Source organism: Artemia sp. Qi Xiang Cuo, chromosome 18 (genome assembly GCF_049724085.1).
Source record: "Artemia sp. Qi Xiang Cuo chromosome 18, ASM4972408v1, whole genome shotgun sequence".
NCBI lineage: Eukaryota > Metazoa > Arthropoda > Branchiopoda > Anostraca > Artemiidae > Artemia > Artemia sp. Qi Xiang Cuo.
Window position 1 is genome coordinate 17,355,082 of NC_142811.1, and position 54,231 is coordinate 17,409,312.

At 35.4% G+C, this 54,231-nt stretch overlaps 1 protein-coding gene across 2 annotated transcripts; it reads left to right on the forward strand.

Moving 5' to 3' along the window:
• Nucleotides 1-7,807: 7,807 nt before the first annotated feature.
• On the forward strand, nucleotides 7,808-40,096 carry LOC148941263 (uncharacterized). Of its 2 annotated transcripts, none has more exons than XM_089104605.1 (7): nucleotides 7,808-7,966; nucleotides 17,061-17,889; nucleotides 20,187-20,302; nucleotides 22,123-22,260; nucleotides 26,876-27,080; nucleotides 29,953-30,162; nucleotides 39,833-40,096. In XM_089104605.1, the coding sequence occupies exons 1-7, from the start codon at nucleotides 7,868-7,870 to the stop codon at nucleotides 39,925-39,927; spliced, it is 1,692 nt and encodes a 563-aa protein (XP_088960731.1). In that variant the 5' UTR covers nucleotides 7,808-7,867; the 3' UTR covers nucleotides 39,928-40,096. The 2 variants fall into 2 exon arrangements, with proteins under 2 accessions (XP_088960731.1, XP_088960732.1); XM_089104606.1 differs by having other exon boundaries at nucleotides 7,818-7,966; nucleotides 17,064-17,889.
• The last annotated feature ends 14,135 nt before the right edge of the window (nucleotides 40,097-54,231 follow it).

Below are 54,231 nucleotides of genomic sequence, written 5' to 3' on the forward strand. Positions count from 1 at the left end.
AGCTTCATCAATTCAATTGGTGGACGGATTCCACCAGTTATTTTCTCACGAAAAACATTGAAGCCTGATATGGTATGGAGAGGTCCTCCTGGCTCCCTTGGTCTCCCACACCCATCGGGTTGGGTGAACGTCGAGACTTTTTTGTTGCTCTATATAATACTTTTGCAAGTACTGCCGCTGATCTCCTTTTGCTTGGTAATCACAAAAGTCACCTTGATTAAAGATGTATTTCTTTTTGCAAGGAAAGCGGTATTTTTCTTCTAACTTTCACACTACATTCTTCCCACTGACTCCAAGCCTTAAATATTGGTGTTCTTGGTCCTTTCAAGAGCGGTCTCAAGCTAGAGTTAAATTCATGGCTCAAGTTAAACCTTGGACAAAGGGTGTCTATTCACCAGGTAGCTGAGATTTGTCTTACGATTTACCTAGGCAAGTTTTCACCTGCCAATATCACTTCCTCTTTCAAAAAGGTTGGAAACTGGCCAGTGAGGTGGATTTGCTCCCATCCAAAGTGACGGACTGATTATTCAATGTCAAGTAAGTTCAAATCAGGCAAATGCAGCACCCCTGGAACTTGACGGAATTTGCTAGTCTCGAACCAATGATGATATTTCTACTCCTGGACGATCAACTGAACCTAGTCCTGCTCCGAGGGCATCAACCACCAGCCTGTAAGGTCAGTTTGCAAGAACAACCCAAGAAATGACGAGTCCTTTCCCACTTATGGTAAATTTTCACGCAAGCTCTCGTAAGCACCGCAAAACAGGCAGATCCAGGATATTCACTGACACTCCAGAAAAAAAGAAATTGATGCAAAACAGCGTGGAAAGGGAGAGAAAACAGTCTAAGGAGACGCCCGTGGCAGATCTCAAGCTGGATGATTCATCTGATGAATCATTACATCTTGGTGAAAAAACAATAATGATAACATGCCGTTAATTCCTATCTTCCTTGTCAGTAGGAGATTGCGTTCATGTCAAGTTCCAGCTAAAGAAGTCAACCCACTGCTATGTTGGCCTAGTGCAGGAGACTACAGAGGATGAAGCTACAATTAGTCTCATCCGCAAGAAAAGTGAAATGTTTATCTTCCCCGAGGCAGAAGATGTTGCAAGTGTGGATTTCTCTGACATTCTCCAAAGTCTACTAAAACCTTTTTTTGTGGAGGAACCAGTAGAGTGCCTCAAATATTTCACTTGAAATTTGATTTTTCAGTACACAATATGTATTAATCAAGCAAGCTTATAATTTTTTTATAATTTTGTACAAGTGTATTTGAAGTAAAAAAAAACAAAAAACTATTTTATGAACGAATTTACTGTTTTTACAGGTCCGCTGATAGATTTTGGCAATTTTTTCAGCTTGTCCGATTCAAGCCCCAGCGTGTTTGAAGCAACGCCATTAAGTGGGGTTGGTTCGGACACTTTAACCAAAATTTTAAATGTAGATTTTGATAGAATTTGAAGAACAGAAAATATGAAAAAAAAAAATCTCAAGTATTCCTTATTCTGAGAGGTATATAGAGAACATCACATTTCAGTTTTCGATTCGATTTCGATTCATTCTGCTCAAAAATGAGCAGAAGTAAAGTCAAATAAACTTCAAAGTAAAATTATGGAGTCTAATAGAAAAAAAACAAAAAGACATAAAATATTTTTATCTATGAAAAAGACTATGTCAATGAAAAACGAACAGAAATTAATTCAAAAAACTGTTTCGACAAAACAAGCTTGTCAAAAAATAGTAAAGAGCTCCATTAAGCCAAAAATGAGTAGAAATAAATTCAAACAACTTTCCAAGCGTAAAACTGCCACAAATCATCGTCAATAAATGAATTAAACCCAAAAACGGACAGAAAATAATTCAAAAAACTGTTTCCACAAAACAAAGGGGCTTGTCAGCCCCACTCCTTTTAATTTTTGCTCGTCTTGAGTTTGATTAGGTTATGTATTGTAATTTCTGTTCGTTTTGGGTTTCACTGATTCATTAATGGTGATTTGTGGTAGTTTTACACTTGGAAGACAATTAAAATTGATTTGTAGGATTTGACAATGCTTTTATCCACAAAATCGTAAACAATATGAATGAGTCGGTTGCCAAATCCATTTTTGCTTTCAAAGGAAAGCTAAACCTTCTTGTGGCATATGTTTTTAGCTTAACTTTGATGACTGTTCGCCTATATTTTTTTTTCTTTGCTTTTTAATTTGGCGCCCGCTACTGTGAAAACTGCAAAGTTCATGTTGAAGTCTTTTCAACAAAAATGGATTGGTGTTTTTTTTTTAAGTTTTTAAGATACTTATGGTGTGTAAATACCTTTTTCCCTTTTTCTTAGTACTTCTTATCGAAACAAAAAAAAAGAATCAAACAAAATTTTCAAATTCAGAAATTTTATTTTCCATGGAGGTTATTTTCCGAGGGGTATTTTCCATGGGGGAATTTTCCACGGTTTTTTTTCCGGGGGGGGGGGGGTATTTTCCGGTTGGGAGTAATTTCCACGGGGTTATTTTCCGTGGGGAGTATTTTTCGCAGGGATATTTTCCGGGGGGGGGGGGGTAAAACCAAATACAAATATATCTTATATACAGCATTAATTTTCAGAACATAATTCCCAGCCTTTTATATATTTATTAATTCCAGTGGCCGCTGGAGGCGCTCTAATCAGCTAATTTAATTTTAGCATTACGACAAGGAAGTTTCCACTCACTTCTTTATCTATGGGAATTACCCTTATCAGTCATTTATCCTGGTCAAGTAGCATAATTACTTACTATTCTACGCAACCAATCAAAAGAAAAACAGATTTTTGAAATACCCTTGCAAGGTCTTTTTGAGGTTATTGTCCTCTCGGAACTTGTTTCTTTTGTCCGACATTCTTCGTAGGCATAATGGATCAATATTCCTGTCCTTCGTTTTTGGCGTGCTATGCTAGTGTTACAAACATTTTGTGTAAACACTGATGATACGGCGAAGGTTATCAGAAATACCTGAGAACTAGCAGCAACGCCTCTTTCCATTATGAAATAATTGATGACGTACTCCATTTGATTAAGTTGTATTAATGATATCCTCATTAAGTTCTTTTCCTTCGGCGATCATTCTGAGATAATTTCATAGCGCTAACGACGATTTTGTTTAAATTTTGGCAGCGGGAATTCCCCTTAGGCATGTCATCTCCAGAAATCCAAACAAATTAGATTAGAAGTAGAGAGACACAAATAAATAAATTAGAAATGTTAGAAATAAATCTATAATAGTTTACACCGTTTAATTATGCTTAAATTATTTAAATATAATTGCTTGATTTAAATTTGACATTCAACTAACTTTATTATTTTTGGATACTTATTATTATTCAATTTATGGTCAAAGTTGTTCTTTTTTGCCGTTTTTTTGTGTTCTAACAGTGTACCAAAAGTACGCATTTTTGAGTTTGAAAATAGGTTACTAGTGTTTTATTCAGTACATACTTGAGAAGTGAAGTTTGGTTAATCAGAATGAAATACGAATCGTATACCAAAATATGATCAAAATGTAAGACTTTAGTAACAAATCTATGGAAACTGCAACACAGAAATATGGTAGGGGGGCCACACAGAACGCATTTTATTTAATAACTAACCTAACCAGACCAAAATACAATCTCTATATATTAAATATCTAATAAAAATATACCTAAAACGTATATTTCAACTGAGCCCAAGCTAACTTTCTTCAAATAATGACAGGTATAAACTGGTTATTGTCTGGTCTGCAGATCCAAATTCTCGAGTGTGTACTGAATAATACACAAGCACCAGAAATAGTCCCTTGTACACAGTGAACAAATTGAGAATTGAGAACAGGCACATTTTATTGTTAAATTACGTTTTTATGTATACAGCCTGCCTACCACCCTTTTAACAGCGCAGGCAGAGAAAATGGTTTTATATGGACGGTAAGTCTGGTAAGGCATGTACCCAGGATTTGTTTCCACAATAATGATGTTTGGGGGAGGGAAGCACACCCTGGAAAATGTAACAAAAAGTTAATGAAACAGAAAAATGAGAAATCATTGGAAAATCGCTAAAAGATTGCGATTTTCGGGAGGGTTCGGAGGGTGGCTCCGAATAGCACCTTGTTTACGTACGCACCTGCATTATATATTCTCTTTTGTTGACTGAAAACATTATATATTCTTTTTATTACTATATGAATCACCTTGGCTATCCGCCTATCCCGTAAATGTTTAAGGTTGGCATGTATTCTTAACTAACGGAGTGGAGGGGAATAAAGGAATGAAAGAGACGCTTTTGAACAGAAAAGTATCACAACCTTTAAAATTTTAGGATGTTTAGGAATTTTTATATGTTTGTCTTCAAGGGGGCAAATGCCAAATGGGACGTCTCCTTTTCTCTCTGGGGGTAATGACGTAATTCACTAGACAATTTTAGCATTTGATGCGAATGATACATCTACCAAAAAAGACAGCATACTAATAATGAATTCAATTTCTTTTTTTTTCACGTTTTTCCTTTTTTTCTTTTTCTTTTTTTCTTTCTTTGTTTTTCCTTTTTCCTTTTTTGGTTAGGTCTCTATTTGGGTTTGACATTAATAAATCGAACATTATTTCTTTTTTTTATGATTGTTTTTCAATACTGTGAAAAGTTTGATCAAAGTAAGCCATTTCGCTGGAACTACTAAACGGATTGGATTTTTTAAACTAAACAGATCTTTGTTATTACATTTATTTATTTTTTCCCTGAATGAAACATAGTTAAGTATTTTGCAATAGCAATTTGTGTGTTTTTGCCTTCTAAATTTAAATTTTTAATTCCAAGTCTAAGCTATTAATGAAATGTAGGGTTTTCGTTGAATTTTTGATCACTCAACAAAGTTCTTTTGCTTCACCATTATTATCTCTAAACTTTTGAATATTTAACAAAAGTTACTCTACTCTTAAGCAAGGTTGTCCAATTGGTAAGCACATGAGGGGGGGGGGGGGCTGACATAAAAATGCAAAACACAAAACAGTATAACAAATGATAAAACATTTTATATTAGGAAGAGAGACGCACGCACTTTTTTATAAAAAAAAAAATACTTTTCTTCAGCTTTGTTCCCTAATGAAGAATTTATTACAGTTGTCCTTAGGTTTGCTAGATCAGGTCGAAAGAAAATAAATTATTATGGACTACACTAAAAATGAAAAATTGAGGAGGCATTTTCAATATTCCATCTGCCCCTCCTCTAGAACAGTGACTTGTCTTGAACTTTGAAAATTGACAATGCTACTTGTATATAATCTTCGGGTAGGCAAATGCTGACATACCCGAATAAAATAGGATTTCCTGGGGGGAAGGGGGTCTCGAGGCCACATATAAAAAACCTGCTCAAATCCAGAAAAATAGCCTTAAAGAAATAGAGAGCAAAATATGGTACTTGTCTGTTATATAATACACACTCGAGATGTGAAGTTTTGTGAATACTAATGAAATGAAACAAAATATGATGAAAATACAATACTTTAGTAACAAAATTATGAAAACTACCACCGTCCAGAGTGCACTATATTAAATATGTAACCTAACCTATCCTAACCAAAATACCAACTAAATATTTAATTAAACTATAGCTGTAATGTAGTGTCCCAACGAGCCAAAGGTAATTGTCTGGTATAGACAGCGTGAAAACCAGGTATTGTCTCATCTTCGCGATACAAGTTCTCGAGTGTGTATTACATAATAGACAAGTACCCAAAATATAATTGCTCAGTAAGACAGAAAATATATCCAAAAAACAAACAAAAAAAAAGGGCCTTAGTTACCGTTTTCCAAAAAACTGATCATTTTTAGCGTAGTCTAAACGAAATCTCAATTAAGAAATTTCTTATTGTTAATGAGGTATCTATGGATTCAATGTGCTATCACCCAAAACACGTTTAAAATCAGTGTGCTGGTCAAAAACCTTTCAGAATCTTGTTCATAGATCTTGGCAAATACGTAGGGCTTGATATTGGTTTTGATGACCATGAGGAGGGATTTTAAAACAAAAAACAATGATTTTCTTACAAAATGTTTAATATTTAAAAAGATGACCCCAAAAAAGTTTGAAAAATGCACTATCGCCCAATAAGGGGATGGAGATAGACCATGGAGATGGACAAAGAATAGAGGTCAGAGTCTCGCCAGTTGATGTCATTTGTTCCATTCTTCTGTAACATTTTCACATTAAAAACTAACTAAAATAGGCTATCATATCCGTACTTTAAAATCAAGTATCCTATAGGAGTCAGTGTTAATTGTATCCAGGTCTGAAACCCTAATTTTTAAATATGAGCCCCCAAACCGTGGGGGGGGGGGGGTAATCCCCACCTATACTGTGGGTCTAGCCTTTGATTTTGGTAAATACCTTTTTTGTATAATTTCATTTAAAAAAAAATATTGAAAAAAAACCTGCTCTGAAAAGTAACTTGTTATGAATAAACCAATTGTTAAAATATTAGACCAACTAGAACATCTTCATCAAGTCTTGCAGACTGCGTCCATGCGAAGGTTAGGTTGTGTTTGTAACAAAAATATGCAAATTCACTTGGCTGTAGCCAGGATTTTTGTTCCAGGGAGGGCATTTCTCAGCATGGGGTATAAAAAACTTTAAAAACGCATCGAAAATTTCTTTATATGTATTTTGTTACGTTTTTAAGAGTCGGACAAAAACCTAGGGGGGGGTTCAAAACCCCTAAACAAAATATATTTTCTTACTGAAAGTAAGGAGCAAAATTAAAACTTCAAACCAACAGAAATTATTCTGAGGGAGGCTGCCCGCTATTAAATACCCATCTCTTCAAGCTGAAGTTTTTCTTTTTAAGTACTTTTAAGAAAGGTTCTGATTCTAATTACGCGACCCTTGTGTGTCAGGAATCGGGACAATAGGGACTCCTGGGAATCGGGGAATTGGGACATCGAGGACGGGGAATCGGGGACGGAGAATGGGGAAAACAATTGATAATCGGGGAATTGGGACAAAAAGTCGAAAAAATGCAATCGTTACTTCAAAAAAAAAAAAATCCCAGGAATAACTTCCAGAAAAGGAAGATAACTACGGAAATGACTATGAAACAAGTTTATTGGAAATCAAGAATACCCCTTTGTATTATGTTCGTATTAATAATAACATTTTTTTAACAAGGGATGATTTTTAGGTGTTTAAGACAAGGGAAAAAATATTATGTAAAAAATACTTAATTTTCTAATTAAATCTACAAGTGATAAAAAGAGGTTGACAAACCCAAAAACCTTCAAGTAACAAAAAGAGTTCACCAGCCAAAAAACCTCTTTGAGCATGATCTTGAGGACCAACTGAGGTGATGAGAAACAAAACAAACCAATAAATATAAATTTGACAAAGTTGCGTGATTTAAGGAACACAGTTTCTTGATTTCTTATCCCCCTCCCTAGCAATCAACCTCATGATTTCCAGCGATTGTTGTATATTTCACTTGTTGTTTATTTGAAGAGTGCCCCCTCCTCCCAGTTCCTGAAATAAATTGCTATGTTCTCGCCTGCATACACTCTCTTGGTTATGTAGCGAATATTTCGTTATGGCTCAGAAATTTTTGGAGAAATAGCGTAAATTAAGAATGGCTGTAGTAAAACCTCTTTCCGTTTCACGTAAGCTTGAATTCATTCTCATCCACTTATGACCATTAGCGGTTGTTCTTCTGTAGTTCCGCTAAAATTAAAGCTTCAGCAGTTGCAATCAAGCGGGTAGACGCAACCGTGACGTAAGTGACCCCAACCTTGCTGTTAATGACTTTCACTAGATAGCCTACCTTTTATGTCTCCCTATGTCAGTTAGTTGAGTTCAGTTTGACCAGGCCAGTACACAACTAATTATGAAGCTGTACCTACAGTGTCTGTTAGTTACATTGACAGTGGTTACATCTGAAGAAAATCTTAGCTCATCAAAAAAGGATAAAAGACAATATCAACAGGTATTTTTACGAAAAAATGAGTTTCGATCTCAAACCTTATCCATCTTTTAATGATTATTACCGAATTAAGGAGGGGATACAAACCTCCTCCCTCCACTGCCGTAAAAGAGAGCAAGGAGTCAATAGGCGCAATTACAGTTTTAGAAGCTGATACATCAAAGGGGTAATTTTTCTGATTAGTCACTAATGAGATAGCTAAGAAACACACATATCTTTAAAATCCGAATTTCATTTTGAATCCAAAAATTGCATTCATTTGTGTCGGAAATGAACTTTACAGCCTCACCCCCTAATTTATATATATCCTGAGTTGTGTATGCCCACTGAATTTTCCATAAGTCACTCTTTCCTACAATTTTATTTAACAAATTTTTCAAAATATTAAAACATTATTGTATATATATACAATTCAGGGTATATTTTTACACATTAGGGGGAGTGGGGGTGAAGTTTTTCTCGACGCAAATGAATGTTATATTGGGATTGAAACATATTCTGATTCTATAGGTACGTCTTCTTAACTGTCTCTTTAGTTGAGTTAATTGGAAAATTTACCATCAAAGGGAAGGGGCTATAGGTATGCAGTATAGATATATGCCTAGAGAAGGACCTGTAGAGAAGGAAACATGTTAAAAAAATAATTCATACTTCATAATATGCAGAATAACTGTAGCTAACACATTTTACATTCATCCCCGCTATACCTTACCCCCCCCCACCGAATGTGCAAATATATAGCCCAAATTATATATTTCCGTATATTCTCAAAGCCCTCTTGTTTCAACCCCCGTACCTGTAAATTGAATAACTGTGACGAAAAAAAAAACGGAAAAACAAGTGACGGATGGCAGAATTTGTTCGAAGTATATAATTTGGGCTATATATTTGCGCATTAGGGGGCTGGGGGTAAAAAAATACAGCGAGACTGCATGCAAAATGTGTTTGCTAAAATTATTCTGCGCATTATGAAGTATGAATTGATCCATACAGGAAACTTGGAACATGTTTCCTTCTCTACAAGTTCTTCTCTAGGCTTGTACCGGGGGAATAATTTTTATCAGCAGTTTAGTGAATACCAAGTCATATTCCGTCAGTGCTGCCGACAGTCGAAAAGCGGTGTGATTTGTAATGAGGGGAGGGGAAATCGAGCATAATCCAAGACTTGTATATTTTAAGAGATGACAAATTAAAGAGCATCGTACGGCAAAAGCTTTAATCAAATTTTCATTGTTTTTCAATTCATACTTCTATATTGTACTGTTAACGGTCCAAATGATTAGAAGCTGACTAAAAACAATCTTTGGGATTTCTTTCAGGAGGAGGGGGGATTGACAAACCAAAAAAGAACTGCAACATCTCTTTCAAATAATACTAATTTTGAAAGTTCAAATGTTCCCTGCAGTGTGTTTGGGTCTTGGATTATCCTACGGTAGTGAAAAGGTAAAAAGCCCGCATTCCGCCTCAGTGATTCCACTGTCACGAGGAGCAGTGGGGGTTTCTAACTTCCTTCCCTTTTTAATGATTCCGCGGATTCCACATCTTCTTCTGCAAACATGCCGCTGATTATAAAATTTAAAGATTTTGCAAAACGCTTAATCATTAGTGCGGTAAATATATGCAGAGTCACACTTTTTATTGAACCTGCAAATCATGGTTTAAGCTTTGTCTACTGTGGCTTGTGTAGACGTCATGCCTGAGTAGCACATGGTCGAGATTGAAATTCATTTATCTTTTGTACAGGGCCACTCTAGTATAATCATTTACAAGGAGAACTTTTTTTGCAGTCTATCAATTTTGTCTTTTCAGGGGTTTTAAACTTCTTGTTAATGATTACATGTTGAGAAAACAAGTTCTTATTACAGATCAAGAGCAAAGTCTGGTCACTGTATCATACAAGTACCAGAAGCTCTTTTAGGGGGAGGGGGTGAATTGCTTGTTTGGAGGGAATACAAAGAGCCAATCAGGTGACTTCAAAGAATGGGATTTTTAAAGAGAAGGCTTCATCGCCAAAGAGAACGACATCACTTTATCACTCAGACACATTTTACTCACCTCCATCGAATCCAAACTCGATATTACATTAAATCTATTCATATCATTTTATATTGTAATATAATACAGCTTTTACAGTCTTATGCAAGCTTTTATGATAAAAGTTAAAGTTAGAGATTAAATTAGGTTATAAATCCAAGAAATGGGTTAAAAACCTAACCTGTCACCATCAGACCTTGCATAGAACTGAAAAAGCTGATTGGCAACGCCGACTAAATCCAAGGAGAAAAAAAGTTTTTCGGACGTTCACCAACTTCGGACATTCAGGGTAACATATGTATACAAATATACAATTGTGAGTTACCTTTTAAGAACAACAATACTACTTCTGCAGCCTACAAATAATTTGTGTTTATTTTTGAAAATAAACCGTTAATTATAATAAAATTTGCGAATTAGCTTGATTGACTATAGTAATTTACTAGCAGCACTTTGAATATTCAGGTTATTAAAAATCAGTCATTATCCTTTTATTACGAAACCATTTTTCTCAAAAAGTTTCTTTCCTCAAATTTTGAAATAAATTTCTCAAAAAGGTTATTAAAAAGTTTAGTATATGTAAAGTAATAATTTGAAATGAGTGTAATAATGCTTCTCATGAGAATAATGATAGCTATAAAAGTTGAAAAAAGGCTATTAAGTCCTAATTTTAGTTAAAATTTACTTTGGATTTACAGCTGTCCTAAAGAAGACTCATAATTATGGAGGATAATTAAAATTCTAAATTAGTATTTGAAAGGATTATCTCTATAATTATTTTCAAATTAATGTTGTCTTTTTTGTGTATAAATTGAGCTAAGCTGAAGTTCCGCCAGGGAGATTTCTTAAACAACCTTTTTAAGTTATTTCGCTCATATTTTTCATTTCATAGTAAATAATAAATTAATGCACAAAATGAATAATCCATCTTTGTATAAATATGTTATACATCTTTGTATCCATCTTTGCATAAATATGTAGGCCTACGTAAAAATATATTCTATTGCGTCATGTTTGTATGTTCGGACTCCAAAACTTGAACATAATTTGGCTGCATCTATTAATTCAAGATATTCAGCGTATATATTGGCTTACAGACAGGGGCCGATATAAAATTCATGTTCGGGTACCGCAACCAAACTTGTGCGCCTCCTTGGCATTTTTACCCCATCGCCCCTTTACGTAGTGCAGCTTTCAACGTAGGGGGGGGGGGGAAAGTGCCCCTGCTTACAGGCAGCATGTAGTTTAGTGAGGTCCTTACACTTTTCTTCCATTACACCAAGAAAGAATCCACCTATAAAAGTAGCACTAGTAAAACTGCTTAAACGAGGTAAAACCGGTTATTTAGTTATACTTCCCTGTTACCACCATTCTGGTTAGTTGTTAGGTGGGTACTTGCCTGCTCGCGTGTGTCAACCTCTATCTGTTCTCCAATCAGGTACATTGAACAGAGTGTTGGACTTTGATATCCTCTATCTTTGGTTGCTATCAAAAATATACAGCTGTAGTAAATAACCTACTAAATAAGGTTAGCTTAGAAATAAAACTTTGTTCCATCTGTTTCAAAAAGCGCAAGATTCAAATATTTCTCTCATTCCTTTTAGGACTTCTTTTACAGGGGCTGGCTACTGAGGTGGGTTGGCAGGGAAATGAGGTAGGGCGGCAAGCACCTCCCAAACTTTGAATAATTCCGTTTTTGTATATTCATTGCGAAAAAGAACTAAATTGCCCCTCTTAGATTTATAAAATACATTCCACCCTCCCCCCTAAAATTTCCTACTTGGTGCCCCTATTCCTTTGTCAAATCTACTTGTTCTTCTAATGATGGGGGTGATTTTGACATTGAAGAAATTTATGATGGAAGTATTTATCTTGTGGTATTATTATTCTTTTGAATTGATCTTAATTGGTGATGCCAATGCAAAGATTCCTTCTCGTGAAATAACAGACTTCCTGTTGTAATTTCCAATTTTTAAATTTGTCTAACGTCAACAATGGAAAGTTTAAAACACTAAAGCTTAGTGTAATCAATTTGAATTATTTAAGGTTTTGAAGATCCTGAATAGTTGTTAGATCTGCATACAAATTTGTATAAGCAGAACGGGCAATTATTTATTATAATATTTATTGATGACTAAAAAAAGAATGATAAAAAATAAACAATTTTATTTCCAAATGTCTTAAAGCATTTTTTGGTACTTATCTGTTAATCGGAACGCACTTAACTAGTAAAGTTAGGTTAATCCTAATGAAATATACCAAAATATATGATGATAATATAATACTTAAGAAACAAAATTATGGAAACTACGACAAAGAATTGTTGAAAGCAGGCCGCGCAGAACGCATTTTATTAAATAGTTGACTTAACCTAACCCCTAACCACCTCTATACATTAAATATTCAATAAAAAAATTATAGGCCTACATACATCGTAGTTTTCTCACTCAAAATAAGCAAATCCTAACCGATCCAGGAAGGGAAACCGCTTTCTGTTAGATCTTACACAACATAATTCTTTAGTGCGTTCGGTTTAACAGACAAGTACCATTTTTTTCTGCTACCCGGGTAAATTTAAACATAGGTTGGTCAGGGCAAAATAAACTCGCTAGTTCTTTCTGATGACCAATCAAATTGGTATTTATGTTCACATTGATACCTCATTTAATAGACCCTCATTTAATACTAATTTAATGCCTCCACCCATACGTAACATTTTATTACTTTTAGAAAGTCGTTCCTTTCAGCAACATAACTTGACGGCGAGTCCTAAACCATAAGCGAAGACTACAAGACTGACGATTTTCAGCACAGGTTTAAATGGCTATTTGAAATAGTGCTTTTGTAGTTGCAGAACTAACACCGCCTTTGCTTTGTTGTTCCTAACCATAATCAGAGGAGTCACGGATGTTCAAGGGGGAGGGGGTGTAACCCCAACATGATTGTCCAGCCAGTTAAAAGTAGATCCACGTAAAACTGTGGACCAAATTGTCGCGATTCCACTTAGAGTTGAGACTCAACTAGTCGACAGAACCATAAGATTGCGTCTACTCAAAGACTAATATAGTAAAACTTTTAGTATAAAAGGGGTTTAAACAAAACATATTCCTAATAAGGGTAAATAGCCGTACAAATTAGCTTAATTAAGAAAAATGCAAATCAAAATTCATAGACAATACACAATACTTATCAGAAATCTAGTTAGAGGGTAGTCTAGTTTAGAATCATAAATATTTGTTATCCAAACTGTTTCTTTTTTCATAAAATGCTCTTTAAGTTGATGGTTACTTATGCTGACTAAAAATAATTGGCAAAACAGTTTTAAACAAGCAGGTTTTTATAGTTTTTTTTTTCAAGAGAGTAAATACTCTTCAATTTACATTAAAATTTTCAAGTTTACCTTCAAATGGGTAACAATTAATGCCGTAAACATAGGGAATTCAGCTTAAAGTTTTTGTTCTAACAAGCCCTAAGATGGGGGTAGTTTAATGAGAAACATTAGAGACTTGTTAGTAGCACTTATTAAAGCTTACTACTTCTGCTGATTCTTTATTCTCTTTCTTTTAGTTTTCATTAGTTTTCTTTTCAGCTTATTTGAGTACCTCTTTTTACACATGCCTGGTAATACGTGCTTCTTTTTGAATCAGCTTTAGTTATTTGGTGGTGGATATCTGGATTCTATATATATATATATATATATATATATATATATATATATATATATATATATATATATATATATGGAGTGTTCAGTGTAAAAGTGAACCATGTCTGCTATTGTCTTAAAAGACATAGTTTGCAACTTTTTCAATACATTTACAACTTGGGATTTTAACTTCGGCTAAAATAAGATTCCTTAAATGAACATAAAAATTTGGATCGAGGAAAATTATTTTTAGCTGTATTTGCTAAATTTTGCTAGCTCAAACTCCCTATAGTTGTTGGTTTTGGACTTGGTTAGATTTAGTACTGAACTCTATATTTCTCTAAAACCAAGGGCCATGCAGAAAGTGAACTCCTGGCTATTCAAGATTTTTTTTTTTCATTCATAAATTAGTAACTACCAAAAAAAAAAAAATAAGGAAAGTGCGAAGCAAGTAAAACATGATTTGTGCCTCAATTTTTGAATTAAATTCTAAAACTAATTTTCAGAATAAATGTTGCGGCTTTTCCTTTGATTTTTTAAAGAGAATTAAACTGGTCTTAGGCTAAATATCTGAATCTTAACTTTCAAGCAGTACAGAAAATATGAAAAAAAATTGAAATTTAATCGAGCAAGGGTCGTGCACAGTTTTGAACCTCAAGTTTCTTAAATAAGATTTCTCCAAGTGGGCCTAGGAATTTTGTCCACAAGTTTTTTTTTTCATTTTTTTGACGGTTCTTTTGACCAATATGTCAAAAGCGGTCTCAGTGTGAGAAGATTGTGGCACAGTGGTCTGTTGCATACCCAAGGCCGTTGGAAATGTATTCCAAAAACTCAAAAGTAATTTCAAACACCTAGCCTAATCCAAAAATATATGCCTTCAATAAAAACCATTCAACTTTGTGCAAAAATATAACCACTTCGCCTAACACACTACTACTAAGAGAGTCTTTTTCATTGCATTTTTTATGAAAGGATAGTGAAAATGTTTATTCAATAGGGATGAGCGAAAGATATAAGAAATACTTCCAAGGAAGTTTTTAATTTTTTGTCTGCTGTTTCTTTTTATTTATTTTAGTCTCAGATGGGATCCCTCAAAAGGCATCCCAGCTGTTTTTATTGCCACTGTGGCATCACTAGACTTTAAATAAAGAATTTTGATAACCGGGTTTTGGTTGTGTTACCTTTGGTTGCCTACCTTATTGCTTTTATTATTAACCTGTAGTTTGTTTCTAACACGACTAATTATTCTAACAGGGTGCACTATTCTACCCTAATGGCAACTGGACAAGAAACTTTGACAATCGACCTTTTACAGCTGAACAAGAGACTGAACCTCCTCCAAACACAATTCCCAATCAGTTAGAAGATCCTCGCTATCACGATGATCACTCAAGATTTAATCCCAAAGAGCCTGTTCTTCCTCAATCTAAATCTATAGGATATGCAAACAAGTTTCAAGGGGAAGGGGAATATCGCATTCCAGAATATTTTAACAATCCAGACGGCCAAGACAGCCACGACGGCCAGACGGCCACTAGCATTATCACTGATGTTCAGGCAAAGGCTCCGATATACCAAATAGAAGATACCCAAGTACCTTACGGTCAGCGCACAATCCCCAGGAAACATCAAAATATACTTCCACAGCAGAGCAGTCATCTTGGAGACGAGAACCAATCCATAGAAGGACATGACTTTAGGCATCCTCACAAAGTAAAAGGTGAACACTCACATGGACTATCAGCGGTTGCGGGTCATAACAGCATAAATCATGAAAATATAAACACAGTAAGTGAAACTGCTGCTTCTGATGGTCAGACTTCTTTCCACGCTGAAGATGTAATTGATAATCCTGAAGGTTTAAAGCCCAGCCAAGAAACATTACAGAATTACCACCAAACCAATACTGAGGAGGGAGAATATTACTCTGAAAATAATGGAAAGGCAGAACAACAACATCGCTTGCATGATACGACAACCGTCAGTCCCAGGTTTCCACCCACTCCGAGATTTTATTCCCCTAAACCCTTTGAAGTATTGAAAAGTAATACTAGAACAACTGAACAACCAAAAGTTTATGCAAGCAAAGATCGAAAAACCTATAAAGAAGTTCTCCACGAGAATAGATTATCTGCCTCTAAAAGACCTGGTTATGGGTACAAAAATCAGAATACAGAGGTGCAGGAGGGAGAAACCGAGGATTTCAGATACCATGGATTTGAAAGCCCTCGTGATTTTGAAAAGGTTCCCTCAGGGGAACAACAACCTGTCAAGTATGAGGATCAGGGATTCTTTGATGGCCTGCAAAGGCCTTTTGAAATCCCAGACACGAATTTCTTCAAGCCTGACGAAAGATTTAGAAGTCCTCAAGAGCCTGGGTATCAGCTATTCAATCCCAATTCTGGTAAAAATCTGTATACAACGGAAAAAAATATTCGAGATGATTTCAGCTTCAATCAAAACAAAGAAGAATACCAGCAAAATTCCGTAAATTATTTTAGTGACAAACCTCAAGGTTATACATATCCAGTCCCCCAAAAAAGTTTAGCTCAGGGGGTCAGTGCAGGAAATGAGAACCAATTAAGTCAAAATTCGGCCGATACAGATTTAGTCTACAACAGATATCAACCTCAGAAATTGCTTCTTGAAACTGAGCCCCCTGTACCTACCTCCCTGGTCTATCCCTCAACTGACACATCGACCATAGGCTATACAAAAGCTGTAATTTCTACCACGCCTTTAGCTTATATTCCCCCGAAAAATAACCTATACCAGCCAATTTCTAGCTACGAAGACCCAACGAATAAGGCTGTTGAAACTACGATACCCATAGTAAATACAGGCAACAAATTGAAACAAATGGAGCAATTAAAACCTACATATGGAATCCAGTACACTACAAATGCACCTCCAAGCTTAACAGAAATTGCGACACATGACAATCTTGTGGATACGTCTTCAAAGCCTGAATTAGTAAACTATCCCAAAAATAAAGATCCTGCTGGTACTAACAAGCCTAACTCACATCAAAACCCCAAATACGTTGCCTACCCTCCAACTACCGACTATAGTACAATTATAACTCCTTCTATACTCAAGACTGACTACCCGACAGCACCGCCTCCCAGACAACATGCCATTTTGCCAATTGGGAACCAAAAGCTTGAACCCGTCACTAATATTCCTAATATAGTAGTGAATAAAGATTTACCAAAGGTCGTCAAGACAAAGCTAGTTTCAGTCCAAAATTCACCACTGTCTTATACTAAAACACAGCCTTTATCTGTACCGAAACTGCAAGCTGGCCCAGTCACTCCTCATCCTTCTTTTGGTCAGCATGCTCATAAATATATAAAACAACAAAAACCTTATACTAATGCTAACTCTGTGCCTTTTAACATTTTATATCCAAAAAAGCAGGTTTCCCAAGCACCACAACAGTCTTATGGTCAGAATGCTCAAGCTTACCAAAGTCCAGCAGTTCATCATCAACAGGCTCCAATTAAGTCAACTCCAACGTATAATCAACCTTCTGCCCCGGCATATGTTCCACGTCCTCAACAGCCAGTGTATCAGGCTCCTTCTGCTCAACCGATAGCTCAAGCTCCTGTAAACCCACAAGTGTATCAAAACCAGCTTCCAGTTCATCAAGCTTACCAACAACTTTCTTTACCACAAGCTCAGCCTCAAATACCCCAACAGCCTCCCTTGTCACAGGTTCAGCCTCAAATACCCCAACAGCCTCCTTTGTCACAAGTTCAGCCTCAAATACCCCAACAGCCTCCCTTGCCCCAAGTTCAGCCACAATTTCAACAGCAGCATTCTTTACCGCAAGCTCACGCACAATTTACGCAGCCGATTTATCGAGGTCCTCAAATAACACCTCAACAATCAGCCACACGCCCCGTTGCTGCTCAGTCGGTTCAACCTAATCAACAATTTGCTGTACAGCAAGGCTATCAGCCCCAAATCGCTAATGTCCCTACTGGATTTAACAATGCTCAGTTTGCTGCACCTGCCGGAATTTCTCAAGGTCAGTTGGCTCAACAGCAGGCTTTACTCTCAGCTCAAGGTATTCCAGGTCAGCAACCACCAGTATTTACTCCACAAGAAATTCCAACAACACCAGCAAATGATTCGCAGTGGGCTTTTGGCACCATTCCTTATGTTGTCGAGAAGCTTGGCCTGAATTCTTTGATTGATTTGGTCATTCTTGCCGAATTGGACGGCGTACTGGAAAAACAAGGTAAGAGTTTTCATCTTTTAAATATTTTTAAGTCTTATCAGGTTTCATATCGCTAAAAGTTGCTACTCCATCAGAAAAAAAAAAAATTGTATGCATAATGAATTAATCTATTAAACCATGTGTTCAGCTGCAACTACATAATCAATTGGTTTCACAAGGAAATAATAACAAAGGCAAATAAAAAAAAAATTGACATTAAAATTAAATAAAAAACAGCTACATAAAATAGTCATTATAATGGTTATGCTCAAGATATCAAAACATTGGCGACCACTTTTATTGTCTGATTTATCCAATAAATACAAAGTTTATATTTGTGTTTATTGTCCTCTGAAAATTTATATAATTACTTATACTGATTTTATTTCTTACAAAACTTAAAACTAAATAATAATTGTAATTTGAGCGGAAGTGGTCTGCATGTATTGATTTAATTTGCCCCGTATCGAACAGAGCTTATTGTAATTGATGGAAATTAATTGTAATAACATTTTGAATATGCATCATTGTTATGCTCTATTAAACGTGATCATATGGTCTAAATTCCAATGCGTGTAGACCTGTCAAGTAGACAAATTTCTAAGATTTAGAAAGGAGAAGAGGATTAAGATAGTAGCTTGCCAATATCTTCCCAGAATATGTTTTTGGCCCTGGACTCATTACTGAAAGTCTTATTTTCCTTTTAAAAAACAGGTAAACTTGGGAACTCAGTTTTTAATGAAAATACCTACATATGCCGTCCACAGTTTATATAATTATCCAGTAAGCTTATCGCAGATCATTTCTGGTCTTCGTTCTCGGTGCGAACAAAAAGCTCCTCCCACTTCTTCGCGCAGTTATGGATCAGTGTGTTTGCGTCTATCAATGAGAAATGGTTACTAAGTGCATTATTCGTAATAGCGGGTTTCCACTTGTTTCCGATTGTTTCGCGTCTGACTTGTCTACCCGTGAAAAGATCTGATGCCGCCTATGTTTCTACGTTCTCTGGAGCACTCGCACCCCGGTCCGGGTTTTTATAATGGGTGAGATAGGGTCTGATCATACTGGATAATTATATAAACTGTGATGCCGTCATACAATTTTAGTACTTAGCGGTCGCCGGTTTTTAAAAAATCATTGGAAAATGAGCGAAAAAAAATTTATCATCATGGAACTCTAGAAAGTGTAACTTTTCTGATTATTGTGGCAGAAGAACACTGCCATTAATTGGCAGTAAACTGGGTAAAAAAAAGTAGTAGTTGAACGAGTAAAATTATATAAGAATACAACCCTAACATCCACTGGCGAATCCAGAGGGGCCGGTGGCCCTGCCCCCTCCCCCCAAGATTTTTTATGGTGCCCTCTTTCCCTGTTTTTCTTTTTTTAGAATAGATTTGTCAATTTGGTCAATTATTGGCACATTTGTCACATTGCCCCCCTCCCCCCCCCCAATATTTTTCTCATTGGCACCCTTGTCACGTTGCCCCCCCCAGATTTTGCTCTAGAGCCGCCCCAGCTAGCATTTTGTTATCATATAGGAATTGAAAAGAAACGTAGGCTATATATCTTTGTGAGTTTATTATTAAAATCATTCAAAATTAAAACATTTCAAATTATTAGTAAATTCACTTACCTACAAGAACATCCAAGAAAGACGATTTATCCTATTTTCTTATATTTATCAGTTTATTGTAGCAAACTTCATTCACATTTTGCTAGAATCCTCATTTTCTTCTGATTTTGACAATATCACTTTTATTACTTAGTTTTTATTATGTAAAATACAAATATTGAATCAGATGAATAGCACAAATTCTAAGATGAGTCATAAAATCTAGTCTTAAAAGTATTTACCAAAAGATAAAAGCGTACCTTTAGGATATTCACCCAGATTACACGCGTAAACAGGCTAGGAAATAACCTGTGAGAGAATTAAAGAGACTTTTTATGTTTGAATTTTTACAAGCAAAAAGCATCGTCAAATTCACGGAGTTATTTTCCGCTTATTTTTGATTTATTTCACGATTGAGGATGGCAACACTGCTCACGAAAACTTAGCGCAAAGCTTGTAACCTAAATATTCGTGTAACAACTAAAAGAAAATCCTAGTTTTCAGGAATGAATAAGCCTAAGGTGAAGCAAGGGGCCAAAGACGTTCTCATTTTGATGTCCTTGGTATCCTAATAGAATTATAATTTTAGTTTCGGACACGTCTGAATTTAGACTCTTTTAATGTTAATATAATTCAGGAGCTAACGAGATAGAAATATTATTTATTACAAAGAAAGGTACGTTTTAATCAACTTTTTCCTTCTTAGGTCCTTTCACAGTGTTCGTGCCAACAGATAAGGCATTTGATTTTTTAACCGCCAAATTCGGAGGAAAGGAAGCTTCGCTCGCCCAATTTGAAAAAGATCCAGAAGGTCTGAGATCGGTAAGATGGATTTTGATTTCTGTCAGAATTTTCCCTTTTACTAACTCAGTCAAAGTACTTAAATTTAAATGAAAAGTGTTCTTCCTGCTCTTTCAAATATTTGGTCTCTCTTTTCTGTAATTGTATTATAAGAGACAATTAGAAAATTTGAGGTTTAATTTAATTTTGTCTAAATTCTATTTTAAATTCTATCGAATAAACTATAATTCAAATTCTATAAAATTTAAATTCTAAGAAAAATCGATTTTACCTCGTGCGTTCAAAAGAAGTTGCTACAATTTATTAGTTGAATTAATTTAGTTACTAGGATTTCTGTGGGGGGGGGGGGCAGTTTTTGAATAATTCGGATAAGGAATGCTCAGAAATTCGAAAAAAAAAATATAATTTCTTTCAGAAAAAGCTGGAATGTTTGTCTTGGATGTATATTGGTGTCTGCTTATTGCCAAAATGTAAGTAGCTATTTCTGATTCTCAAAAGGATAAAAGGGCTCGGAAGATAATTGATATTCAAGACGCAGCTCATTCGTGATCATGACAATCCTCAATCCTGTCGCCTGTCTGTCATTGTCAAGATGCCAAAAACTTGCACCTGGGACAATGTTATTATCTTTATTTCTTTTTTTATTTATTTTTTTATTTTTTTATTTTTTTGTACAAGAAAGAATGGATTATTCGGGTTATTCATAGGAAGTAGCAGATATAATTTTAAATAACTATTTACATTAGCGTATGAACTTAGAGTATTTGAAATAAGATCGTAACTAAGACCCTTTTTAATCAATGGTTCATTGCACCTATAGTTTTTTTTTAAATAGAAATCCTTAAAAACCGAAAAGAAATTTTTCGGCTGTAAAGAATTTAAGAGTTGAATATATTTATTATAGGACACCCTAAACGGCCAATCATTTTGATCAAAAGCTTCCGTCAATCAATTGATTAAAGCATCATTGACCGTCTAGGAACCGATTGAGTCATCCAAACTTTCTATAAATCACCGTGAACGCTTGACTCAAGCGTCAAACAGGTTCCTAGATGGTCAATCACGCTTTAATCAATTGATTGATGGAAGTTTTTGATCAAATGATTGACCTTCTTGGGTGTCCTTAAGAGATAGTAAAGTAAAGTGAAGTACTTTAGGAATGATATAAGTGACTATTTTAGGATTTCAGAATTTTATAGTAATTCCTTCTCAACAGCCACAACTGTACACTTTTTTCTTTTTGGTTATTGGAGCATCTTATGGTAAGACGGTACTTTCCCATTATATGGGCACCTCGGTTATAGACAGTCGAATGAATGCAGTGATAGAGACTCGTAAAGCGGGTAATTGTTATCTAAATTGATCGAAGAGCGTGGTTTCTCATTGAATTTACAATATATATACTGTTGTTTTTGGGGTTTTAGGGGGAGAAAAAGGTACCTAGGTTAGGTTAGGTTGCGTATTTAATATATGCAATGCTTTACCCCCCCCCCCCCTAATGTGCAAAAATATAGCCCAAATTTGTTTATAAACTATTATATATTCATCCTATTTTATTTCATTAGCATTAACCAAACTTGACTTTTTAGAAGTGCCCATATAATGGGAAAGTACCGGGTAAGACTTTATGTGTGACCATATTGTAAAACAGTAATTTTAATTTCTCGTTAATTGAAGAATATATTATTCATCTTATTCATAGTGTTCTTTCAACTATGGAAGCATTATGTTGCGTGGCCTTAAGTGTGGTCTTATTGAATTATAGATAAGGCCATAATTTTAATTTTCAAAAAGAATAAAATTATTAATCACAGTGAGTGACACATAAATTTATCTTTTAGCTACTGAAGCACCATATGGTACCAAACTTGATTCCATCAATCGCCCTTTCTGATAACTTCTTGCTGCAGTCTGTTGTTGGGACTCCGTTGAGATTCAAGGTGACGCAAGCTGAAGACCACGACTGGAAACCATTGAAGGTAAGTAAGGGAAGCCATCCGTTTCTTGACACATTTTCTCTGATATCTTATCGATAAGCAGTTCATCTAAGTCAATAATGCATCTGGAGGTTTTTCAAGACCATTTAACCTGATTCCTGAAAGTTTCATGTGTACTTACGTATTGTAGCGACCACACTCATGAAGTAAAGTCAGGTTAATCATAATGAAATATACGAAATATGATGATAGTATAATACTTTAGTAAAAGAAAAATTGGAAACTATAACAGAGAATTTTGGAAAGCAGGCCGCCCAGAACGCATTGTTAAATACTTAACCTAACCAACTCTATATATTAAATATCTAATTAAAATACACCTGCATAGTAGTTTAGTGTTCCGATTATTTAGTTTTCCTATTGTCCACCCATAATATTTGCGTAATGCTAAAGGCCACTGAAATCTCGAAGTTTTGAAATTAATTAATATACAGTTCAGGTGGCTGAAATAAATAATCCTCAAAAACTATGGTCAAGCATTAAATTTTCTCTCTGAGATATAATTTTAAAATTGAAACAGAACTTAAATCAAAGTGTCGTAAAAATAATAGAGCCTTAATCGGTTTTGTTATAAACGTTTTCTCTGGGTTGGCTTCAATGACTTCAAACAAAAGACTCAAATTAGTTGTAATAAGCTATTGCTTTCATTTAATTTAAAATCTTTTTCGTATTTTAACATAAGTAAGAATCTTAGGAGAAAAAAACACAATATTCTCTTACATTTCCAAGTTGAAAAGTGTGCTTTAATCAGGATTGCCACTCCTAGTGATTTATCCCTGTTTCTAGTGATTTTTTATATTACCTAATCAAAAAAATCACTAAATCAGCTCACAAATCACCAGATTATTGAAAAGAATCACCAAGTCAACCAAAAAATCACCAAAATTTATAAAATCCAGTGATTTTTTGTTTCACCTGGTGGCAGCCCTGGCTTTAACTCTGTTAGTGTTTCAGATTATTTGCTAAACGCATGTCAGAAGGGAAGGGAAATAGCGCCGCCTTTTTTACTCGCTGCAGTACTGACAAAATCAAATTTTGAGCTAGTAGAAACTCAAAACGTGATTGGCTCTTTTGTACGAAGTTTTAACGCAGTAACAAGTACGAGTAGTCTTTAAGCCCAAAAATTTTTTATAAGCAAACTTCCAAATCTTTATTATTATTTGTTATTCAGGGCTGGGGAGAGCTTTGAACGTGTAGCTTCCGAGAAAACCGGTAAGTAAAGTCAAAGTCTCCTTGGAACGGTCTACCATAAAGGCTTGGGGTTGAAACCCCTCTTCATTCCAGAGGACACTTGTATTGTATAAAAAATATTTAAAATAGAAGACTTATAAGTCTATTTTGCTTTTGATTCAGAGAAGGTTCAAAAATTTCGAGAAATGTGTGTTTTTGTGACTTTTATTATTTTTTTCGCAAAAAATAAATCTTTAAAAAATCAATATTCCTCTCCTTCCCTTAAAACGAAAATCATGGTTATGTGCAAAGGTCGGCTTTCTGGGTGTGTCCACCCTCCTGTTAATTTCATTTTTTTTTTGTCAGAATTTAAGACTTCTTGACTTGATATCACCGAAAGAATGTAATTCAATCTCCAATCAAGGATCATATTACCAAACCACGAACTTTCCGTAAAGACAATACCGCAAATATTAGACACAAGCTTATCCAGCTATTAGTAAACTATGTGTTTATTACAATTACCTTTCACTTTCGCATATTTTGATTGGTAATTATCGTATAGTAATGATATAATATATGAGAAAAATATAAAGGCCACATTTTTACATACATTTTTTCGTGATTTTTTATCAATAATAAAGATTTAGTATGTGGTCGACCTTAAGTTAAACACCCACAGAACCTGAAAATTAATAGACACAATATAGCCATCACTTTTTATCTAAATTTATGATTTGAGCAAACTGTATTTTTTTGCCAATCAGTTTTACATTATTAATAATGATTTAGTGTGCAGTCGGCCTCAAGCTAAGTATCTAACACTGCTTACACAACTGCCACTAACAACACATTGCAGTGCTAAACCGCTTGAGGCCAATAGAGCTGCGTACAGTCCTGCTCCACCTCAGTCTATTGGAAGCTTCACTTTTTCTCCCTTCTCTTGAAGTTCCAGTTTTCTTTAAATCCTTTCCTATAGCCTATTCTTACCCCTTTCAAGGACAACCTGCTTTTCGATTAGCCCCAGACGAATGACCAAGAATAACAATCTTTTGCGATCTATCTTCCTTCATCCGCTAAACGGTGCCTATATATCTAAACCCAGAGAGTGGGAAAATTAATAGTTAGAATATAACCATCATTTCTTGTGCAAGCTTATAATTTAAGCTAAAACTTTGTTTCGTTTAACTTAGTGTTTTAGCCAATAATTTAGGACATAAATGGTCTCTGTCGTCCTTAAAGGCAGTGTTCATACTCCTGCTATAGTGAACCGAATTACAAATTGCTTCCGCCCATCAAAATTAGCGTATAAAGGGCTGGGCACACGTAGTTGATTTTGGGAACTGATTTCCAAATCAACGCCGATTTTAAAAGAAATCGGCGTCGATTTGAGCTTGAAAAATTTTCTAGTTTTCGGCGCCAATTTACAAAATCAGCACTGATTTTCATCATGATCATCACAAAAAAATAGGGATACAAATAAATATTCAGCCAGAGGTATCTGTGGTGAAAGACCCCACTACTGGGCTGAGAACAAAGGTGAGATCAATCAAGCAGCTGTTAATAAACCCCAGTTGACTATTTGTGTCCATGATTTTTTGTTTTGAAAATTTTGCGCAATAAATTTTTCTTTCAACAAATTTTTCTTACCACTATCGATTGTCCACTGATGCTGACATCGGTTCCCGAAATCAGCTACGTGTGCCTAGCCCTTAACTTAAAAGGGAAGGCAATAAATGTTTTGTTTTTTTCCATGTGGGATAGGGAAATTTCAATTGGTGAATTTAAAAAAACTTCTAAAATGTACTCAGCAATCGTTGCAATTTTTAACTTACCTAATTGCCAAACAAATTCTATGCTATTCTGTAAGGGAGGTTCAGCAGGGCAATATGCATGAGGAGGATCAAGATGTAATTGAACATTCATTGTACTGCTAATCCTCCCCTTGAGAACAGCTTAGCAAAGTGGTTTTGTCAATTATTCTTAGAAGGGTGCAAATTTCAGATGTGACTCTAGGCGTGCCAGCAACAAAATAAAGATTTAGTGAGCCGTCGGCCAACAGAGGAAAACAATTAATGAATGGAATGTGGCCTTTATTCCTTGCGCAAGTTTTTAAGTTAAAACTGTATTTTTGTAAATCACATTTTTAGTCATTATACAGCAGGCAGTTTTAGAATAAAAGAAATTGAAAACAGGTAAAACCACAGAAACACAGGGAATTTACTTATAAAAATGTGGTGACTCAAAAACTTACCATTCCACTTACTGGCTTAATATTAATCATAAAAGAATCAATCAAGATATACCTTTTACCAAGATTTATCGTCAGGATTTACAACCAAGAGAAACCACTTTTAGAAAAGGTGGAATTATTTGTCTTGATAGAAATTGGATTTTCTAATCTGTCTAAATCCATTGTTCAGCATTGTTTAATTCAGTTTTTAAAAACCGAGACTATTTATATCTCCAAAAATAAGGAATAGTGAGATTAACTTGCAAAGTATGTCACAAAAATAAACAAAAAAATCAAGACACAGTCTTTAATACGGAGGTATAGGAAAACAAAGACGTAGGTACAGGGGAAATCAGGCCTGTCTAAATTTCTCTCCGAGTCGTATAAAAATAACCAAAATACATGCAAACAAATTTTTGTATACAGAAATCTTGATAATCAGTATTACTTGTGAGCCCCCACTCCCCTTGAACAAAAATCCTTGATACGGGCCCTGGGGGTGGACAATTTCAAATAAAAGCAAGCAACTGGGACAAATTGAGTCTGTATAAATCCAAAATGATGTGTCACTCAAAGTCTTTTGATTTGCCACAGTATTGTAGTTATACATTATTATAAACACATAAGTTTTTCTAGAATTTTGGAAAACTAGCGCTCTACCGAAAACTGACCTAATTTGAGTTCTTTTTTAGAGAATTTAATTGTGTACTAAAAGTTATAGAAAGACTGTTGAAAGCCTTATAAAATACTATTGTGAGTTTTTTATGTTCCAGCGCCTTTTTTATTGATGTTTTTTTGTGTTTTCAGTTAAGTGCTAGCTTTTCAAAAATCTACAAATATAGGGAAATATTATGCACTAGTTTATTTGGACGAGTTGTGAAGATATATTTGGCATAAACTGCGAAGCAGCTTTTTGTACTTGTTTTAAGATTTAACTTCGCATTATACTTACATCCGAAAAACCTCTTTTAAAATTCTTGTAAAGACACTGATTTAAATTTTACTTAACTATAATTATTGTTTAAATATACAATTATATTTTATGTTATTATATTGTAGGCTATATATAATAATATGTGCAATACATGTAATAATAAATTATATTATTCTATAATTAAAAATTAAGTATAATACCATTATTTATTTTAATTAAACTAATTAATTATAGTTATTTAATTTTGCTGATTAACTTAGGTCGTTACTGTGAACGGTGCCAGGATTTTGAAGACAGACATTAAAGCCACCAATGGCATTGTACATATTATTGATCGAGTAATGTTCCCCATCCCTCAAGCTGATGTCTACTCAACATTGAAGGCTGATGAGAAGAAACGATTCACGGTGCTGACCTCTGCAATTGAACAGGCTGGACTTGTCCCTGTGCTTAGCGACGTCAGAGGTAATTTTAAATAATGCTAAATTGTTTGTTTAACGGGAATAGATGTGTACGCAAGGGAGGGGCCTTCAGGACTGTCCCCATCAAATAATTTCCCCGGTTGTTCCTTTATTTTTTTTGCAATTCATCTGTTTTTTTGTGTGTTTTTTTTTTTGCAATTTAACCCCATCCCTGATAAGACGCGCCCTTTAAAAAGTAAGTTCCAGTCTCTATTCACGGCAGCTTTAAATTTAAATTCACAACAGCTTAAAAATTCACGGCAGCTTTACTTTAAATATGGCATTTTGTACTGGTCGTTCGTACTTTTCTTTCTCAGTATTTTATTAGTGTTTTCAGTATTAGTACTGAAATAATTATCAAGTTGTTTAAAATATCTAGATCTCTATGTCCAAATATCTCCATATTCATATCACCCCGCCAATCACCCCTCGAAATTGCTTATTTATTACTCTCTGTCCAAATATTTCGGGAAAAATAAGAGAATATAAAATTTTACTTCTCTTATTTTTCCCGAAATTCTCCTGGCCTTCATATTTGGACACTGAGGAATTCTTTTTTAAGGTCAATGTTAAGCAAATATAAGAGGCAATGATTATGGTATTTTGGTATTTCTTCGGGCTATTTTATGTAAATTTAGTACTTCCGACGAATAATTATATTGTCGCGAGAATACTGCAAATTTAGTAATTATACAATTTTACTAGTCATCTTAGCAGGCATGTGCTGTGAAAATATTGAAACAAGGTGCATCATCGAGTCTTTGCACAAGACTTGAAAAAATGCAGGAAAGGCAATTAGGGCTTTGGGATGGGTAGGCCTAACCCTCATTCACTAAAGTATAAAAAATACATTAAATGTGCTATTTTATATTGATTACCAGGAACAGAGGCGGGACCAGGGAGTGGTTTCTAGGGCACATGTCCCCCATAAGGTTGAAAATTGCACTAATTACAGCTTTTTAGGGGCGGTGGGGGGTTAAAATACCGCTGGGGGAGCCAAATTTTCTCCAAACATTAATTATGTACTCGGCCCTGACAAAGGACATCAAAATAAAACATTTTGTGCCCCATGGCTTGGATTTAGGTCTATCCATACCTGAAACCACAATTATCTAAGATTTTTTTGTTGTTGTTGTTAAACTTCTGGTTGTTTCAAAATTGGGAGGTTTTTAAGGCAGTCCCACGTTTTGTCAGTGTTGCCACCACCAGTGTTTAATCAGGTAAATAATTAGGCAAAACTAATTTGACAACGCTTTTTGTCATTAGGAACTAAACATTAACAGTAGATTGATTCCCAAAGACAAGTACACCTTCAAAGAAAGCTATACCATCTAAAGCTGCTTGATGCCAAATGTTTTTTTAGGTTTTTTTTTGTTTCTTTTTTACCACGCTTCTAGTTTTTTAAATTGGTCAGCCGCTGCTATCAAAATCTGCATAACTCATACGGAGGTCTTTTTCATTAGTAACTGAACTCCCCTTTTGGTACTTACTAAGAATCCGGCAAGTGCGCGAGAAGTGAAGTTTTGTTAATTCTAATGAAATAAAACAAAATAGGATGAAAATATAATAGTTCATAAACAAATTTGGGCTATATATTTGCACATTTGGGGGGAGGGGGTAAATCATAGCATATATTAAATACTTAAACTAACCTAGATACTTTTTCGCCCCTTCAACCCCAAAAAACTAAAGTTTAAATCTTTTTCACGGAGTGAGTAATACCTCATAAGGCAGAGAAAACCTGTTTTTCATGTAACTCTCGGTCTTTTTCAATGCGGGCTTTCTCGCGCACTTTCTGGATTCTTAACAAGTAACCCCCCCCCTTTTTTACAAATTTTAAAGATATATATGGTTGTGTAATTTTCCACTTAACCAGTTCGAACATTCATTTTCACTATCCTTGGTACTTTGAGTTGTAGCAAAAAAATAAAAATTGCTTTCATAGTTTACCCTTTATCCCCCCAAAACAACCTGACACCCGATTCCAGGTTGCAATTAGTCTTGTCTCCTAAACGGAGACAAGACTTGTTAGTTACCATATAAAATTAAGTAGACAGCAAATGACAGTTTTTTGTCTGTCAGCAATGTAAACCCTAGTTAAAAATGCTTGGTGACAAGTGGAAGGTACGCGACAGTGAAAAACGCAGTTACTGATTAGTCATCTGGGTCCCTCATTTAGAGGACCTGACAGTGATGGACCAGTATTTGGAATTGGGGAGAGGTTTAGAATAGTTAATTTTTGTCACAGATTCGTACGGAGGGGAATAGAATCCAGTTAGAATTGTAACTCTGTAACTTTAAAATTCGTATTATGTAATTGATGTTACCCTTTTTATCTCGACGGAGTAGGGGGGTCAATTCACAAAAATGTTTGGGGAGGGGAATTTATGTATCAAAATCTAGGTGGAGGCAATTTTGTTGGATTTCCAATTTTTTAATGAAAATACCAAATTTGGTATTTTTCGATGAAAACCAGAAAAGACTGTATTTTTCAAAATTTCAAAAATACCCGCCACAGAATTTTATGAACATAATGGAAAACTGCACGAAAGCAAACTACACCCACACCAGGGGACAGTGCCCTCTTGCCACCACTTCTTGTATCTGTCGCTGGTGCAACATTTGCACCACTGCTGATGGAAGTTCTTTTAAAACTATTGATGTTGCTGGCCGAACTGAGTGCCTTGTCTTGACGCAGACTGTATTTATTAATTGTTTTCATAACGAGTTCTCTATTATTTGAAAAATGTATTTACAATAACAATTGAGTTTTGGAAACAATAGAAATAGTCTGCCGTAATAAGTTAGCTGCCACTCAAATTTGTGGCAGTTAGTGTTTTAAATTTAAACGACTATTGATGCGCTTAATTTTTCAGCTGGTCCCTTCACAATTTTTGCACCAACTAACAACGCTTTCAGAATGGTTAATCAAATGCAGTTGAAAAAGATTCTTGGTAACCCAACCGCTTTGAAACAGCTACTTTTGAAGCATGTTGTCCAAGATGCCATATACACAGCTGGGCTTCAAGCCTTCCAGAGCCCAGTTTCACTTGCCAATGTGCCTTTACACGTCTTCCATAAGAGAGGTAAGTCGTCTTTGTAACTTTCTTACTGCAAGGATTTAGCCCAAGGAGGGTTGCGCGATTCTAGTCACGAAAGTGAAATTTTCTGATGTAGTTTCTTACGGCTAACGAAGCAGAGTCAAGATTGGTCACCAGAAAGGTCGTATTAACTCGTATTCAGGGGAGAGGCACCGGATTTGACCCCCCCCCCCCAATTTCAATTGCTTTCCATTTATCAGCTTATCATTTTTTTTTACTATCTTTTTTTTTACTATGTCTGGGCAAAATGTTATACAAAGTCAACAACATATTTCAGGTGTTGGTTACTGAAATTGCCTTGTCTTACTTTATAGGAAATGGCGAAGTGGAATCAGTATTATTTTATCAATCAATGGCGTCGAGTCAAAATTTAGCATAAAGAGCGGGGCGTTGAGGAGGGGACAGCCCCTTTCATATACAGAATAATTTTTGTTCATTTTAAGTTTTAATGTCGCTCCTTACTTTCAGTTGAAAAAACTTGTTTTTTTATTTAATTTCTGATCGTTTTTTTTTAAATGATGCTGGAAAATCCGGCGCCCCCTTCATAGCAATGTCCCTTCCCCCATGGAAAGACCCTCCCACATAAACCCCGACCTATTCTCCCCCCATCCACTACCAGAAAAAATCCCCCCTGAAAATGTCTGTACATCCCAATAACCAATACTATATGTAAACATTGGGTAAAATTCATAACTTTCAGCCCTCCCCTCGGGGACTTTGGGGGATTAAGTCATCAAAAAAGACATAGTTATTAAATTTTTGACCATGCTGAACAAAATGGCTATCTCAAAATTTTGATCGGAAGACTTTGGTAAAAAAAATAAGCGTGGGAGGGGGCCTAGTTACCCTCAATTTTTTTGGTCACTTAAAAAGGGCGCTAGAACTTTGAATTTCCCTTCGAATGAACCCTCTCACGATATTCTAGGACCACTTGGTCGATACAATCACCCCTGGAGAAAGAAAAACAACAGAAAAACAAATAAACACGCATCCGTGATCTTTCTACTGGCAAAAAAAAAAATACAAATTCCCCATTTTTTCAGATAGGAGGTTGAAACCCTAAATTTGTAAAAAAAATCAAATCCCTCTGGTTGTGATAACGAAAAGAGAAAAAAAACCTATTATGGTCTCATTACCATCTTTTAAAAGCACGTTTATATTAACACCAGTGACTATGATAAGGCTGGAGTATTAAGCTTGAAAAAGGTAATCTTGGAAATCTAGAGGTGGTCCTAGAGATTATGTCTAGGAATAATTAATCGGCCCTAACTTTTCAGTGGAATAGATAGGAGCTGCTTGGTCTCTTATTATGGGGATTTCAAATGGCCAAGCAGCAGTAGCGGTTTTAGAACTCATAAGCAGGGGGGGGGGGTAAGGTATGCCACAGGAGTGTAAAATATAAAATAAAAGGAATTTAATGTCAGTTGTGTTGCATTAGCTGGAACTCACGCAAGATAGATGATAAAAGAAACTAGTCAAACAGGTTTCTTTCAAAAGAGAATTTGATTGCAAACTGTGGTTTGTCACTGCGTTTACAATATTTAAACTGTAGTTTTTTTGGGGTTTAGGGGGGGGAGTACCTAGGTTAGGTTAGGTTAGGTTACATATTTAATATATGCTATACTTTACCACACCCCCCAAATGTGCAAACATATAGCTGAAATTTGTTTCTAAAGTATTATATTTTCGTACTATTTTGCTTTATTTCATTAGCATTAACCAAAGTTCACTTTTTGCGTGGGTTCCAGCTAATGCAACAGTACCCATTTGACATTCTTACCTTAAGTAAGGTAATGCTTAAACTTGTGAAAAAAAAGTTGGTGGCCTAATTGTCTCCTTGCCAATTGTTAAAACACGTTTCACAATCTCTTTGATATTAAATTCTTTAAATACTTGTTCATCTAGTTATTCTTGTCCGATATAAAACCGTCATAAATAATCTTACCCTTTGCCGCTGTTTGGATTTGTTTTGGCGGAATTTTAGAAGGTCAAGGCTGCAATAAAAGCTGATTTAAAGCATGTATTACTATTTAAAGTTACAGTTAGGTATACACTATATTTATCACTTTTGTGAATTAGATTCACCTTGATTTTAGTCAAGAAGTACGGCTTAAGCCAATTAAGCCCCGTTCTCACCTTAGCGGTACTGATTAAGAAAGCAGTAAGCGCGCGACAATAGTATTGAAGATCAGATAGGATAACAACCGGATAGTCTCCAATGTATAGTAATTGAACATTGGTTTCTCACTCCGGGAAGTATATTTAAGCTTTATTTTTTGGGATTTAGGGGGACTAAAAGGTACCTAGGTTAGGTTACGTATTGAATATATGCTATGCATTACCCCCACCCCCCTCGCTAATGTGCAAATATATAGCCCAAATTCGTACATAAACTATTATATTTTTATCCTATTTTGTTTTATTTTGTTAGCATTAACAAAACTTCAGTTATGACGTGCTTACCGCTTTCTAAACCAATACCACCTTAGTTTAAGGCCCATTCACAATGAGAATTTGCTAATGTCGAGATTTAACTTCTGCTGATTTGAACCAGCCAAAAAAGGAGCGAGAAGCGGAAAATATAGCATAATAGTAAAAATATTGATATTAATAAATAATTGTGTTAAAAGGACAGGAAACTATATGCAGAGACGTTACGGTAACGCGCAACAATAATGCCTAAAAATATAATACTGAAAAGTGAAGAGATAGTCAAAACAATAGGTACTTATTTAGAATTCAGAAAACACGCGAGAATTGTATCCGGGCAACCCGCATATAGAATCTCAAAGATCCTATTGAAAAATAGGTTTCCGCTGCCTAGTGAGGTATAGCTCACTCTGTGAAAAATGTTTAAACTTTAGTTTTTTGGGGTTAAAGGGGCAAAAAAAGATACCTAGGTCAGGTTGGGCTACGTATTTAATATTTGCTATGCTTTACCCCCCCCCCCCTAATGTGCAAATATATAGCCCAAATCTGTTTCTAAACTATCATATTTTTATCATACTTTTTTTATTTCATTAGCAGAAACTTCATTTCTCACGTGTTGCCCGGATACTAAACAAGTACCGTTTTAACTTATTCGGGGGCATGGGAGAAAGGGTCAACGTTGCAACATTATAGAATTTGTCAAAAGAAGCCTAGATTGTTTCCATGTACTTGAGATATAAGCCAAAAAGTGTCATTTTAATGACATAATGTTCGTCAAATAAAAACAGTGTCAAATGACACAAAATTGTCGTTGACGTAGCCTTGAAAATCGCATAAATGATAAAATATTAATGACACTAGATATTTTGGTCACATCACGAGCATCAGAAATACTTCTCTGTTGCTGAACTCCCCTACAGTTTTCCAAACCAGTTGGGCCCCTTCCTCCCAGAACGATAAACCGGGCTGTACTTCTGTCTAATAAAAAGTTACACTACTGACGAAAGCATGTCTTGCTGAAGGTACGCAACTTCAGTAAATGTTTTATTACGCCCCAGCAGTTACGTATCTCACATAAGCGAAAGGGGGGGGGGGGGCTTATGTCAATCTGATCCCCCAAAATTGGGGAAATTTAAAAAATTCATGGAATTTCGACCGCTTTCTTGTTTTTAACGTTTTCCGACTTTTTCCGTCTTGAAGTCCCCCCCACAAAGTAAAATTATTGCTAATGTGCTTGCATAGTCTAAAACGACGTATATAATGTAATATAATCATGACTTAAAATAAGCATATATAAAAAGATATATAGATAATATTGTTATGGAGGATTAAAGGAACATTTTTAACAATAAAAACGGCTTTATTAAAATAAAAAAACAAATTAAAAACAAAACCAAAGTTTAAAAATTTGTATGGGTAACATCACCCTTTACAAAATCCTACACATATACTCACTATCAGCCATCCTTACCCCCCCCCCTATAAAAAATAAAATAACTAAATATATAATAAATATTCACGACCTAGCTGGATGTCAAAGATCCAAAACACCGTGCCAAATTTGGTTTGCACAATTTGTTTCAAAACCTAGTTTTTTATTGCATTTTTTTTTCTTTTTTCAATATGAACTAGAAAATTGCCACCCTTTTTTGAAGTTTAATTTACCCCTAGCCAGGGGCGGATCCAGGATTTTTTTAAAGGGGGGGGGCAAAACAAGTCGATCTCATAAACTTGCATTATGATTAAGTTTAATTAACGCAATCTTGCGTTGATCAAGTAAAATACACTCCTTTAGACTATGTTAGGGGCGTGCGCCCCCCCCGCCCCCTCTGGATCCGCCACAGCCCCTAGCGATACCTCAGGCTTTTTTTTACTGCTGGCCAAACATCTTAGTTTTTTAAACGCAATGCTACCTTAAAAGATGGTCTAAATGCCTCCCGGGATAAGGAAATTTTGGAGGTAAATTATGTGTTTGTACTCCAAACTTAATAAAAAAAAAATTGGACATGATTTAAGAAAATTCACAATAATGGTATCAATTTACATAAATGTAAGAGGGGATTTTTTTTCAATTTTTATTTCAAAATACATTTAAGGGACGGGGCAACCTCGTTTTTCAATAAAGATACCAAAAGGATATTTTGTAAAATGTAGGGGGGGGGGGACATCTATGTCTCCAATTGACACCCCTGTAGATCTAACTCTTTCAAAATAGTTAGAACATGGGTAAAACTAATTAGATAAATAGGAAAAGGAAATTTTAAGATGCCATGAGCAAGGACAGGACATTAAACACAATTAGTGGACAGATTTTAAATATAAAAAACACTGCTCGACAATTAGTTTGTCACCTTTATGTCAGCACATTGTATAGAGCAACTTCGTGTCAGGGCTTTTATTCAAGGCTCTGCTAAATCATGCTGAAGTTGGAAGCTTTTCTTCTTTTCCTCTTCATTGGATGATTCAAACGTTTTTTTCACCTATTATGAGTGGTTAGGCAGGTCCGTTAACACTATCACACCTGTCTTCTACAATGTCAAGGTTAAGAGTGCTTGACACCAGTGACCGAAAAACGGACTGGTTTTATGACAGATTAACGAAAAAAAACCGGAATTGTTACGTTTTTTCCGTCCTTGATATCAGTGACGGTTACTGACCTTTCGTTTCCTTTTTCTTCAATTTTGTCAATTAAGTTACGGGAAGAAAAATGTGTTTTAAAAATAAAATTAAAAGAAGAAAAGTTATTTATGGCAATTATGCCGGGTGACGATAAAGGGTGTATTTTGCTTCATCTCGAGATTCGAATTCAATGCTAATTTCGGCTAATTTTAAATGTTTAAAAAAAGTTTTAAAGGTATTTAACTCAATAATACGGCAACGTGGTGGGCTATCTATTGATGTCGTGATATTTTAGGTTCTCTTTATAACGCAGTTGCCAAGGCCGTATCCAGGTGGGAGGGTTAATGGGTTTGAAGCCCCCCCCCCTCTAGAAAAATTGCCGGTACTGTTGTACTAAACGGACTCTTCTATCTAGTGTATATGGAATGTCAAACTGGAGACGCGACGAAAAACCCCTTATTACGGGATGATTCAAGACACCGCTGTAGACAAACACAATGTATAGCGTGGTTTTAATTGCGTATAAGATATTAACAGTGTTTTTTTTGGGGTTTGGGGGGGGGGACGGAACCTAGGTTAGGTTAAGCATTTAATATATGCTATGCTTTGCCCCCCCCCCCCCCCTAATGTGCAAATATATAGCCCAAATTTATTTCTAAACTATTATATATTCATCCTATTTTATTTTATTTCATTAGCATTAACCAAACTAGCACTATATAAAAGAGTCCGTTTTGTACAACAGTACCAAATTGCCTAACCTGCAAAAAAGTAACAACATGCTTATAAACAAATTTTCGATTCTTTTTGTAAAATTGTTTTTTGGACCTCCCCCTTAAAAAAATGCCCCCGAAAAAATCCTGGATGCGCCCTTGGCAGTTGACCTCCCGCATGCTCTCTGTCCTTGCCTTCTTTTATGAGATTTTAATTTTTTTTTTAATCTGCTTCTTTTCTTCAATTTGTGCTTTCTATTTTAAATCTTGTAATTTTTTAGATGCTTTTCCAGTTAGTTTCAGTAACACAGAATTAGTTTTGAGATTTAAAATTCAAGCGCTGGTAATAATTAGCTATGATTAAGATTAATAATGGTAGATCTGAAAATATTCTCTTTAGAATATTTTCTCGTTATTTTTTTTTCTAGAATTTAAATAATGTTTAACACTTAAATTTTTCTTGACGTATTTCATTCATGTATGTTCCTAAGCCTTTTGTAAGTCGTTTTTTTGTTTCATTTGTTAGTATTTTTACAATTTCATCTATGTATTTTATATAATCTTCAATTTTGAGGGAAACAACTATATATAATCAATAAATAAATAGTTAGGCGTTTAATACGCCAAACTTTTTATGATTTTTTTTTATGCATAACTCCTACAGGCACCCTCTAGCTTTTCCTGTTTATCCTCCCATGTATTCCAACACCTCCCGAATGAAATTTTTGGCATCCGGCTACCGGGTTTGAACCCCCATCCCTAAAATTTCTTTCTGACTCTTAAAAACATTACAAAAATGCACATAAACAATTTTTTTTTTAAGTCTATTTTTGTAACTGGATGTGAAGAAAAATCCTGCACACGCCCTAATGGACACTAATGATGCTGATTTTCATCTATAAATTGATCAATTATGATATGAAGCAAAGTCATGCAATTATGCAATTTAATAATGCCATTATGCAATTTTGGCATTACCGCGTCTAAAAACGCTGACAAAGCTAACTTTCATCAGTTATCACATTCCACGTGCTAATTGATAATAGTACACTGCAGTAGCAGACATATCTTCTTCTGTATGCTCTCTAAAAATGTTATTTTGTATAGAGATTAAATTAAAAAAAAAAATTGTTTTCCCAATTCAAACTGAAGATCGACTTTAAAACGAGCGAAAATACCCGAACGGGAGGGATAATGGTTACCCTTCAACCCCCTACTCGTAACGTTCAAGTGGTTGCTGATGTTTATTGAAGGCGATATATTTTCGATGAATTCGCTGTAAGACGGGAATGTGTCTATTTTAATGAAAATTAATTAGACATCCAATGTCGTACCTAGGAGAGGGCAAGGAGAACGGCTGACCCCGGACAGTCTCTAAGAGGTGCCAAACTCAGGTTTTCTTTAAACCTGAAAATAAACTATATTTTGTTACATTATATGTGGTAGTGATGGTTGGAGGGGGTCTGACGTTATCCTTGGGCGCTGAAAATCCTAGCTACGCTTCTGTAGACATCTACTATGTTGCAGTAAGTTTTCAGTAAAGAAAAACGTATAAAAGATAAGCTGGAATGATCAACCTTGGTCATGGTAACACCATTTTTAAAGAAATTGTTTAGATTGGCCTGCTACATTTTTAGTTTTTATACTGTAGTATTTTATCATCGTTCAGTCCTCTTTGGCTCAGTTTAGATAGTTCTGTTGACGTAACTTAACGGATATTATCATACTTTTTTTGGGAAACAAAATTTACGTTCAATCGACTCAAACAAAACAAATTCGTTTGATTAGCTTAGTTCATTTTTTCCTATCCTGTTTGGGGCGGCTGGCGTTTACCCCCCGGAAAATACCCCTTCCTCGCGGAAAATTCCGCTCGGGAAATCCCCCGGAAAAGCCTCCCCCTCCCCGTAGAAAATACTCCCCGGAAAATACCTCCCCCTCCCCGTCGAAAATGCCCCCCGGAAAATACCTCCCCCTCCCCGTGGTAAATACCCCCCGGAAAATACCGCCCGCGGAAAATACCCCCTGGAAAACACCACCAGCGGAAAATTGAGTTGTGGGTTTTTTTATAGTATCGTTAAGAGGTACTAAGGAAATGGAATTTATGTGTGAGGAATGATGGAAAATATGGAAATTACTGTATAAAAATATGGAAAAAATGGAAAATATGTGTGAGGAATTTACACACCATGAGTATCTTAAAAAAAATGAAAAAAAAGCAGATCCATTTTTGTTGAAAAGACTTCCGTATGAATTTTTGCAATTTTTGGGAGTAGCGGGTGCCAAATTAAAAAAAAAGAGAAGAAGAAACAAATTATGGCGAACAATCATCAAAATCAAGCTAAAAATACCTGGCACCAAAAAAATAAGATGGTTTAGCTTTCCTTTGAAAGTATAAGTTGGTTTTGGGAACCAACAAATTCTTATTGTTTAAGTTTTTACGGACGAAAGCGTTATCAAATTCTACGAGTTACTTTTTCTTATATTCCAATTGTAAAACTACCACAAATCACCGTTGATAAATAAATGAAACTCAAAACAAACAGAAATTACAATAGATAACATAGTTCAAACTGAAAATGAGCAAAAATTAAAAGGAGTAAAATTAAAATTTATGCGGGAGGGGGTGGTATTTAGCAGGGAGAGGGAGTATTTTCCGGGGGTGAACGCCTAGAGCCCCTATTTGGCTCCTAGAATATTTAGAAATTTCTCTTTCTGTGCAAAACACGTTCCCCCTTTTCTCACTCACAAAAACCGTGGAAAATTTTTGAATTTTTGACGTTAAAACCGTCTTCGCCATATATTGGACGCCTTAAACCACTTATCAAAAATCCCAAAACAACGTTTTTCAATTGTTCGGATTCTCTTTAAAATGTAACGGGTGAACCAACGGTATTTTGAATTCCCGTAGCCGAGTTATTCTATTGGAATACATTTTATCTAAATTTGAATTTGTTGCCAGTCTAAATTTTAAATTGGAAATCCGTATTGTTGACAAATCCTGTTTCAAATTTAAAACTTTTAGTTTCATGAGTGACAGATAAGTCAAGAAAAAAAATAGGCAGTAGCGCCAACTCACGAAGATCTAAGGGGGAAACATGTGTTTTTCAAAATCTAGGGGGATCCATTTTTTCGACTTTTTCAATGGAAAGGCCAAAGAATTTGAATTTCCCGTTTGGAGGGGGGCACAAGGTCTAGGGGGTGAACGCCCTCTGAAATCTCCCCTCCCAATTGGTACTACTGGTGTAAAGTATTTAACATCAATTCGAGAAGCTTTTCCGGGTATCTCATTTCTTATTATTTGGACATTTATGTGTCAACGATAGCGGTCCTGGGGGGGGCTCGTTGGACGAAAGCGAATCGTAGGTCAGTTCTCGTTCCTAGGTCTGGACCTTCCGTTCCAGGAAATTTACAGTCTTGATTCAGTTGTACGGTCAGTCTATTGCTCAATTCCGTCGTAACTCGTTGTTCTTTTGCAACAGTATTTTCACTGTACGTTTTCTGATGTTATTCACTAAGGACCATGTACCAACGTTTATCGTCTATCTTTGGAATTTGCGTAAACCATTACATCTGCCAATATAAAAGGCATACAAATAAAGAACCAAACAGAGGTTTACAGAGTGGTAAAGAGAGGTTTACAGAGTGGTAAAGAGAGGTTTACAGAGTGGTGACAGCAGTGGTTTACACTGGTAATAGATAGAACCAAAAATAAAAAGAGAGAATAAACATACCTGGCTATACCTCTGTATTAAAAAGTGTTTTTGTGACGCAGTTTTTAAGCCTATTCTGTTATTCCTTATTTCTGGAGAGAAAAAATAGATTCTGTAAGGCCTTTGGTTAATATGAAACGGTATTTTCAGACTTGGTTATGTACACTCTCTTCTTTTTTTCAGGAGCCACTAAAGTTAACGGCGCAAATGTTGTAGAAGGAGACATACCTGCAGTTAATGGCGTCGTTCATATTATTGACTCAGTTTTAGGCCTTTAAGTCTAGCTAGTCATTGTACATATGTTAAATTATTTTTATACAATAACATATTTTTGATACTGTAAACTCGCAAAGCTCGATTTTTCATGAATGTGAAATCAGATTTATTGCAAGTGTACGATTATTACCTTTAGTTGTTGTCTTGTTAATACAAAAATTAATTGTTTGATTGTTTCGTTTTGACAGTTGTCCTCAGATATTTAAATAGTCCCAGTATCCAAAAAGGTGTTTTTTTGTAAGATCTGCGACACTGTTTATTGAAGAGATAAGGACTCACCAAGCATTTTCTTCAAATTTCTGTTGTTTCTACATTCCTTTTAGAAAAACACTCAGCAGCATCAATTGGGAGGGGGTAATATATCCCTAGATTTTTCAAAAAATGTTTTTGTATCTCGATAAAAAGAATTAATATTGCCCCTCCTCCCTTCTTTTCGTGAAATGGCATCACTAAGCACACTCTAGGTCGCTTTCAAAATCCCCCCCATTCCCGTTACTTAAAAAAATTACATTGATAGAGGTAGGAAGCAGGGACACCAATAGGGGGGGGGGATTGCCTCTACTCCTTGGTTTTTTGCCCACCTAAAATTCTGAAAAAGACCTTTTTTGGGATTTTCATAGAAAAAATGGAAAAAATTCACCCCTATATTTAAAAATTCCTTTTTGTATCTTCATTAAACAAATATCCTTCCCCCCTAAATTTTAATTTAGGGACTAAAAATAGACCCATCCCCCCTAGATCTTTGTTAATTAGTGTCCCTAGTAGGAAGATCTAGTAAGGCTTGGAAAGTATTTTGGGTCTCTATAAAACAGGATAGTACAAGAAGTGATAATTGTTTTCCGACATATTTGGAGTTTTTGCTCAATAATTTCTCAGGGATTCCCATTAGAATATTATTTGAGAGGTCACTCACTAGTGGCTCATTAACGTGCACTATGGTATAATGGAACATGTACTTTATGCATGCATATACATAGAATGGAACAGGGGCGAATCCAGGATTTTTTTTAGGGGGGGGGTCCAAGTTTATTTAACACAAACTTGCGTTAATTAATTAAATTACACTACTTTAGACTACGTTAGCGGGGCGCGCGCCCTCTCGCCCCCTGGATCCGCCACTGGAATGAAATTATTGAAATAAAATTAGGGAGTAAAAGTATATTAAGAATGTAGAATGAAAACTTTAGTTTGTTTATTAAGTTTTTAATATTACAATTTATCGTCTAAAATTGTCTGTAGTTTGAAATCAAAGATATTCTTACTGCTTTGACTTCTTGTTTCAGAGAGAGAAATAATATTATTGACGGAAAAAAATTAAAACTTACAATTAAGCCATGCGGCCATCTATAAACTAAAAAACACACACTAACAGAATCCCCAAAATAAAACTTAAACCAAATTTTATTAGAACGGCACTGAATAGTATTTTACTACAAACATACTTTAATGTCTTCAGTTAGTTTTTAATTAAAATGTATTTTGAATATATGCATGTCAATTTTTGTATACAAAACAGAATGGATTCACTCAGGATGCTAAAAGATCCAGTAGTTAAGATCACTAGCGTGTCTGGAATTACTCTATCTCGTCCATTATAAGTCTTTTCAAATTCTATGACTCATTTACTTTGAATTGACATCTTGTCATAACTCATAGAGCTTGGATAATTGGATCCGAAGAAAAGACACAAAATTATAAGCCGATACCTATTTTCCCGGAAATCCTAGAAAAAACATTTGATTTCTCTCATTTTGTGCTGGAGATATGGATATTTTATTCCAGAATATTTCCAGAGATATCCTGGAGACTAATGTTCTAGCATACCTGATAGGAAAACGCTAAAAAATAGCTCAAAGGAAATATCATTTTAGCAATATAGGAGCTTTAGTTTTAAAATCTGATCAATTTTATAGTTAAACCACACTAGATACTGGTTAGTCCCCTGGGATAATTCGCTAATGAGCCCTTTGTCTTTGAGACGGTCAGCCGACAATACGGGAAGGCTGAGACTCGGAAAATGATTTTAACGTACCATATGACCTTAAAAGTAAACTTTCATGAATGAAGTTTGAATGAGTTCAAATATGGTTAACTTGATCATCCAAAATCAAAACTCGTCTTAATTTTCAGCGACTTTTACAAAATTTCATCAAAACTCTGGGCTTTCGGGAGGTTTGAAGGGGTTGTAACTCCATGTTTGTTTAATGAGACATGGAGATAGAATTAAACCCTACATTTCTACATTCTAGGTTTTGTGGAAACCCCCAAGGTCAAAAACTCATTTTCTTAGGTTTGCCGAAATTATACTTTCAATGCAAAAGAATTTCAAAATAAAGAAATAGCTCAGAACTATCATAAATTATTTTTTATATGAGGTGGCCTACCCCCCACACAGCCTCCCGGTCCTTACTTTAAGGGTTAATTTTTTATCTCAACTCTCAAACAACCAATGGTCTGACCCAAGAGTAAAGTGATACAAAGTTATAAATGTGTCACCACAATATTTCGAGGATGAAAGGGATCATTTTAGTTATTTTTTTCCTTATACGATTTTAATTTTTAGTTTCAATGTTGTTTTTTTAATAAACCAACAGGCCAAATTTACTTTTAAAAGCGATGGTGAGAAACTAGAAGATCAGGAACAATGATTCGAACGATGAAGGAACGATCAATGGATCTATAGCGTCAATTGGGGATGAGAATATTCCCCCCCCCCAGATTTTTTGAACCCTCCCCCCCCCCCCGATCTTAGAAAATATCGTTTTTGGGATATTTTAATTGAAAAATGCCCTATTTTAATATTTTTTATTCAAAAAATGACAAATTCCCTTCCTCTAGATATTGAAAAAGTATACCCCCCCCCCCAGCCTCTCATGAATTTTCTTGAATTGATGCCACTTCTCTAGGTTTTTCTGCATAATTAAATATGAAAAGGGGAAAGTAGTTGGGATCAATTGATTGAGCGTGCTGAGTGTAATTATCAGGGCTAAAATTCATACGGTAGTCTAACAAAAAGCGTCATCTACCAGCTGTTAAACTAGTACAGTTGACCTCAACTCTGGCAGGCACTAAATTGCGGAATTTTCTTAGAAAAAGGGTAAGGCATATGCACACTTTTGAAATGCCGACATAGATGCCACATCGAAATATTTGTGACTGTTTTTTTTTTCGCTTCAACAGTATAAATCTAGTAAAACCGATTAAGTTCACTTCTGAAATGAAATACAACAGATTTTTTTTTTTATATAAAAAATACCAACGTATATTTCAAACCCTGATTTTTTTAAAGCAAGAATTGAACCCTAACAACCTTCAGTGTTACCTATAGCGTAAAACGAGCATTCTGATGGCTTTGATGGCTACAAATTGCATTTTAGCGTGTATGTTTTATAAATTTTAAATGTTTAAAAAAAGCTTTCTTTTCTCCGTTCATTTGGTGTTTTCTCACCACTATCCCTAAAAACTCAAACCGAAAGCAGAGGAGAAATTTTTGTAACGATAATCACTAAGATATAATATAATCAGCAAAATACAAAGATTATAACAACTCATTGAGCTAGCTATATTTTTTTTTTTTTCTCACTTGGTGGGGGTAATTATCGTAACCTTCTAATAGTGCCCCTGAAAGTGGTGGGCACAAATAGGGGCCTAATACTTACTAGTTTCAGCCATCGCCCAGCCACTGATGGCCTGTGAGTGATGGATGACTTTCCTCTCTTTTGAGGAATGAATGCTGCTTGTCCAATCCGGTCTGAAGCTGGAGAACGGGTTCTCGAGATGGGGGAAAAACAATGGACACTTGAGACTACCAAGAAAGGTTCTTCGACGAAGGATTAAATAAAAAAGAGAAGTCTTATCTGAAAAAAAAGAAAACCGCTCCTGACGGACCACCAATAATTCAGTGTCTATTGGTGTTTTTTGGGGGAGTGGAGGCAATGGATCTTTGTAACCAGAGCCTCAACTCAGTTTTGTGTGAACCCTCGGAATAATAGTAATAATAAATCATTCAGTAGAATATTATGTTATGCTGTTCACCATGATGGGTAGAGGAAAAATATCTCCAAGTTGCAGCATCAGGACACCTTAGCTGGACTGCTGTTGCATTCATTCTTTTGAGGAATGAATGCTGCTTGTCCAATCCGGTCTGAAGCTGGAGAACGGGTTCTCGAGATGGGGGAAAAACAATGGACACTTGAGACTACCAAGAAAGGCTCTTCGACGAAGGATTAAATAAAAAAGAGAAGTCTTATCTGAAAAAAAAGAAAACCGCTCCTGACGGACCACCAATAATTCAGTGTCTATTGGTGTTTTTTGGGGGAGTGGAGGCAATGGATCTTTGTAACCAGAGCCTCAACTCAGTTTTGTGTGAACCCTCGGAATAATAGTTATAATAAATCATTCAGTAGACTATTATGTTATGCTGTTCACCATGATGCGTAGAGGAAAAATATCTCCAAGTTGCAGCATCAGGACACCTTAGCTGGACTGCTGTTCTAATTGAGTGTTCATGATCTGTCCTCGCCATAAATATTTCACTGGATTGATTTATGAATATGAGTGTTTCAAGTTATTTGAAAAGCAGTAGCCTTGCAAATAGAGATATAGAAGAAGAAAATACTAATACGGCTAATAACAACTCACTGTAGAAACAAGGCACCAGGGGCGAACACAGCTATGCACACCCATGTGTGGTGGGGCCATCTGTGCAGAACATCGAACGAAGATGCGCATTCCTTGTCGCAGCAAGATATAAATTTTGACTAATTCTTCCATTTTTGTATTGTTTCATGTGTAGTCGATGCACTATTAAAAATACTATTTGGTACCTCGGCTCCTCGATTTTTTGCAGGCATTCAAAGTCAAAGTCGTAAAATTTACGAAGCGACAGTATTAATGCAACTTCTAGGAACCGACAGTATTCCAGGGTTAAAGCCTTCCAAGAAGTCCTAACTTCCATTGAGTCCTTGCTTAATGTTCATTAATTTCCATATTTAGGCTACATATACATATTTTTTCTACATTTTAAATAATGATTTGATTTAGACGCTGCCCCTTCTTAGTAGTGCTAAAATTTTTCAAAGACAACAACATTTGAAAAATCAACGCATGTGCCTCATTTTTCTTATTTTTCTAAGCACATTTTTCTAAGCACCATTCGATATAGAACAACTAATTCACAGAAATGGTAACTCTATCTTGTTCAGCAAGAAGACATATTTCTAGTAGAAACGGGCTAATATAATATATGTGTACTCTAACCCATCCTACAAGCTAGAAGTTTGCTACTATCTACAAGGATACTCAAGTAATTTACCCGGGGGCGCTGCTAAGGGAACCCCCCAAAGTCCCAAGGTGTCGTCATGTAGCACTGACACCTTGCAATTTAGCTTGTGATTTTAGTTAGCTTATGTGTCTGCATTGTCGGCATACTGGACGATTTTTTGGCACATTCTTTATATCCCCCCAAACTCAAAACCCAAGCTGCGCCCCTGAATGCTCCTGGTGGTAATACATGGTTCCACAAACATCTCTGCGATAAATAGATGCTCATCCCACATTTGTTTTTCCATCCATACTGATACATCTATATTATCCATTAATCTAAGAATATGCTTCATCAACCTTAAGCAGTTATGATTGAAGCTTCTGTGTAAGTTATGTTTGATGTTTTCTTTTTTGTTGGGAAATGACTTACTGGGCTCCAAGCAGTGCAACCAACTGTGGTAAAACAACAAAAACAATATATTTTCATATGCGGATCAATGAGATCCGCGTAGCGCAAGTGCCGAGTTCCAGATGCTCTGCCAACGGCCGAGAGGGTTCCCTACACTCGTTACACACGTTAATGGCAGAAATGGTACTAACGCTTGCCACTAACCAAACAAAAGCCGCCACCAAGATTAAAACCGCCGGCCTTTCGCTTGTGAGTCTGGCGTGCTAATCATTCGACCATGATGGATAATAGACGTAAAAGGAAAATATAAAACAGTTAAATGTAAAAAGGTAATTAGTGAGGCTATATTAATAACGCAGAAATGATTGAATGCATATCAGGGAATATTATCTTAATCATCATTACAGAACTTCGTTAAAAAAACATTATCTTGCATAAGGAATTGCAGTAAATACATTCCTACCTTGAGTTTCTTTTGTCTCTTTGTGGTTACATAAGGGCTTCTTATTCCTTGACGACGTGAACTCTTTGTCCTTGTGCCCAGTCTCTGTTTACCCTGTCTTCATCATCCAAGTACTCCTCCTCAATATATTACTCTTCTCAGCAGTTTATCTTCCCGAAACGTTCATTGACGGTCACAAATAAATCCCCTCCCTCTCAGTCAATCTCACTTTGGAGCTCTATCCCAACAGGTATCTGGCATTTCTATATCAGAAGCTGATGACTTTCGTTTGATTCATGATTATTTGAGAGCAACAGAAGGGTTTAGGAAGTTTTTTTTTTTTTTATTTAAATGCTTGATCAACGTATGGGGTTTCAACTATACGATGCATTGCTTTTACATATGGAGGTTTTAAATTTGTTTTTAGCTCTGATTAGAAAACTTTTGTTTTAGGGAAAAATATTATACAACATAAGTGACTAGATAAGGAAGACTTTAAAGCTTCTGGCCGTACTAACTATTCCAAATGAATGATAATCTTTGGAGCTAAGTCTTAGCTTTGCCATGATGGTCGGTGGTATTTTATCATTCGAAGTTGATAAACTGCCACAGTAAACAATTGACAGCCTTTTCTATCAACTTCTCTTTTGCTTTCAGTTGTACAGTTCTGGTTGCAGGGTCTCCAGACACAAGCAAGGTTTTGGCTATATGACTTTTATACCGTTTCTTAGTTTTAGAGAAAAGGGTAATTGCCTTTTGTCGCATCCTTCCTACTTTGAAGGTCACGTACAATACATATTTTTTCCAGGAGTTGCAGGGGCTAGTGTTTCTACTATCCCTGAATTTTCTAAGGTTTCCCTAAATTTCCCCTAGTGTAAACAGATCTCTCTAAAATTTTTGGAAAATTAATCTCCGTAAGTAGTCGAACATTGACGCAAAATACAAATCGTTAATTTTAGTCAACTTTAATTTTTGGGAGGATTTCAGAGAACCGAAATTTCTTTCGGGGAAACTTGGCAAATAAAACGTCAGAAAATTCAGTGACTGAGGGAATTGGGAATTATTTAAACTAGTAATCATTTAAACAATTCCTAGTTTCATGTGATGGTCGTTGGGATGTTGTTATTCGAAGCTGATAAACAGCGTTGCCAACACTTCAAAACAAACTATCCTAGTTTTCTGAGTAAAATTATACTATGTGAACAGCCGGTTAAAAATTTGTGTTAGCAAGAATATAATTTTCGATTAAATTAAACTTGAACAGATATTCGACGCAGAAAAGAGCTAGTAAAACTAAAATGTACCAGAAAATTTATATTATACCGAAAAAATTTCCAAGTGTACCAGATCTTTAAATTGTACCAAAACCGGTACAATTGTAACGCTTTGGCAACGCTGCTGACAAGACGCCACAGTAAATGGTTGACAACATTTTCTATCAACTTCTCTTTTGCTGTCACCTGTATAATTTTGGTTGCAGAACCTACAGACACAGGGGTTTTAGTTACTTTGTGATCGTTCTAAGGGCCCCAGTTCCTGAAACCAACAAAAGCATATCTTCCTAAGCAATTTACTATTGACTGTTGATGTTTCTAAAGCTGGTGAGCACCAAGCTGTCGATGAATTTCTGAAAAGTTGCGACATCGACCTCAGACTTGGTCAAGACACGCAATAAGATAAATTAACAGCAACTTGGGATGATAATAGCAGTTTTGAAGGACACCAGTTAATGTTACAAAGCCATCTGTCAGACCCTCAGACCTTTTTTGCCTGATTGTAACTTTGAGATTCGCTCTAAACAGCGACACATTAAGACCGTTCTTTAGCTAATCATTGTCAGGCCAGGATTTACGCATAGGCCCAGTAGGCCCATGCCTCGGGGCGCACAATGCTGAGGGGTGCAAGAAAAAAAAACACTGAGCAATCTTTTGCTAATCATTGTCAGGCCAGGATTTACGCATAGGCCCAGTAGGCCCAGGCTTCGGAGCGCACAATGCTGAGGGGTGCAAGAAAAAAAAAAACACTGAGCGATTTTTTGTTTCATAAAAAAAAACTGGACTGATGTGATTTATCGCTAAAGTGCCAGGTGCAATTTGCTGCTGCGCTGCCCATTTACTGAAGTGATTTTAAAACAACACGGGAATTCCGTAGGCGCTTATAAACTGTCAGATGTCTCCCAAGAATTACAGCTGAGAGCTCAGTATCACCTCTCTTTTGCATCACTCCTGGCTCATCACTCATCAGTTGCCTTCTGTTCAGGGCTTCCACAATCCCCGTAAATCAGGGCTTCCACGATTTTCCGTAAATCTCTGGGCCCCCCCCCCCCCCCAAAAAAAAATGCTTTATCCTAGGGGCACCAAAAAGCTTGGGCCTAGGGACACCAAATATTTAAATCCGGCCTTATCATTGTGCTAAGATCATACATCTTTCGACAGGATACGATTTTGAGGGAAATTTTAGGACTATAATTTTACCTCTTATGCATGTTCTTATGCAAACACCTTTCATCATTCTGCTCTGATCAGCGGCCTAAAAACGATGATGAGTATACCATCTAAGTTCTCTCATCACAGTTCTCTCATTTGCCAATATCAGTCAGTGGCGGATCCAGGGGAAGGGTGAGGGGGGCGCGCGCCCCCTATCATAATCTAAAGCAGTGTAATTTCCTTCATTAACGCAAGTTTGCATTATTTAAACTTGCTCCTAACGCAAGTTTATCGGATCAACCTATTTTGCCCCCCCCCCCCCTTACAAAATCCTGGATCCGCCACTGATATCAGTGAGCTGTAAGATCTGTATGTGTAAGATCATCATACAGTGAGCTGTATGATGAACTAAAGGACAGTAATCTGTGCAGAAAGATGTAAGATCTTAGAAGTAAGACCTTAGCATGGGCGCCGGCAGGGGGGACAGGGGGCCATGACCCCCCTATAAATTTAGAACTATTAAGTAATTATAAGGAAAAAAAAAAAAAAACAGAATATGGAAAAAACATGGAAAAATGTATGTTGCCCCATTGTTGACTGCCTGCCAATAGATTTTGACCCTATAACTAAAGTGTAAGAGCCTAACAATTGTTAACACTAAATCAAAGAACCAGCTTTTTATAGTGATCCTAAATATGTATTTGTTTATTAGTTATTAGTGCAGTTATTATTAACAAGAAAGTTCGTATGATTAAAGAAAATAGAGGGAAAACAACTTAATAAGGGGCAACTTCGGTAAAAATATGCCGTCAACTTTTGCTTGCATTGCCAAAGTACCCATGAGCTGATAGATGAAGGCATTATAATCAGAATTGTTTCCCCTGAACAGAATGCTAGGAATTTTTTGTATTTTCCCCCTGAACGGATACATTTTTTGTGTTTTATTTTCATTTATTTATTTTTCCAGGGGTGATTGTGCTTATCTAGTTGTCGCTTTGAAAACGATTAAATTTTTTTACAGTTATGAAGTATAAAGGTCGAAAATTTATTTGTTTCTGGTATTCAAAATTAAATTAAAAATAATGAATTAAAAATTGTTATTTGATTTTCTTAATCTTAGTTTTAATGTTTTACTTTGAAAAAAAACTACTTTGATAATGCATTATTTTTTTTATAAAGAATTGAGTCTAAGGGCATTAACCATTTTGGTGTTTGATAACCAAGTTCAAAACTGTCGATATTGTTAAAAAAACATCCGTCCAACGCTTCGGCCTTGCTCAACAGAACTGAATACTGGGAGTTTATATCTTAGTTTTTGTGAGTAGGCTACTGTTTTGTGTAATTTTTTAATTGCTCACTTTTTTCCATTTTTATATAATTTTACTTTAATTGACATACTTTTTTCATTGACTTTAGAAAAATGTTTGTCTCTAAGTTTCATTAAATAAAAAAAGAATTTTTTCGACTGAAAGTAAGGATCAACATTAAAACTTAAAACTATAAGAAATTATTACACATATGAGGGGGGTTGCCCCCATCCTCAATACTTCGCTCTTTACGCTACAGTTTTTCGGTACTTAAAAAGGGTTACTTATTGTTCTAATTAAACGACCCTTGTGTTTCAGGAGTTGTTTTTAAAGAATTAGGACAAAATTTAAACTTTAGTGTAAAGAGTGAGGTATTGAGGCGGGGCAGCCCCCTCAAATACGTAATAATTTCTGTTCGTTTTAAGTTTCAATGTTGCTCCTTAATTTCAGTTGATAAAACTTGTTTTTTTTCTATTTAATTTCTGATCGTTTTTTAAATAAAAACCTCTACGGAAAAATCCCCCTTCCCACAGAAATATCCTTAGGGTAATTCAATCCTGGAGGGAATTTACCCCGGACAATTACCCTTAACATCTCCACGCCTAAAATTGAATCAGTAAAGAGTAAGCGAGACATATAAAGAAATTTCTTATAGGAATTCTGGCAAATTCACACAGTGTAAAATTTCCCCTGAAAAGTTCACCCCCTGGAAACTTCCCTCTCCATGGAATATTCTCTCCGTGTAAAATCCTCCCAGCAGGAAATTCTTCCTCCCCTCCCCATCTGAAAAATGTATGCATATTCCCAATAACAAATAAAGCAATGGGTAAATTTTGAAACTTAAAAACCTTTCCCCAGGGGCTGTAGGGGGTCATTTTATCTCTAAAGACATAGTAATCGGGCCTTTCAACTATGCTGAAGAAAAAAGCTATCTTAAAATTTTGATCGGACGATTTTGGGAAAAAGGTGGCGTGGGAGGGGACCTATCTGCCCTCCAATTATTTTGGTCACTTAAAAAGGGTACTAGAACCTTTCATTTCCAACAGAATGGGCCCTCTCTCGACGGTCTAGGCCCACTGGGTTGATATGATCACTCCTGGGGAAAAACAACAACAAATAAACACGCATCCGTGATCTTTCTTATGGCAAAATTACAAAATTCCACATTTTTGCAGATATGAGCTTGTAACTTCTACAGTAAGGTTATTTGGTACGCTGAATCTGATGGTGTGATTTTGATTAAAATTCTATGACTTCGAGGTGTCTTTCCCCTTTTTTTAGAAAATTACACAAATTTTCTCAGGGTCGTAGCTTTTGATGGATAAAACTAAACTTAATGAAGCTTATATATTTGGAATCCGCATGATAAGCTAATTCTGTTGATATAACAATTGGTATCAAAATTCAGTTTTTTAGAGTTTTGGTTACTATTGAGCCTGCTCGCTCCGTACTTACAGTTCATTATTACGAACTGTGGGATTACCCATCAAAACCCAAACAAGGATCACTGAAATATTTATTGTTTTTCTGCGTTACCAAAAGTACTGAATTCATATAACTTTACAGTTTCATGAAATGTAATTAAACAAATAGAAAGGGTTTTCAACTGAAGTAAGGAGCAAGTTTAAAACAAATATAAATTACTCTGTATATAAGAGGGACTGTCCCCTTCTCAACACCTTGCTCATTAAACAAAACTATTTTTAGTGCTTTCAAAAATCTTATCTTTCCAGTTGCAAATTTTATTAAACAATTTGGAAAAAAATCCAAACTTCCCAGTAAAGAGTAAGGAGCTAAGGAGGAAACAGCCCCCTTCATATAAAGAATAATCCGTTTAAATAAGTTTCAAATCTGTTTCTCTCTTTCAGTTAAAAGGCTATTTTTTTATTTAATTTCTGATTGTTTTCCAAATTATACCCAGTCCTAACGAAGATACAATTTGAGGTAACGGTCCCTTAAATCCCTGGTTAATTGTTTCTAAAATGTGTATATTGATAATTGTACGTGCACGAACGTGCGCACGCGTTAGTGCCGTTCGCATGCAATTGTACGTGCGCATTCGTTAGTACCGTTCTACGTTTAAATTTTCAATTTCAGTTTTGGATCATACTTAAAAAATTGGCGATGAATAGTAATTTTGGTAAAAATCCTTGTTAATATAAATACAAAAGAATTTCGGTTGGATGAAAAGGAGTATTATTTTTTGTCTGGATGGAAATTTTGTCAGGATTTTAATCTTCTACATAACTGAAGCCATCACCACATCTACAATAGGATTTTTATCGATAAATACATTACATACATTTGTTTAAATACATTGAAATACTTATATAAATAGATAAAGAAAATAACACCATTTAAAATAGCTGAAAACTAAGTTCCTTGCAGTATCTGCCACTCCAAAGAAATTTCCTGGCTGGGCTGATGATGACCTGCCTTGTTTTTTCTACCTCTGTGCTGGTAGAAATGAGAATGTAATATTTTAGCTGTATAGAGAAACAATTTAGTAAATTCCACCTCTGTGCGGGTAGATATGGGAATGTAACATTTTAGCTGTATAGAGAAACATTTTAATTGATTCCTACTCCCCTCTACCTGTTTCAACGTTTACCCGAAGCCTCATAAAGAGTAAGCAGTTTGTTCATTAAAATATACTTTTTTTTAGGAATCTACCCTACCCCCACCTAAACAATGACTCATCCCCCCTCACTATAGCTGATACGGAATTACAGATCGCCAAACATAGCCTAATTTCATTATAAATAAAGTGAATCCACTTGGTTGAATCCAGTACTGCCACCTTGTGGCAGTACTTCTTTTACAACTAGAAAGCCTAAAATATAGTTATTCATACTTTTAAACCAATTAGATTCTCGGAATTTTTAATTGATTGCAGATTCGTCCTCTTGGGAGTAAACTCGTAGTTTTGTGCCCTAAAATAGCAAGAAAACAAGACTTTCCTCAGGTTCAATCTGTATGGTCGCTGAAAAAGAGCTTTAAATTTACGTTCGAATGAGATCCCTCCCAATTATCTAGGACCTTCGGTTTGATACAATAACCCTGTAAAAAAAAAACAAATAAACATGCATCGATGGTCTTTCTTCTAGAGAAAATAATGCGAAATTCCACATTTTGAAGATTGGAGCTTGAAACCTCTACGGTAGGATTCTCTGATATGATGGATCTTATAAAGAAATTCTCAATGAGATCACTTGCTTTTTAGGGGGGTTTCCCCTTTTTTCAAAAATAATGCAAATTTTCTCAGATTTTTGGTTTTTGGTGGGTAACAATAGACTGAAAGAATTCTATATATTTAGAATCAGCTAAAAAGCCAATACTGCCGGTGTAGCAATTGTCATGAGAATTTTAGTTTTAGTTTTGGTGAATATTGGCCCAAGTCACTTTTTATTTCCTGTTTTTTTTTATCGCAAACTATTTGATAAGATTCTCTTGTGACGAAATTTTTTTTTGAACTTTTTCATTTTATTTGGTTGAATAGAACAGCAAAAAGAAAGAGGGTCAGTTTGACAGCTGTTTTTTGTTGTTCTTTCGCTATTCTATTTTTTTTTAATGTCTTAATATATAAGGGATTTAAATTCGAGGGGGAAAATTGTCCTATTATGAAAGAGGTACATTCTACATGGCCTTTATAAAGTCAAAACATGGTATCTCTATAGGCAGGATGATTTTTGAGTATCTCTACTCCTTCTGTAAACTATTGTAAGGCGTAGGAAATTGCATAAAGACAAGTCTATATCTGTTATAATCTACGGTGTCTCCCTTTTTTAATATAAATGAAATTGCATAAAGACAAGTCTATATCTAGTCTATATTTTTTAAATAAACAAAATTGCATAAAGACAAGTCTATATCTGTTATAATCTACGGCGTCTCCCTTTTTTAATATAAACGAAATTGCATAAAGACAAGTCTATATCTAGTCTATATTTTTTAAATAAACGAAATTGCATAAAGACAAGTCTATATCTGTTATAATCTACGGTGTCTCCCTTTTTTGGTACTTGGTATGACTAAAAGGAACGAATTTAAAATATATAGTAAAATATTCAGCATCTTATAAAGCGTGTCTTGAAATTCAAATACTAGATTTAAACTTTGAAGTCCTAAGTTTACGTGAAGGCCAGTTCTTTTCTACCACCAGCATTTTTTATTTTATTTGAATTTTGTTTAACTTCTTATTTTCATGCTTGTGGTTTTGAAGTGAGAATAGTTAATTTGTTTGTTGAATTAATCAGCAGAAATATAACTATTTAATTTGACTACAATATTCTATTTAATTTGAAATATAACTATTTAATAGAAATATAACTATTTAATTTGACTACAATATTCTATTTAATTTGAAATATAACTATTTAATAGAAATATAACTATTTAATTTGACTACAATATTCTATTTAATTTGAAATATAACTATTTAATAGAAATATAACTAT

Bases quoted from the DNA above. Each gene is read 5' to 3' on its own strand.
- LOC148941263 (XM_089104605.1), top strand. From the start codon at position 7,868: ATGAAGCTGTACCTACAGTGTCTGTTAGTTACATTGACAGTGGTTACA. The intron at 22,261-26,875 runs GTAAGTAAGGGA...TGATTAACTTAG, and splicing joins ACGACTGGAAACCATTGAAG to GTCGTTACTGTGAACGGTGC. The intron at 30,163-39,832 runs GTAAGTCGTCTT...TCTTTTTTTCAG, and splicing joins ACACGTCTTCCATAAGAGAG to GAGCCACTAAAGTTAACGGC.